At 55.4% G+C, this 56,456-nt stretch overlaps 19 protein-coding genes across 19 annotated transcripts; 8 read left to right on the top strand and 11 right to left on the bottom strand.

Moving 5' to 3' along the window:
- Positions 1-125: 125 nt before the first annotated feature.
- On the bottom strand, positions 126-961 carry BZA05DRAFT_413673 (uncharacterized protein). Its single transcript, XM_051485207.1, has 3 exons — positions 858-961; positions 680-799; positions 126-583 (listed from the first exon to the last, which is right to left on the bottom strand). Exons 1-3 carry the CDS (start codon positions 909-911, stop codon positions 287-289), a joined length of 471 nt encoding a protein of 156 aa, XP_051334569.1. The 5' UTR covers positions 912-961; the 3' UTR covers positions 126-286.
- A 14-nt stretch (positions 962-975) lies between these two features.
- BZA05DRAFT_360596 (ubiquitin-conjugating enzyme/RWD-like protein) lies at positions 976-2,534 on the bottom strand. The gene is made up of 2 exons (XM_051481497.1): positions 2,270-2,534; positions 976-2,209 (listed from the first exon to the last, which is right to left on the bottom strand). Exons 1-2 carry the CDS (start codon positions 2,328-2,330, stop codon positions 1,305-1,307), a joined length of 966 nt encoding a protein of 321 aa, XP_051334570.1. The 5' UTR covers positions 2,331-2,534; the 3' UTR covers positions 976-1,304.
- A 522-nt stretch (positions 2,535-3,056) lies between these two features.
- Positions 3,057-5,539, bottom strand: BZA05DRAFT_477915 (uncharacterized protein; the record flags this gene model as incomplete). Its single annotated transcript, XM_051488332.1, has 4 exons — positions 5,022-5,539; positions 3,951-4,958; positions 3,162-3,899; positions 3,057-3,112 (listed from the first exon to the last, which is right to left on the bottom strand). The coding sequence occupies exons 1-4, from the start codon at positions 5,440-5,442 to the stop codon at positions 3,057-3,059; spliced, it is 2,223 nt and encodes a 740-aa protein (XP_051334571.1). The 5' UTR covers positions 5,443-5,539.
- Positions 5,540-7,796: 2,257 nt separating this feature from the next.
- On the top strand, positions 7,797-9,090 carry BZA05DRAFT_465698 (uncharacterized protein; the record flags this gene model as incomplete). Its single annotated transcript, XM_051487771.1, has 4 exons — positions 7,797-7,973; positions 8,036-8,425; positions 8,701-8,963; positions 9,063-9,090. 4 exons carry the CDS (start codon positions 7,797-7,799, stop codon positions 9,088-9,090), a joined length of 858 nt encoding a protein of 285 aa, XP_051334572.1.
- A 556-nt stretch (positions 9,091-9,646) lies between these two features.
- BZA05DRAFT_380584 (uncharacterized protein) lies at positions 9,647-11,873 on the bottom strand (the record flags this gene model as incomplete). Its single annotated transcript, XM_051481918.1, has 2 exons — positions 9,988-11,873; positions 9,647-9,919 (listed from the first exon to the last, which is right to left on the bottom strand). Exons 1-2 carry the CDS (start codon positions 11,443-11,445, stop codon positions 9,647-9,649), a joined length of 1,731 nt encoding a protein of 576 aa, XP_051334573.1. The 5' UTR covers positions 11,446-11,873.
- A 1,637-nt stretch (positions 11,874-13,510) lies between these two features.
- On the bottom strand, positions 13,511-15,903 carry BZA05DRAFT_231557 (Septin-domain-containing protein). Its single transcript, XM_051479823.1, has 2 exons — positions 15,026-15,903; positions 13,511-14,833 (listed from the first exon to the last, which is right to left on the bottom strand). The coding sequence occupies exons 1-2, from the start codon at positions 15,622-15,624 to the stop codon at positions 13,786-13,788; spliced, it is 1,647 nt and encodes a 548-aa protein (XP_051334574.1). The 5' UTR covers positions 15,625-15,903; the 3' UTR covers positions 13,511-13,785.
- A 2,567-nt stretch (positions 15,904-18,470) lies between these two features.
- On the top strand, positions 18,471-19,790 carry BZA05DRAFT_231507 (uncharacterized protein). Its single transcript, XM_051479822.1, has 2 exons — positions 18,471-19,174; positions 19,240-19,790. Exons 1-2 carry the CDS (start codon positions 18,690-18,692, stop codon positions 19,532-19,534), a joined length of 780 nt encoding a protein of 259 aa, XP_051334575.1. The 5' UTR covers positions 18,471-18,689; the 3' UTR covers positions 19,535-19,790.
- A 3,770-nt stretch (positions 19,791-23,560) lies between these two features.
- Positions 23,561-26,710, top strand: BZA05DRAFT_231658 (fungal-specific transcription factor domain-containing protein). The gene is made up of 4 exons (XM_051479825.1): positions 23,561-24,555; positions 24,624-25,204; positions 25,288-25,962; positions 26,018-26,710. Exons 1-4 carry the CDS (start codon positions 23,792-23,794, stop codon positions 26,677-26,679), a joined length of 2,682 nt encoding a protein of 893 aa, XP_051334576.1. The 5' UTR covers positions 23,561-23,791; the 3' UTR covers positions 26,680-26,710.
- A 786-nt stretch (positions 26,711-27,496) lies between these two features.
- On the bottom strand, positions 27,497-28,467 carry BZA05DRAFT_422995 (uncharacterized protein; the record flags this gene model as incomplete). Its single annotated transcript, XM_051485850.1, has 3 exons — positions 27,497-27,855; positions 28,190-28,215; positions 28,382-28,467. 3 exons carry the CDS (start codon positions 28,465-28,467, stop codon positions 27,497-27,499), a joined length of 471 nt encoding a protein of 156 aa, XP_051334577.1.
- Positions 28,468-31,502: 3,035 nt separating this feature from the next.
- BZA05DRAFT_422997 (uncharacterized protein) lies at positions 31,503-32,883 on the bottom strand (the record flags this gene model as incomplete). The annotated part of the gene is made up of 5 exons (XM_051485851.1): positions 31,503-31,554; positions 31,654-31,677; positions 31,934-32,492; positions 32,594-32,662; positions 32,721-32,883. The coding sequence occupies 5 exons, from the start codon at positions 32,881-32,883 to the stop codon at positions 31,503-31,505; spliced, it is 867 nt and encodes a 288-aa protein (XP_051334578.1).
- A 4,934-nt stretch (positions 32,884-37,817) lies between these two features.
- On the top strand, positions 37,818-39,283 carry BZA05DRAFT_477920 (uncharacterized protein). Its single transcript, XM_051488333.1, has 3 exons — positions 37,818-38,229; positions 38,312-38,547; positions 38,629-39,283. Exons 1-3 carry the CDS (start codon positions 38,131-38,133, stop codon positions 39,224-39,226), a joined length of 933 nt encoding a protein of 310 aa, XP_051334579.1. The 5' UTR covers positions 37,818-38,130; the 3' UTR covers positions 39,227-39,283.
- A 1,509-nt stretch (positions 39,284-40,792) lies between these two features.
- Positions 40,793-43,408, bottom strand: BZA05DRAFT_231705 (acetyl-coenzyme A transporter 1-domain-containing protein). Its single transcript, XM_051479826.1, has 4 exons — positions 42,382-43,408; positions 41,929-42,246; positions 41,441-41,867; positions 40,793-41,380 (listed from the first exon to the last, which is right to left on the bottom strand). The coding sequence occupies exons 1-4, from the start codon at positions 43,151-43,153 to the stop codon at positions 41,056-41,058; spliced, it is 1,842 nt and encodes a 613-aa protein (XP_051334580.1). The 5' UTR covers positions 43,154-43,408; the 3' UTR covers positions 40,793-41,055.
- On the top strand, positions 43,375-43,988 carry BZA05DRAFT_231708 (uncharacterized protein). The gene has a single exon (XM_051479827.1). It carries the CDS (start codon positions 43,510-43,512, stop codon positions 43,855-43,857), a length of 348 nt encoding a protein of 115 aa, XP_051334581.1. The 5' UTR covers positions 43,375-43,509; the 3' UTR covers positions 43,858-43,988.
- BZA05DRAFT_360616 (Cation/H+ exchanger) lies at positions 43,800-45,798 on the top strand. Its single transcript, XM_051481498.1, has 2 exons — positions 43,800-45,051; positions 45,104-45,798. Exons 1-2 carry the CDS (start codon positions 44,119-44,121, stop codon positions 45,677-45,679), a joined length of 1,509 nt encoding a protein of 502 aa, XP_051334582.1. The 5' UTR covers positions 43,800-44,118; the 3' UTR covers positions 45,680-45,798.
- A 983-nt stretch (positions 45,799-46,781) lies between these two features.
- BZA05DRAFT_413703 (Indigoidine synthase A like protein-domain-containing protein) lies at positions 46,782-49,355 on the bottom strand. The gene is made up of 5 exons (XM_051485209.1): positions 48,581-49,355; positions 48,238-48,517; positions 47,606-48,168; positions 47,469-47,547; positions 46,782-47,412 (listed from the first exon to the last, which is right to left on the bottom strand). The coding sequence occupies exons 1-5, from the start codon at positions 49,329-49,331 to the stop codon at positions 46,908-46,910; spliced, it is 2,178 nt and encodes a 725-aa protein (XP_051334583.1). The 5' UTR covers positions 49,332-49,355; the 3' UTR covers positions 46,782-46,907.
- Positions 49,356-49,358: 3 nt separating this feature from the next.
- On the bottom strand, positions 49,359-51,106 carry BZA05DRAFT_413707 (Ribophorin I; the record flags this gene model as incomplete). The annotated part of the gene is made up of 6 exons (XM_051485210.1): positions 49,359-49,496; positions 49,587-49,859; positions 49,914-50,039; positions 50,101-50,769; positions 50,851-50,978; positions 51,014-51,106. Coding segments are annotated over 6 exons (1,329 nt in total), but the record flags the coding sequence as incomplete, so codon positions are not given.
- Positions 51,107-52,727: 1,621 nt separating this feature from the next.
- BZA05DRAFT_465729 (uncharacterized protein) lies at positions 52,728-53,603 on the top strand (the record flags this gene model as incomplete). The annotated part of the gene is made up of 2 exons (XM_051487772.1): positions 52,728-52,940; positions 53,133-53,603. 2 exons carry the CDS (start codon positions 52,728-52,730, stop codon positions 53,601-53,603), a joined length of 684 nt encoding a protein of 227 aa, XP_051334585.1.
- A 572-nt stretch (positions 53,604-54,175) lies between these two features.
- BZA05DRAFT_325680 (uncharacterized protein) lies at positions 54,176-54,502 on the bottom strand (the record flags this gene model as incomplete). Its single annotated transcript, XM_051480470.1, has 1 exon — positions 54,176-54,502. A coding segment is annotated over one exon (327 nt), but the record flags the coding sequence as incomplete, so codon positions are not given.
- A 308-nt stretch (positions 54,503-54,810) lies between these two features.
- BZA05DRAFT_423003 (uncharacterized protein) lies at positions 54,811-55,911 on the top strand (the record flags this gene model as incomplete). The annotated part of the gene is made up of 2 exons (XM_051485852.1): positions 54,811-55,006; positions 55,115-55,911. The coding sequence occupies 2 exons, from the start codon at positions 54,811-54,813 to the stop codon at positions 55,909-55,911; spliced, it is 993 nt and encodes a 330-aa protein (XP_051334587.1).
- Positions 55,912-56,456: the final 545 nt, after the last annotated feature.

Here is a 56,456-nt window from a genome sequence, read left to right on the forward strand (position 1 = left end):
GAGGAGCTGAGAATGGCCAACTACAAGGCTGGCTGGAAGTTTCCTGACCAGAAGTGGAGGGTCTAGGCCCTAGGGGGTGGGATTGCGTTGCGGGTGAGTTCCTTTTTTGTTTTAAAAGTACGAGATACCAAATAAATCTCTTTTTTTCTTAACGACTTCTTCTTGTAATGGTGATATTGTAGGTACATACATGTCGTAACAGCCAGCCATACCTTCCAACCTTCCTTCCCCACTGTGACATACGCGTGCTATTACTCTGTGGTCCCCAATCCCACCCATCCACTCCCTACACCCCCGCTCCCGCCCTCGCCGCAGCCACCTCACCCATTCTCGCAAACACCGCCGACGGATCCAAAAAGATCTGCATTCGCTGTGCCCTCATCACCCCGCCCTCCCCCTCCGCCTCCTCGGGCCAATCACACACGGCCAACCCACGGACCGTAAACACCTCCCTCTTCGGATCCCCCTTGACGACGTACGTGATATCGGCCGCCTGGTATACCCTGCCAGTGCCAGGGACGATATCGAAGTGCACTACCTCGTGCTCCATCGAGTCGAGTGCGGCAAAGGTTTGCGTGAACATCTGCTCGTGTTAATAACGTTTGGAAGGAGGGACTCAGGAATGACCTGGGGACGGATAGGGGAGGGATGATGGGGGGAGGGGACGGGGGAAACCCACGGCGAGGATGTTCTCGCGCCCACTCACGGGTGGCAGGTTGCCGAAGTGGATCGTCGCCGTGGGCGTGAAGAACTTGTCGACGTAATTCTCTGCGTCGAGGGCGGCGCTGGTCGAGTGGAACTGCTCCACGTTAGCTGGTTAGCTGGTGGAATAGAGGCCGTGGGTGGGGAAGGTGGACGTCAAGAAGCCATTGGTGGATTTCCTCGCGGGACGGTATGGCGGGCGGGGACATTGCTTGGGATTGTTCGTATTGTGGGATGGGGCGGATGGATCGTATCGTAGTTTATCTTATCTTGCTTCACAGTTACATACCTGTACAATGTACAGTGCTGCGAGTGATGGATGAATTACTAATCAGCAACCTGGTAAGTTGATTTCAAATGGAGACGATGCCCCGCAGGTAGTTAAGTGGGACCTGGATGAATACTAGCCCTCGATCCAGTCCCTATCGTGCGAGACCACTCACACTGCCCCGGGTACATGCAATAACAATCAAGCGGTGCAAACAATTCCCAATAACACAAACCAGATGTTCAAATTTAGAGTAGACCGACTCAAACGCCGAAGCATCGAAAACCAACCCAGAACAAAAAGACAGAAGCAATTAAACAGGAAGATGGTTCATCTAGTATACACTCGGCAAACCCAGGAACCTCTTAAGGAGGATTGCAGTCAACAGCACGACCAACGCAAAAATGATCCGGTCCAGCCAGAATGTCTCTTCACGTGCTTGCTGCTGCAGCGGGGGTGCAAAGCGCGGATCTAGATATGGCGGTAATGCTCCTTGCAGGTGTGCGGGTACTCCGTTCTGCTCTCTGCCGGGCGGAAGATGTCCGTTCATAGGTGGTGGGGCTTGTTGCGGTTGCGGTTGTGGTTGCGGCTGTGGCTGTGGCTGCGACGGCTGCTGCTGTGGCACCGCCGGCTGGGTTGGGGTAGGAGTTGCATCTGCCGCCGGCCCATCGCCGTTTGTGCCGCCCTGAGCCCCTTCACCCTCCTCCTTCTTGACCTTGAAACCGATCTTGAGCTCAGCTGGAGTTTCTTCCTCCACCTTCGCATCCAATCCCATTTCCTTGGCCGCCGCTTCGCTCTCCTTCAGGATCTCGACACTGCTCTTTCCGCACGTCTCACACTTCCACTCCCCGCTCGTCTCGGCAATCTTCCTCCGCTGGTCGTCACTGCACTCCAGCGCACCGACCTGTCCTTGAGGCTCACTCTCCATGAACCCACGTAGCGCGACCACCGCCGTCCGCACCCCCCACGCCGGCAGCCACGTATCCTCATGGTGGTCCGAGATGCTCAGACAGATCTCACGGTTGACCTCGAAGCGTCCGCTGGGCGAGAGGAACCTAAACGACGGGGGGCGCATGGGGTAGGCGGAGGGCAGGTTTATCCGGCCGTGGTAGATCCCGTTCGCGTAGGGGGACTCCGGCGGCCCGCGCATCGTGAAGTGCCATTCGAACAGGTTGTTCTCGAGCGGTGCCGCAAAGTAGTCCGGCGACGGCGAGTTCGCTAATTCGGCGGCTTCGCGCACTGTGCAGCGTTAAGTAAGTAACTGTGTCCCTGGCCGGGAGTGCGCGTGCGGGTGCATACGAATCCGCTTTATCGTCGGCGACTTTTTGTTGTAGGTTGGAGTTTCCGAGCTGCTCGCCATGCTATGTAATGAGCTAGGCTTGAGCTACCTCACGGTTGCTGACTAGATGGTGCCTTGTCGGCTAACGATGACGTTTAGGTCGGGTTCTGGTTGGTGCTTAGCTGCTCGACGTTGCAGCACGGGGGAGCAGGAAGGATGGATAATCGGTCTTGGGGAGTTGAACTGGAGGTCGTGATTGGGATCAGGTAAGGTGTCCTGTTTCGGATATGCATCTGCAGCTCTTCTATGATGCGAGGCCGCCGGGTAATAACGTCATGGCTGGCGGCTGAAAGAAACTCTACTAGGTATACCCTAAGCCCTACTAGAATTTGTCTACCTAGTACTACTTACAGGGACAACCATCTTCCGAGACGATATTTGGGTCTGGATAATCACTTCATGTTGAGGAGTGCAGACGTCAATGCGTAGTTAATCTGACGAATCGCCGAGTTTTCAGATTTCCCGCTGGGTCACAAAATTCGCGAGTGACAAACTGTGATTGCCAGAAACTGGGGGCACATCATGTGAATACTTCAAGTGCTTGCTTTAAGCACCCAATATTGGTGAACGAAACCCACCCAACCAATCATCGCGCCACTATTTGTTGGGTACGAATTCCGCACAAAATTCACAGGATCTTCATTTTAGGGTCTAAAACATTATGTGTTCATGAATCCGGAAATGTAAAACCGAATTGAAAAAAGCGTATCATCTAGGTAAGAGGAAGTAAATCTATGAATTCTAGCTTCAGATCGGAGTATCACCGAAGCTACGGAAAATCAGTAGATCGATGGAGCGGTCATCTTAGATATGTCAGAAAATATCTTCCCAGCAGCTCCCCCTCGTCATGACCGGGCATAAGCGCCACCTCGGGGGTTGCCTCCTCCTCCTCCTCCTTGTAATAACCAGGCATAAGCTCCATCTCGGGGGTTTTCTCCAACTCCGCCTCCCACCAACTTCCCACCCCTTTTATCTCCTTCTTCTCCTTGAATATGGGTTCACCATCCTCACCATCATCGTCGAAACTCTCAATCTCCCGCTTAGGTCCCATGAATCTGACTCTAAACAGCTGGCCAATGTGTTTTTCGCCGGGTATTTCCAGAGTTCCCTCTACCTCCGCCGACTGCGGTAGACACAACTCGGGACGGGGGCCTTCGGTGTGAGCGACCCATTCAATGACGGTATCGAATTCACCTGGGTGGCCCGAGAGGACTGATTCCGAGGGGGAGCTGGAGCTGGAGCGTTTCACCGGGGAAGGCAAACGGAACTCCGGGTTCTTGGGCTTGGGAAGAACGATCCTATCGGCATCGCCATTGGAAGATCCAGCGTATTCGTCATCATCAAATACATCCGGCTCGTCCGCGAGTTCAAATTCGTCAAATTCGTCGTCAAACTCGTCGACTTCTTCGTAGGATCCGTAGTCGTTGGTGTCTTCGTCGAAGATGACACGCTCCAGCTTTACCGGCTCTGCCCAGGGCTCTTTGGGGATGGGTCTTCTCTTGGCCGGAAAGCTGGCCGTAACGACGGTTTTGTCGTCCTCCTGGCTGAGCTCCACTTTCATCTTGGTGTTTTCTACGAGGACTTCCGGTGCTGCAAACATGGTTAGCTAGTTTCGTCTCAACAGAGAACTAGGGAGCTCACTCTTCTCCGTCGCCTTGATGCTGCGCATGACATCCACAAATGCCTCGGGTCTGAAATGGCAAGCTCTGCGCAGCTTGAATGACCCCTCCCACAACTTGGAAGCGTCCAGGATTATCTCGACACATTTGACCTCCCAGACCCTGCCACCAAGGCTCGCAAAAATCCGTTCCGTCTCCCGCAGGGCCTCGCAGCGGAGCTTCCTCCAATCTTGTTTGTCCCACACGTTCTCCCTAGGATTGAATGAATTCCCATATTTCTTACGGAGAAACATATCCTTCTGAATTTCGCTGTCGTCTCTGGTCCATTCTTCTCGGATGAGCTCCGGGATGAGGTGCAAAAGCCGTTCACTCATCAGTAGTCTAAGGACTGTTTCGAGTGACGGCGGGAACTCCTCAGTCGTGTACTGATAAGAGTGATGCTGCACCAGTTTCAGTCCGTCACTGCAAGCCGTGTACGGCGCGTTGATGTCGCTGTCCGACTCCTCCTGTGGTTTCAAGACGAAAACTGCGATCTGCGAGCAATCCCCAAAGGCCTTCCGAAGGATGTCCACTCCCTTGTCGTCGTCATCGACGTCGCAGACAATCCCCTTCAGTTCTCCCCATTTATCCGTTCCCTTCAGGAACGAATCAGGGCTTCCACAAGCCTCGGCCGCCTCCCGCAGCACGTCGGTAGCATTCTCCCCGCCCACCTCTCCCATCCCCCTTCCGAGACCACCCACACCACAGAACTGTACATCGTACCCGAACTCCTCGGCCGCCTGCAACGCCCAGGATCTGAAATCCTGTCTCGTCCACTCGAAGCGATGGTCGTGGTGCCTCATGAGATATGGGACCCCGTCGCGACGGTACCTCTCAGCCGCCGGCGCGTTGGGATCCAGGTTCGACAAGAAGTCGAAGAGCGCATTGAACTCTCTATTCGGCGTGGTGACGATGCAAACCTTCGGTTTCAGCTTTCCCAGCAGAGTTGGTGCAAACTGCGAGCGTGGGCCAGGGTCGAGATGTTCAAGTACTAGACACTCCTCGTTAGTTTCTATGTACCCTTTCGATTGCGGGGAAATTAGGTTGCGCCCACCTTCGGCAGAGACAATCACCTCATGGTAGCCGACGTCCTCGATCCGCAGCGCTTCGAAACTTCCTTGAAGCAGCCTAATGTCGAGACCACGCCATCTGTCCTCTTCGTCCCCAAACGGCTGTTCTAGAAACATCCAACTCTTGCTCTGCGCAACTTCGTCATCGATGTCGACACCTGTCATCTGCCCCAGAGGCAACTCGTCTTCACACGGGACCAAACGACGGATGAAGGTTGCTTCGCCGCAGCCAACGTCAAGAAGCCTGGGGATGTTTCCTGCGAACCGCGGAGTGGCAGCAATTGAGCGCAGAATGTCGTGGATGGCACGCTGTCTCTGGATCTGAAGAGGTGGTTCAAATACCAGATATGGAATATCGGGAGGAGGGGGCGAACCGTCTTCCGACGGTGGAAGGGGGATGTCCATGGTGTTTTGTCGCTGTTTTCTTTCTTGGCGTTGGGTGGATGTTATTGGATGGAGTTGAAATACGGTTGAAGCGGGATGTAGAAGTAGGATGTTGCCGACAACCCTAATTGGTGATCGACATGTGCACTAGCTAAACTTTATCACATCACTCTATAGATTAGAGTGCACATAGGGCTGAAGCCTCAGGGGACATCTAGTGCCGGAGTAAGTGAACATTCGGATCGGGGGAATTAAAATCCAAATGCGGTAATATACTAGCATTTATTTATTTTATTTTCTCACGCTCCATGGCCCCGCAGAGACCGAAAATCACAATATTTCGGCCAGTTCTTGCCCGTTTTCTTCGATAAAACACTCTTCTGGATCGCATGAGCACGCGCATTCTATTGGTTCTATTCTTCAACAGGTCTGTCACTAATACCATTGACCGCGCTTCCGCAGCCTACTCTAGAGCTCTAGCGCTTCAGCGCTCGACAACCCCGCCGGGAACGAATATCACAATTTCTCGGCCAGTTCTTGCCCATTTTCCAAAGCGCAGATGTACAAAGCTCATCAACAGGTTAGCGATAAGTCAGAATTGTAGTAGATTGTAGGTAATTAGTTTCCATTTATGTACAAAATATCCTTTATCACGGCAATTAGCCACCATGTTGTGGTGCCAAGACGTCCCAATCGGGCAACTGGGTGTTGCAAGACTGCCCAATCGGGCATTGTGGCTGTTCAGCTGCTGGACATTCCCAGGGCCTCTCCATACTAAATCTTTTTTCGTCTATTTATTTTTAATTTTGGTTGCCACTCAACCACAACGTTTTTTTTAAAAAAAGGGCGCTGTATAAATCATCTCCTGCCTCTTCTCTATCACTGTACAGAGCTTTTTTTTTTTAAAAAAAAACGGCTTTTTACCCTCGTGCACCCCTCCGGCGCTGAAATAGCGCCCATGTACCCCCCTATCCTCGATGTACCCCACGCAAAATTTTATAATTAAAGTACGGTAATTGTTTACCGCAACAAAACAGATTTACTCCTCCACCACCACCATAAACCAGATTTTAGTTCAATTAAAGTACGGCAATTCTTCACCACAACAAAATAGAGGCCCTTTCTTATGGCAAATGGGCCGAAATCTACAAAGCGGCTGTGACACCGTTCGACTGGGAGGGCTTCAACAAAATCATCAAGGAGGACTCGGGCTCAGACTCTCCGCGCCAGGCAGAAGAGACTAGAGAGAACCGACTTCAGCTTCAATCCTGCAAGCCACCATTGACCAAGATACCGCGGGGTAGACCGGCAAAAAAGCGAGTACAGAAGGGCGACATGCGGAGGAAGGGGTACACTCCTAGCAATGGTGGATCTAGTCTGCCGGACGTGTCTAATAAACCTCCGCCACGCTGTAGCATCTGCAGTGGTGTTGGTCACTATGCGCCCAAATGTAGGCAGCCACACAGGTAAGCAATTACTGAAAACCCGGAAAAAGAAAAAACGCTGCTACATACGTGGTTCTGGTGGGTAGAACTACAATCTGGCTTTTAGTGGTGGAGAAATAAATCTGTTTTGTTGTGGTGAAGAATTGCCGTACAGTGACAAAAAAATACATACTTTAATTGAACTAAAATCTGGTTTTTGGTGGTGGTGGAGGAATAAATCTGTTTTGTTGTGGTAAACAATTACCGTACTCTAATTATAAAATTTTGTGTGGGGTACATCGAGGATAGGGGGGTACATGGGCGCTATTTCAGCGCCGGAGGGGTCCACGAGGGTAAAAAGCCGTTTTTAAAATTAGGTTGTTAACTAACCGAACGTCAAAACGGGAGTGAAACACTCCGGTTTTAGATGTCCCCAACATACAAGGTGTTTTCGGGGCTTTTGAATATCTTGGCACCTCTGTTCTACACACAATTGGTGAATACCCGATTCGGCTCGGCAGCCCACGGTGACTGTCGGCCAAATAAACACAGCGGGTTCTATCACCTCCAAGTCGGAGAAACAAGGTCGGGTTCTATCCGGATCCAGAACAGCAACCGCAACCCCCCCCCCCCCCCCCCCCCCCCCGAAAAAAAACCCGGTGTTCCCTCCGCCATCTCACAACCTACCCTCAACTTCACAAACCAAGGTATGCCGGTCAAAAATCAACCAGAGTTAAAGCAAAAGAAGCCCAACCAGTAACGAAGGTGGTACCATGCCCGCGTAAGTACATAGCTCCCACAAGCTCCCATTCCGCAACCGAAATTAACCCGCAGCGGTAACTACAGTCCGTGCTACTCTTCCGACCTGGAGGAGGGGGAGGTGGTTGTGAATCCCTCACCTTCCGTCAAGTGCACCCTATATGTATCAAGGTGTTCCGTAATGAGGACCAGATGAGGAGCCACAAAGAGAGCGCCGACGACCATGCGTACTGTCGGCTGCACAATATCGACTTTCGTTCGTGGGAGGAGCATTGCAAGCACCGCGTTCTCAGTCGTGGGCATTTCACTTGTCACATCTGTTACAAGGACTTCAAGAGTCAGCGCGGATTGGCGATTCATGCGGATCGGGTATGTTGCTTGCTTGCTGATGCGCGGTGTGGACCCGAGTGGTGTTGTTGACCAAGCCGCAGGTACACAAGCCCATCGAATATGTGACCTACTTTGTGTGCCGACAGACCTTGAAGGGCAGCAAAAACGGGCTCACAATGCACTCGGAGAAGAACTGCAGGGGAGGAATGGCCCACGGAGACTCGATGCACCAGAACGACCATGCCATGAGACCCGGAGCAGTCCAACAGTGGGTGATGGATCTCAGAGCTATGGACGACGATGGTTTCCCCACCCAGGACAACATCCATGCCTCTCAGCGCTCAGTCCAGCCACCGACGATCACGCAGAGAGATATGGGCGGCGACGGCTTTCCCACGCACCACAGAAGCAACAGCTATTCCACTCAGGCCACTGGAAAGTTCCCCACGCAGAACTACAACCAGAATAACCACCATGGCTCTCGGCCCGGAGTCCATCAGGCGATGACCACTCTCGGAGATTTGCCCGGCGGAGGTTTCCCACCCAGAACAACAACCGCAGCAGAAGCAACAGACTTGCCTCTCAGCGCGCATTGAAGCCGCCGATGAGCACGCAAGGAGTTGTGGGCGGCGGTAGCATCCCCACGCATCACAGAAGCAACAGCTATTCCACTCGGGCCATCGTAGGCTTCTCCACGCCGAACCACCCCCCGAACCGCCCCCCGAACCACCGCGCCAGACGTGCCGCTTAGCGCGCATCCATGCAGTGGATTAAGACGCAGGGAGAAGTAGGCGGTGGCGGTGGCAGCGGCGGCGGCTTCCTCACGCACCACGCCCGCAACAGGGTCGACACCACCAGCACCGCCAGCAACAGAGCCGCCAACGATCTCGGCATCGCCCACCACGAGATGTACAAGTACTTCAACCAGGTTCACGGAAAGTACATTTGCCCGTGCGGCAGCAAGATGAATACGTACAACGGCTTGTGGCAGCACCTGGAGGGCCCCGCACATACCCGTCGCAAGGCTGTGTATGAACCCCCCATCCCGTCCATCCCATCCCCCCCTTCCCCGACGGCTAGAATTGAAGCTGATATGTTGTGTAACTACGTAGCTGCCCCGCCTGCAAGAGGGAATTCAACGCCCCCTCGGCGCTGATCCAGCATCAAGAGCGGCAGGTGCGGACGCCCAACCGCCCACACCACGGCCGGTGGATCTTCGAAGGACAATAACGAGGAGAACCAGTGGGCTTCCTGGTAAACGGGTCAAGGACGAGATCTTTTGGTACGTATATGGCCTCTCATCCCATCCCATCCCATTCCCGGATAGGTACCGAGCTAATATGTTGTTGCACTCCAGGCTTCTGCGCATTTGAGGTTAACATTTCTTACCATTTCTCTCATTTCATTCACTTCTGTCAGTAGGATGGCTGCACAGTTGTTTGGCGCATTGTCATGGGTTGGGCGTTTGTACTAGCTTCTTGAGATAGACTGAATCAATGATATCACGAGTGACCTCAAATGACCGATCACCTTTTCCTAGTAGTAGTCTGTTCATGTTCCCGTGGACCAGTTCCAGCGAATCACCGTGAGTTTGGTTCACCCATCCATAGCCATACCGTAGACCGTCCCCATACCCATCCATTAAACCCCATCCTATATAACCAAAAAAGTGTACAACAACCCCCCCCCGCCCGCGCCCCCTTCCCCCACCCCTAATCCTCCCTCAACATCCTCAGCAAAAACTCCCTAAAGCTCCCTTTGGCGACCTCGACGACCTTCGCACCGACAGACACGCCATACTTCTTCTTGAAGACCTTCTTGACCCTTCTTAGGTGTCTCGGGTCCCAATGGATCCTTGTGGCGCGCGAGATCAGCAGGTCCTCGCGGCTCTGCTCCACTACCGCTACCAGCGCTTGCTGCAAAAGCTTCGCGTCGCGCAAAGGCCGGTCTGTGACGCCTGAGAGAATGTGGAGGAGTGTTTCGCCCTGTGTGTGCATGTGTGAGCGGGGGCGCGGGGGCGGGGTGGGGGGTTGGGGGAAGGGGGGGTAGCTACCACAAGGTTCTTGGAGTGCTTCATGACAGCCTTCGCCAAGTCGCGCTGATAGACCTGTCTATACAGCTGGGCGACGGCGAGGAGCCATCGATCGGAGCGGTTAACAATAATCCCGACCATTTCGGTTTCACCACCCGCGGCGCCATTAGTGCGCTCCAGGATCGTGCCAAGTCTTTTAACGTCCTCATGGACGCCCGCTTCTACGAACGGCGCGGACTCGTCCATGCGGCCGCAGGAGAGCTGCGCCATCACCGCGACGCGGAACTTGTTGGCGGGCAGCTCCTCGGCGACTGCTTTCTCGAGCGACGAGTCGTATTTGGCGTCCTTGAAGCATGCCTTGATCGCTTCCGTCTCGGCGTTGGATTTGCCCATTAGCGCTTCGATCAGCAGCTCGTTGCGCGTCTCCTTTTTCTGGTACCAGCCGTTCGAAAACCACGCTTCGCTCTCGTAGGGCCCCAGGGCTACGGCGAAGATGATTTTGCCGAAGGGCGTGGACGTCGTGAAAACGGATTTTATGTGCTTGGCTAGGTTTACGCCCCGGTAGAGCGTCTTGTATTCTTTGCGCAGCGATTTGAGCTGCTGCGGCGTCAGAGTCGGCAGGATTTCTATTAGTGGCTGCGGCGAGGGTCGCGTGAATGTGTGTCGGAGCTCGTCGAGGATTGCTTTCGCGTCTGAGGCGGGGTTGTATGTGCGCTCGGGAGATGGGGAGCTGGCGCGGGAGGGGGCGACATAGGGGGAGGCTATCATTACGGGTCTGCTGTTTGAGGGCGTGTTGGGCTGGTTGTTGGATTGGCTGTGGCCTTCACCTTCGTAGCTGGGTCGGCCGTGGAAGCTCAGTGATGGCTTAGCGAATGCCGGTGGGCCAATGGAGAAGGAGCCGGATGCCTGGTGCTTTCCTATACCGATGGATCCCGAGGCGGAGATCAGCGAGTTAGGCTGGGCGGCGAAGACAGGCGACGGCATGGGCGAGATGGACTGGTATGTTCCGTGATAGGGCAGCAAGGCGGGTGAGGGTGGTGGCAGAGTTCCCGCTGCGTGTGCACTATGGCCGTTGCTACCGCCGCCCGGCGACAGAGAAAGCTTCGACAACGAAGGAATCCCGAGCTTTCCCAGCTTGCCGGAGAAGCCGCTTCCGTTTGGCTTGCCATTGCCCTCGGTGTAACTAGCATTCGCACCCATCCCGGTCGATGCCGATATAGATTGTGTCAACGACTGCGTTGTAGTGGAGTCGGAGAGCACATGGTGGTAATAGTCGGGATTCTCAAACTGTGGTGGTGCCTGTCCGGGAGGATAGACCTTCCCGGCCCCCTCACCCGGCAACGGCCCGGTCAGATTGTTCGGATCCAAGTTTGGCGGCATATCGCCGCCGTACGGAACGATCGCCGTCGGACCCCCCGTCTGATACTGGAAAACAGTTGGGACGGTAGACTGCAACGCCGGTCTTCCCTGGCCAGACATCGGGAAAGAGGCCGTTTGCGGCGGCGGCGGGGCGGCAATGGTCGTATACACCCCCGGCTGTGGCGGCGGGAGCGCAGCAATCGAAGTGACACTGTAGGTCCCAGGCTGGGGCGGCGGCGGAGAGGGTACATGTCCGTAGCTGTTCTCGGGCGGCGGATAGCTAAGGTTGTATGCCACCCCCTGCGGCGGTTTCCCGACGCCATAATCCGCGGGCACATCCGGCGGGTACGACGAGTAATTCGCCGCATGCGTTGCCTGCGCCTGATTGGACAACGCCCCACCAGCACCGCCGTACACCCCCAGTGCACCCACTGCACCCACTGCAGCCTGCTCACCACCGTAGCCATAACTCCGCTCGCGCGTCTTTTCACCGGCAGCAGCATCCTTCCTCGCGCGCCGCCGCGCGCCCTCGCGCTCGGTCTCGCTCCCGCCCCTGTCGTCATCGCGCCGCGGTCCCCTGCTCCGGCTGCGATCGCGCCTGCTGTCGTCCCGCGGCGCGGCCAGTCTGGTCTCCTCGGCCCCGTCGGCCCCCTCCGCGTCCCGCCTGGCGGCTCGCGCGGCGCGCTTCTGCGCTTTGTGCGCGGCGTAGTCGGGGGAGTCTTTATCCGGTCGCGGCATTGTGTGTGTATGGGGGGGCGTGTGTTTAATTTCTTGCGTTCGTTGGCTCGTTGGCTCGTGAAGGTGATGGTGATGGTGATGATGATGATGATGAAGGCGAGGGCGAAGGTGATTGTGAAGGCAGGGAGATCAATCAACGGGCGCGGGTTTTTTCCCGTCGCGCTCTACTTAAAGACTTAGAGTCTTAAGCCTCGACGGGCAGAGTCTGGTCGGTCGCATGCGGGCTGGCATTGGCATTGGCGCCGCATACTGCTGCTTCTGCTGCTGCAGGTGGTGTAACAGCGAGAGGTGGCTGGCTGGCTTCGTGGTGTTTGTTGATCCAAGCGATCGACCGACCGACCGGGATTCTTCAGCTGGCATTGGCCCACTGCGGGTTTTGTTTTGTGTGCATGTGGCATGTGGGGAATCCGCTCCGGCAAATCGATATCGATGGACGTCCGTATGTGCAAATGTACCGACACGGTTGTTCCTCTACGATTAGCGATCGAGCGCCCTGCCTGCGCTGGGCTGTGGCTGCCTACGGCGGAATCGGAAGCGGATGCTGATGGCGCGATTGCGGATCGATGATCTGTCGAGACTCGGCGGACTCGGCGGAGCTGTGGAGCTGCGGACTGGACCCTGTAATACCGTACCAGGTAGCTGTGGCCTTTGAAGCTTGGGAAACATCACAGACAACAAAGCCTCCTCCATATGCTACTCTACATGGAGACCGAAGACTGCGGATCACGAAACGATTCACTATGTTTCAACCTCTCATACCGGTAGGGGAACAGGCAGGAACACTGTTTTAATTCTACATACTGCTTCTGGACTAACCGAACAGGTAGATACTTCTTAATAATCTATTAGTAAAACCACTCTATCCTGGTTTAGACATCGGGCCTGGACAGGGACGACATCGTGCCTCATCCTCTCCCCAGGGGTCCGGCGAAGGGCCGATATCTGAGGACTCATCATACTTTGGGTTTCAGCTTTTAAACCTATATATGGCAGGAAATAAGAGGGTATGAAGTATACGGAAAGAAAAGAAAAAGGAGCGGTATCAGTTGGCCAGATCGAAATGAAGAAAGTTCGAAACGCGAGATAAAGATATGAAGAAAAATACCCGAACGAATGCGTCTCAAACCAACAGACCCCCCTCCCTCCCTCCGAAGTATACAGCAAACTCATCATCACGGGTCATCAATTCTACTATAGAGGAGCGATAACGGTAACGGGGGGAGAAGTGAGTCTTGAGATAAGTAGTGAAATAGTGTAACGGGAGAAGAAGAAAAACTACAAGAAAACCCCCTGAAGAAAGTTGAAAGTTGAAACATCCATCCACCACAACCACAACCACCAATCGCGAGATCACCGCTCTGGGGGACATAAGTGGGTAGACAAACTGGAATACAAACAAAAAAAAGAAAGAGAGAGTGAAAGCAATAGAAATGTAACCACACGTCGAGGTCAAGGGGAGGGTATTAGGAAATAGGGAAAGGGAAAGAGAAAACCCGGAAAGCTGTCACAGACGCAAACACAAGAAAAAGATAAAGGGAAAAAGAAGAAAAAACCGACAGATATAAAATCGCGGGCTCATCCAGATCCCGTCTTGCAAAGTAACCCCACAGAAGCCCAACTTGAGAGAAAGAAAAGAGAAAAAACCATCCCCACAGACTCCCAACCCAGAGCGCCTACCGCAATCATACAAACACATCCATTTTCGCTCCTGCCAGAGGTCGATCAGAACCGTCTCCGCGTTCTATTTCCCGAGCCCAGCCTCTCGCTCCTCCAGTTCTCGTACCAGTATTCCCTGCTCTTTTCTCTGAGCTCGGCCCGCCACTCGCTGAAGACACTGTCTTTGAGCCTAGTGAAGTCGCAGTGGGCCTCGTTGTGTGGATCCGCGAATCCCCACGGGAAGTGGCGGCCGAGGGGCTCGCCGGGCTGGTAGGAATCCGGGGATATGATCGACAACGGGATGAAACACAGACCAGCGGTGATGCCCATGGGGCGTTGGAACTCAGCCGAAGAGTCAGCCGTGGCGGACCTATCTTCGTCGTCATCCCCAGCCGCAGTGTGGCCACGTGCAACGCCCGAATCTTCATCGTCATCGTGTTCCGGGCCTTCTTCATCCTCTTCCACCAATGAGCCTCGCTGGCCTGCCTTGTGGTGCTCGTCCTCCTCAACCTCCAGCTCCAGTGACTCGAGAGGGTCCTCGTGTGCCGCGGCAAGTCCCCTTCGGACGATGTCCTTGAGGTACTCCATGTGCTTGGAGGTGCAGGTATCGGACTTGCTGATGACCGGAATCACCACCGACTTGCCATGGAGGGCTTTGAGGACCGAGATATCGAGGTCGGGATCCAGGCCACCGGCCTCGTTGGATCCGACTTTGCCAGGGAAGTGGTTGTTGGGGGTCAATCTGGCAGGATCGAGGAGCAGGAATACGCAGTGGATGTGGGTGTCTCTAATTCCCGGAGCACGGATAACCTTTGTTTCCTCGGAGAATGTCTCTTGGAACTTGTCCTCGATGAAAGCGACGGTCTCTCGCAGCTGCAGGTCGACCATATTCTTTTCCAATCCGGCCGAGTCCCACAAAGTAAGACCAATGCGTTCACCGTCGATCTCCGTCTCAATGTACGTTGACTTGAAGGGACTATCGGAAGTAGTGCCAGTGTGATCGGTCTGAGGGGGCGTGTCTCCTGTATGACCGCGTTTCTTGAGGGAGAGCGAGTGACCCAGAAATCGCAGGAACGACGTCTTTCCAGAGTTCCTGGCGCCGATAACCAGCACACTATCGGTAGTCCGTCAGCATTGCTCGGGATGTATGCAGATCGTCACGATGGGGGCAGATGGGTAGTGCAGAGCTCACTTCCGACGGGAGAGTGCATGTAAGTTGGGACCAGCAGCCAACCAATTTACAAATACAACGGGAAGTTGCCGCACGACACCGAAAATCAGGGAAGAGACAGTTTGAGTCACTTACTTGAACGGAGTAGGGTCTTTCCTCCTTCTCACCCGTCTGGGAGAGTTGACGGTGCTCACAGCGCTACTAGCATAACTGTATCTTCCGCGGTGTGCCATACTTCCGACATTCGCGTATGGGTCTTCCGAGATGGGTACCGAAGTACTCCTGACGTACTCGCCAGCCGGACCGATGACCGAATCCGAGCTCTTCCTGCCGGGGACGAATCCGCCCATGGCTGCATGGTACTGTGGCTGTTGCTTCCTGTAACCGTTGCTGACGGTCTCCTCGCTGGCATTGAACCTGCCGGAGAGGATGTCGACCGAGTCCCTCACGTCCTTGCCGAGAAGGTGATTGGGGTAGCTGCCGTTATTGGCGGAGCCATTGACAGGAAGGTCGGGAAGCTTGGGAGGGGAGGGGGCAACGACAGGCATCTTGCGTACAGGATCACCAGACTTACTGCGGCGGAGAAAACCGAGTGTGCGGCGGGAGGAGGCGGGAGTGGAGGAGGTTGTGGAGCGAGAGGGTATTGGGGGAACAGGAGGATGTTGGGGTTGCTGCTGCTCGGCGGACTTTGGAGTGGGCGGCCGCTTGGCGGATGACTGAGAGCGAGACGACATTTCTGGTTTAGGTGAGGATGCGAACTTCCCAAAGCGTCAGTGAGTGCGTGTGGGCGAGTGGGCGTGCGTGAGTTTGTTTGTGTGTGTGAAAGCGTCGTGGAGGGGCGATGGGTGATGGTTCGTGCTGGGGACAGGCTTGCAAGCTGCGCCTCTACCGGGTGCCCTGGGGACCGAAAGATTGGGCGAATGAGATAGATGAAGGTTGAATTGAAGTTGCAAATCACCACTTTTGGCGAGAAAGACGGAGTCAAAGAGAGTGAGAACGAGAGTGAGAGCGAGAGTGAGAACGAAAGTGAGAGTGAGAGCGAGTGAGTGAGAGTGGGTGAGGGTTTCCGTGCTTGTTCCGTCGTCCGAGTGCGAATATATCGTCCGTTGACCTGTCCGCCTAGCCGAGTAGGATGCGAAAAAAGATCGACTGACTATTAGCGATTGACCGCTGTGGATGTTCTCGATATATGTTGCTATGAAATTCTGCGCTCAGCGCTGAGGGCGGGGGCGGGAAGGGGGCAGTTGAAAGTGTAGCGACGATCTGTTGTCGTTGCGAGGCGGAACCGATGGATGTCCCTGGTGATGGCGCGGTCCTTCGAGCTCTACTCAAAACAGCCTCAGGTGACGAGTAATCTATTGCGAACAGCCCAAAATAAGCAGAAGCCTTTAACAACCCATCCCCCCCTTCTCCGCCCAGCCATCAGAAACACAACGACGAATGAAAAGAGGCACGAAGGAACGAAGGCAGGCAGGAACCCTTCGAATCCGCATCCTGCCTTCTTCTTCTTCCCTGCAGCAGCAGCAGCTGCTGCTGCTGCCCCTCCCCCTCCAGCTCCAGCTCCCCCAACCTCCCCACTCCTCCACCCCTCCCCATACAGCTGCAGCACTCAGGCTCACACACGCGTGCAGAAACCACACAAAGAACAATTCCCCACAAACGGATATTCGCCAAACGAACCTTTTCTTTCTTGCTTTCGTCGATTCAAAACGACACCTGGTCCCTTTGCAGAATCCTTCTCCTTGTCCTTCTTCTTCTTTCTCGTCCAGCAAGCTAGCGAGACTTCTTTGTGCACGGAGGGCTGTTGTGAGACAGCAGCCTGGCCGGTCGACTTGGAACGAACGAGCGAACGAACGTGAGGAGAATGCGGTGCTTCAGCGGTGGAAGGATGGTGATGATGGGTCGCCAGGTCCCACCGAAGAAATAAATGGCAAGTTGAAAATGCACTCGAGTACTCACCTAGCAAGCGGCTGTCGTGATTTGCGTGATGGCTCGGTTACGGACCTTCCAGAGGAGCTGCGAGCTATGTCGACCGACACTTACGATGAGAAAATACCAGGCTGAAGCTGGGCCGTGCTATGAGAAGGACGATGACGACGACGAAAACGACGACGGCGACGGCGGGAAAGCGGCTGCGACGGGGACGACGTGATGCACTCGTGTTTCTTCGGCAGAGTACGTGAACGCGACAGAAAGATGGAATTGAGCAGTGTAGACAACACGCGCGGTACGTTCAGGTAGGTGGTGATTTGCAAAAACCCAGTTGCAGTGCAGTTGCAGACGAGATGTGGTGGAGGGAGGTTTGTTTTCTTCCTTTTTCCTTTTCCCCGTCCATTGGTCTCTGGTGGAATAGGGGGTTTGTTTGACCAGCCAGTAAAGGTAGGAGTGGGATGCGCTCATCTCCCTCCCCTCACCCTCCAAACCTGAACCCTTCCCCATCCAGCGCCATCTGATAAATTGCCGCCTCGGGCAACGCCATCGCGTCCCCCCCAATGATCGAACGGGGCTAGGTTTTATTTGGCGTGCGTGCGGCTACAGGGTCTCGGACTGAACTTTGAAGTCTGAAGTGCAGGGATCGACAGCTCAGATAATTGGGCCGCGAAAACACGCGGACGTCAAGAGTCAAGACTCAAGCCTCAAGCCTCAAGCCAGAGCTCTGGCTGTTGTTGCGGACCCAGCGCATGCTTACCAACCAGGAGCAGTTACCTAAGTGCTTAGTGTTGCTTGGTTAGTCCTGCAGCTAATTGTCCGTGATTTCTCGCAGACAGTGGGACACCCTAATTACGCCTGCAGCGCAACCTAGGTACCGACTTACCTACGTCCTTACTTAAGTGGTGGTTACCTATGATGCGGTGGGCTTGACGGGTGGGGCTTCGCGGAGACCGTTCCCGTCGGCTCCCCCTCCAGAGTCCAGAGTCCAGGCGTCTGGCCACTTGCCCCGGCACGTCGCACGGCACATGAATGATGGTGCCTTTCTGCCGCCCCCCTCATCCCAGCCTCCATCTGCCTCTTCGCTATCTACCCGAGTACTCTATTCTATCTACTCTTCTCTACAGGACTCTACGGTTACTCTACGGCTACTCCACGGTTACTTCCTACTCTACGGCTACTCCACGGTTACTTCCTACTCTACTCTACGGTTACTCTATAGTAGCAGCGGAGAAAGCGAACGTTCTCATCAGCCACATGGGCCATCAGAGCTACATGGGCCATCAGAGCTCTACGGGAGCCCGTGACATCGCTGCGATCGTTCGCAAAACTGGGGTTGAAATCCAACTGCAAGCCAGCTATGCACCTGCGCTCCATCGCTCCATGTTCTCCTGTACCCTGCCCTTCGCTTCCCAAGAAAAGAAACACTGATCCATCACTCGGGTCTCAACTATATTCATCGCAGCCGCAACAGCCCCGATGTCCATCGCGAATAGACTTCACGTCGACCAGGCTCCCGATCGAGATTTGTCTGCAACCGTTCCCACCTCACCGCCGTCAACGAACCGGGTGGATTGGCTCTCTTTGCGAGCGGTGAAGATCATCAGCCAAGCTAGAATGTTAACTGCCTCTTGCTCTCACAGACTAGCAAGTGGGGCAAGTCGTTGCAGCCCGATGATATCAAAACGAGTGCATAGGCTAGTGCCCAAGCACTTATTGCCAGCCTCAGAATGAACCCCAGGAGTACGATCTCGACACGCGGGTCCATGGCCGCAGTCCCGTTTGGAAAGGCAGTGGCGGAGGGGGGTCAGGCGCTACCCAATCGAGCACAGGATAAATTATTGCGAGATATGATCTGTGATCTATTATCATGTACGATCAACCCGAACAGATCCGATGCGATCCAGTCACAACCTCTCGCGGCTGCCCTGCGGGCCCACCCGTCACAAGTGCTGGCCTAGCCTTTGCCTCTACGCATCTGATTCGCGCGGTATGCCCACCCGACAGACAAGCCATGGAAATACCTTTCGAGGCAAAAGACCCCCTCGAGTATCCGCCTTCCCCGTTTGGGTGGAGGCAGTCCCAGACGGTACAGACTCTATGTCATCGGCCACGACAAAGTGGTCGTATGTTTGAAAAGGGTATTCGTCCAGCCGGGCTGGTTGAACTTATAAGCTATGGGCCTTCGCCTCTGCTGCACCATCCCGCCTTCCAAGAGCCTGGTTCAGTATTGCCTCATTCCGGTTCCCTCCAAATACTCACTCCGCTGGTCATCTTCCATCATTACACTATCCTCCTGGTCCTCCCGGTCATCCCCCATCACTGCACTATCTTCCTGTTCCTCCTGCTCCTCCTGTAACTATCCCTGATCTCCGCACTTCCCGTCCCACATCATACCCACCATCTCTCTCACCGGTCAGTCACCCGGCACAATGTCCCGCAAAACGGCCACCTTCGTTTGCAACATCTGCGAGGTCCCCTTCCCCTCCTCCGGAGCCCTCGCCTCTCACAAAGAGGATCGCCATGTCCTGGGACGGTTCCTCTGCATATGGTGCGGAAAAGTCTTCCCGCTCAAGATGGAACTGCGGGAGCACGGCCGACACTGTACTTCGGAGCCCGTGGAAAGCGGCACCGAATACTACCGTGCCTCCCAGCCAGAAAGGAAACGTGTCGAGGAAGCTTTTGGCGTCAGACACCAGACGGCTGCGCCCATGAAGCACCGCACGCCCTTTGCATCCTTCAACAATAACAACTATACCACCCAGAACGACAGACAAGTTGGTGGCGGCATGTACACCACGTTCTCGGTGGCACCTGCCAACCACAGCACCGCCGGTTCCTCCCAGCAGACGTACGAAGGGAGCTTCTATCCGCAGAATCCGTATGCGCTCCCCGGACCCGAGGGCATGCAGCACTATGCTCCCACCCACCCGCAGAACTCGGCTAGCTCCTCCTCCTCCGCTTCCGCTTCCCGCTGGATAGAGGAGCAGCAGCAGCCACGTGAGCAGCCGGGGTCCCTCGAGTACCACCAGGCCCAGGCCGCTGCCCAGTACATGGCCGGCTTACCCGTGAGCGAGGAGGAGGAGCAGCAGAGGTACTGGGCCTACGGGTATCCCCCCGCTTCGGGGGCCTGAGAGCCTGATTTGTGGCTCGTGATTCCGTTTCATTTCCCCTCCCCCTTACTAAGTACCTATCCCTTCACGGCCATCATCAGATGTGCGTTCTGCATGTTTACTATGATCCCCTTGGTTCGGTTTGGTTCGGTTAGTCAGGTGTGTATGTATCGTCTATTGGGTTTTTACTCCGCTGGAGTTTGGTGTGCATCGTCTGCATCGTATCGTCTACATTATCATATAGGGTTTTACTCCGCTGGAGTTTGGTGTGCATCGTCTTTACATAGGGTTTTTGCTCCACTGGAGTTGGTTTGCGTTTTGATTTTTGGATTCTTTGGGGCTTGTTCGGATACTCTATGTACCTGCTATATGTGTCCGGACGTTGTGTGTACTCTATACCTATTTGTTATTAGCTCGGTGGGAATCAAATGTGATACCTGTCAGCCATCCAGTCAGATACCTCCTGGTGCATTGCAAATCAAATCGTACTCACTGACTTTTCTCTCGAGCTGTTGCCACCCACCGCCCAACTGCCAAACTGCCAAACCAAACCGCCAACCCTCTAAACGGTGGGGAGAGGGTAGAGTGTGAGAGTCTGATAAGAGAGAGTGAGAGGGTGAGACGGTAGAGGATGAGAGTGGCATGATAACATAACCAGCCTACCTACTACCTAGTCAGTAAGTTAGTAGGCGGTGTAAAGCAGTGAGCACGGTACGATACGATACGGTAGTCCATATAAACCATGTGCACGCATGCCGATGCGTAAGTAGGTACTCCGCGGATATGTGCATACAAGTGCATTACTGGTACGGTAGTCTGGTAGAGTATTCTGGTATTCCTCGATCGCGCCACCGCCACAAGAAGCAAGCAGGAAGAAGCAAGCCACCAGTCTGAATCGCAATCCGCCTAGGTATGTACGGTATTCCATTTGATTCCATCGGATGGGATCGCTCACTCACTCGGGGCGAGTGCGGATTTTTGGTTTCGTTTATTCAGTATTCAGTAATTACTTGCGATCTGTCTAGGTGGATCATGGTAAATTGGTAATGTCTACCCGTTTCCACGCCACTGTACAACTGTCCAACTGTCCAACTGTCCAACTGTCCAACTGTCCAACTGGCTAACCCAACTTTCGTCGGGCGGCTTGATGTGACTCGGGGTGGCTTTTCCTGCTCTCCGCCGTGGTCTGTCCTAACGATGTGAGCGCACCAAGGAAGCAACACTAGGTAGGAGAGAGAGAGAGATCTTTAGTTTATGTCGGATGCAGCCCATCGAAATAACACTAGGAACAGATTCCATCGCATCGATCACTCACTCGGCGCGAGTGCGGAGCTGTGAGTGCAGGCAGAGATAGTGGAGTAGAGTAACTATTTCCAGCCCGAGCCTGAGCCACCGCAAAGCCACAGCGGATAGATGCGTCAGCGGGGGGGCCCCCACGCTTCGCGAAGGATTTCGCGGGTCGGGGCCGAGCGGTTGGAACTTGGCGTTGGGCCGCGTTGGAACACAGTTGGCACACAGTTGGTCCGTGTTGGCAGTGGACGCACAGTTACACCGTCAGTTATACGATTACACAGTGACACAGTTGCACGGTTGAGTTACAGTTACGTTTGAGGGCGGAACACAGTTACACGGTTACGTCTGGGCAGTTACGTCTGGGCAGTTACGTCTGAGCCTTTGAGTGACTGAGCCTTGAGGGCTTGTAGGTAGTGGTACGTACTGTAGATACTGTAGAGTACGTGCGATGTGGAACGTAGACAAGGCTTGTACCGTAGTTTTGACGAGTCGAAGGTTACTCTACCAAAGCTGCAGTTGCAAACTCTCAACTCCCCCGATGACCCGTTCGGCAACCCAGATGTTCAACAGCACGCCACACTTTTTGTGTGTATTGTGGCTCAGTTGACAATATGTATTATGCAGTGTCTCAAATTGTTAACTTGGGGTGGTGTGCCGAACGCGAACGGTCACCCATCGCCCGGAAACTGGGGGTTTCAAACTGTAGATGGTAGCTCGGTTTTGTGTGGTGGATTCAAAATGCCGCTGGTAACTGAACAGGCCGGAAGTCAGTAGGCAGAATGTATTGTACGGCACTCTATGGGTACTGAGGCTGAGTACCCACTATGATACGGTTACTACGGTACCTGTTGCCTACCACCACGATGATATGAGGGGAGCGATATGTAGGATATGTAGGATAGATAGGGGGAGGAGATCATGAGCGATGGACGAGATTAGATAAGGAGGAGTGGCAGGCCGGATCAGGTGGCCCCCAGCAGTGGAGAGATGGCTCTTATGTAGAAGTTGAATAGAACCTCAACTTCTCCATCGTTCTTCATTTTCACCGTTCCCTTTGCTGGGCTACGTCACTAGGCGCCGTACGGCTACTACGGTACAGTTGCTAGCAGCTAGAGAGTGGAGCTAAAAGGTTTCGATGCACTGCGATGCGACGGGGCCGGGGACGGGGATGGGAATGTCCACGCAGGCCTGAACGCGGTGCGGTACGGTGCGGTACTCCGTGTTTATTCCGCCGACGCGGTCCCCCTCCCCCGCCTCCCGTCCGCGTATTCTGCTCGTGTGCGTGTGTAGGCTGTCGTAATATGTAGACTCGTACCGTAGACTCGTACCGCAGGGGAAACGTTGATCCTGGAGACTGGACTCTGGAGTTCCCTGGAGCTCCCTTCCCTGTCTGCCCGGCAGCCTGGCATCCTGCAAAGTTCGGTCGTCTTTGCCCCCATCCCGCCCATCCCATGCCGCCCAAGCACAAATCCCTGGCTGGCCGGCTCGCTCGCTCGCCTCCACACGATACTACGCTCTGCTATGATAGTCTCCACGCGCTGGATAGGGCTTGCAGGGGCACGACGACCCAGCCGGCAACACCGAGCTCCACAACTCGGAGGAGCTGAGAGAAAACGGTGTGAGATCCCGAAGCCGTGCATGGGGTGAGGGAGGGAGGAGGGAGGAGGGAGGAGGGAGGAGGGAGGAGGGAGGAGGAGGGAAGGGAGGAGACGGAGAGGAGAGGTCTTGATCACTCTACTCTCACTCTCACTCTGCTCTGCTGCTCTGTTCTCTGCTCCTACATACTCTTCCTACGTACTCTTCCTGCGTACACACACTCTCTACACACACATACACACATCCCCCCAGAAACCCCCCGCCTCCCCCATTGCGCCCAAACCCCCGACGAAATAAGAACAGGAAGAAGAAGAACAGGAATCATCTGGCCCCCAGAACTGCGTGCGAGAAATTTAACATATTCTGCGTTTGGGCGGAGGAACCAACGTCTGGAAGAAAGGAGTCAAGAGAAAAGAGGAAAGAGAAGGAAGAAAAAAGGCTTATCACGCCCTGCAACTGGGTAAGTACGCATGCACACCCAACCGACCGACCCCAAGGAAGGATGGACCCCCTCCCAACCCAAGCTTTTCCGCGTGTCCCTGTGCCGGGAAACGACCACTGTTGATGGGTGGATGGATGATCTGACTGGCCTGGCCTGGGGCCTGGCCGATGGCGCATCTTTGCGATTACTCAACTGGACTGAACTGAACTGACTGGCAATGCGACGTAGTGCGGAAGAAGGAGAACGAGAAGAAGGGGAAGAAGAAGAAAGTAAAAAAAGAAGCGGAACAGCAGGGAGAAGTGGAAGGGCAGTTACTCACCCAGCAACAACCAGTCCCGCGCCGCTCCTACGCTTCCCGGCCCCACGCCCAGTGCCCACGCCCGCTACGTAACGCAACCACCCACGTCCGCCGCCCACCTCTCGCGCATATCCTCGCGTAGCACCAACGCTCCACCACCACCCACCAACACACACGGCGGGCACCCGTCGTAGTCGTCGTCGTCGTCGTCGTCTTTGTCGCCCGAGGCCATGCATACCAACATATCGCCCGCGTCGCCCGCCTCGGTCTCGGCCTCATCGTCGTCGCGAAAGCGACCCTCCCCCCCCTCCTCCGAGTCCACCACCACCACCACATCCAAGATTCCCGCGCCCACGACGAACCAGGCCACGACGTTCACTACGCCAGAGGGCCGGAAGAATTCCCGCAGCGGCCCGAGCAATGGCTCCACCGTCATCAGCAGGAGCATCCAGGCGTGCAATCGGTGTCGTGCGCGAAAGACTCGATGCGATCAGCAGTTTCCGAGCTGCTCGGCGTGTTCGAAGGCCGGTGTTGAGTGTGTGGGTATCGATGCGGCAACTGGAAGGGAGATTCCGAGGAGTTATGTCGACTGGCTCGAGAAGAGGGTCAAACATCTCGAGATGGAACTGAAATTGGAGCATCATGCGCCGGCACCGCCGGCGGCGGAGGAGGGGGACGGCCGTGGCAGGATTGATCCGATGCTGCAGCCGGCGGCTGCTTGGGGTGAGGAACGGACGGCAGATGGGGGAGGTGGAGGAGGTGGAGGAGGTGGATGCGGAGGCGGAGGTGCTGGGCAGACGGTGGACACGGATGTTGGCAGGATGCAGGCACACAGGGACGATACACCCAGGGACGATAGGGACAGGAACGATAGTGGGGAGAGTAGAGCGCTGCATCTACGACCTGATATCGAGAATCTGGTGAATCAGGTCGGGCTGGTTGGCGTGCAGGGCACAAGTGCTCCGGGTTTCATGGGTGGAAGTTCCGGCATCTCGTAGGTGCTCTTCCTTTTGTGTCTGCGGGAGACACTCCCCGGGGCGTACAACTGACGCAGATTTCCAGTTTTGCACGACTTATGTTCTCGGCGGTCAAATTGACCAACAAGGACTCCGAACGAGGGGCGGGAAATCCTGCGCCGTTGTTTGCGCCTCAGAACTCAGCCCCGGACTCGATGAATACTCCGGATCCCGTCGTGTCGTCAACTGTCGTCCCGCGTAATCGACAGCGTGCAACGCCGTGTCCGTTCCCGACTCGGGAGGTTGCCGAACAGCTGGTCGAAATATACTTCCAACAGGCTAATCCGCAGTTTCCGATCCTGTTCCGGCCGACATTCGACGTCGTGTTCCGAAGGTTATGTGATCGTGTGGAGCTGGAAGGAGGCGCTACAGTGCCCGCCGGCAGCGGCAATCTCCAGACCGACAGGATCCAACACTGGGCGGACCTCTACTTCGCATTCATGTGCTTCGCAATTGCTTCAGCAATGTCTCAGAGCACCGAAAACCTGCCGGAACGGTACCACGCATCTGCGATGCAGTACGTAGACTACCTCTTCATGTCAGCCTCGTTCTCGAGCAATAGGTTGGATGGGCTGAAGGGTGTTTTGCTTCTGGCTCTGTATTCCCTGATGAGACCTTGCAGTCCCGGTACGGAAGAGAAATCTATGCGCGATGCGCGAGTGCTGCTGTGTGGGGTCGGTTGCTGATGTTCGTTTATTCTCTCTCTCTAGGCGTGTGGTATGTCCTTGGATCCGCGTTGCGGCTGGCGGTGGATATGGGGTTGCACCAGGAGAACACGCCGAAAGCGGAGAAGACGTGGGATCCGGTGGCGCTCGACGAACGGCGGCGGTTGTTCTGGTGCACTTATTCCCTCGATCGGCAGGTGTGCGTGTACCTCGGCCGGCCGTTCGGAATGTCGGACGACGCGATAAAGACACCGTTCCCGGTCGACGTGGACGACGAATACATCACGGTCAATGGGATCCTGCCTCAACCGTTAGGCAGAAAGTCATCCCGTACGATCTCGTTGCACATGTTCCGGATCCGGAGGCTGCAGAGTGAAATACAGCAAATCCTCTACCAGACCACCGAGATCCCGCGGAGGTTCCAGTCGCTCGAGGGTTGGCGTAGGGATATGGAGGCGAGACTGCAGCATTGGTACGATACCACGCCAAAATCGCAGGATGAGGCGGGCTGTGGGTTCAACCTTTCGTTTGTTGATCTGAATTATCAACAGACCAGGCTACTGTTGTATGGCCTGTGCCCTGCGGTTCCACTGCCTTCCTCGGAGGCATTCGAGATCATTGCGGACTCGGGGAGTAAGATCATCAAAGCGTACCGCCATCTCCATCGGGAAAAGAGCATAAACTACACCTGGCTAGCTTGCCACAACCTCTTCATGGCCGGTAAAATTCCTCCCATCCCTTCCCATCCCCTCCGCAAACTCACAGATCCACATAGGAACCTCATATCTCTGCGCGCTCTGGCAATCACCTGATGTCCGTGCCGCCACCACGATCGACCAGATCGACTTCCACACACTAGCCTGCATTGACGTGCTCTCGTCGATGATCGAGCGCTGTCCCGCAGCACAGACGTGTCGCGATGTGTTCGACTCCCTCGCCTCCTCGACTGTCCGCCTCTGCAGCGACGAGATAATGCGGCCGCGCTCGCAAACCTCGAACCACTCGCACTCGGGCCACAGAGCAAAGCGGTTCCGTGTCGACTCCCCCGCCCCCCAGCTGGAGTGGGACTACTCGGCCCCGCAGATCCCCGCCAGTCTCGCGAACCTGCTGCATCCTCCGCCCCCTCCGCCTCCGCAACAGCAACAGCAACAGCAACAGCAACAGCAACAGCAACAGCAACAGCAGCAGCAACAACAACAACAACAACAACAACAACAACAGCAACAGCACCAACAAGAGTACAGATACGAATACCCGCAGCAAGAGCTCGACCCCATCTTCCGGATGCCGCTGGGTACCGTCGGCGCGGGCATGGACGGCAGCAGACTTTTCGAGATGATACAGGAAGTGGGAAGCAGCGGGGGCGTGGCGTATGGATTCGGTCTGGAGAATATGGGCGGACATGTGTGGGAGGGCACAGGGAGCGGGTGGGTGTAGTGGGGGTAGGTAATGTGTGACAACGGGAGGGAGGATAGCGGGGGGTGGTTTGATTTGGGAGTTTATGGTAGCTTTTTTTGTTTTTTGCGGTGCGGTTTATTTTCTTCATGGGAAGCGGTTTCTGTGGTTGTAACTATCTGCGGCGGTGGTGGTGATTCGAATAATTGAACAAACAAACCAACGTGAATGGACCATTCGGATTTTTTTCGGGATGGGATGGGAGTGCTCAGTGGAAGGCGGGGTTTTTTTCTTCTACGCATATGAAACTGGAAGAAAGTGATGTGCAGGTAGGTAGATTGATACGGTGTGATCTGCTTTTTTTGCTACCAAGTATGCCGCTATAGTGCATTCCTCGTCGTCCAAGATATTAGTAAGGTACCTAGAGGAGTTGTTCAGAGTTCTAGCTTAGAAGATTCCCAAGCGCCGCTGCCGGTATGTGACTAGCCAGAACTCATCAGCCCCGCCTGTACGTACGCCTGTACTTACTTACCTACATAAGTTCCCCTCGCCATACTCAAGCACGGTCGATCACTCGCCATCACCTCGCCCTCATTGGGAATTATAATGTACTATATAGTAAGTAACACACGCGCATGCCATAGTGGGAAAGCCCGAAGGAAGGATGGAAGTTATGGCTGGCTGGCTGTTACTCCTAACTCCAATATCACCATTCCAAAACAAGTCGTCATTATGAAAAGCAATTTTATTTTATTTATCCGGTATCTCGTCCTTTTCTTCAAAAAATTCACCCACTCCCACCCCACTCTTACCCCAATCCCGCCCGCCCAATCCCGCCCCCTCCCGCCCCCCCTCCCCTTCACGTCGGAAACCTCCACCCAGCCCCATAATCCGCCAACCTCAGCTCCTCCATCGACATGCCCGCCCACGCGGGCGACATGCAGATGCTCTGGTAGGCCACGGTGGGAATGGCGGGATTACGCGAGGCCCAGTACACGCCCGCGAGGTGCGGGTGGGATAGGGGCGTCGTTGGGGCGCCCCGCATGCACGTGGATGGGGACTTGTTGGCTGGGCTGGTGGAGCTGGTGGAGCTGGATGAGATGGCGGGTGGGTGAGGAGGAAACTTGGGGAATGTGAAGGTGGCGGAGGTGGAGGTGGCGGAGGTGGAGGGGGTAGTGGAGGTGGTAGGCGGATCGTTATTGGTGGTGGGATGAGACACTGTTGATGGTGGAAATGTAATGTCGTGGAGGGGAGAGTGAGTTATTTTGATTTAAGAAGTGGTGGTGGTGGTCGTGATGGAGGAGAGGAGGAGTGACGATGGTGGTGGAGGAAGAAGAGTTGTGGTGGAAGCCGAAGAGTTGTGGTGGAGTAAGAAGAATAGGAGTTGTGGAGAAGGAAGAGAAAGAGAAAGGTAAGTCAAGAGAGCAACCTAAAAATGCAGAGCACATGGAGTTCCAAGTCAACACATCACCATCACTCGGCGAATACGCACACTAGGCTAGCCAACACTAGCCAACAGCCTTGGTGCCCAATCAACGACACCAACACCCACACAACCTCGATCCAGCGCTACCTAGCCTAACACGATTCGTTGGGTGTGTAGCCGGAATCAACAACTTCGCTCCCGGAAACAAGCAACGTTGTGTCATTATAGCTCACTCGCGGTCGAGCGAGAACTTCGCTCGTGGGATGGAAGGTAACTAACTCTTACTCCCCACGCCAGCTCTCGTACATACCTACATACCATCGGAGAATGTACTCTATCGGAGGCTTGCCATCCGTCCGTCTGGTAGTGTCACTGCAGCTGTATATACCTAGCATTGGTGGCATTTTTCTTCTCAACGCGTACCTACCTACCTACTAGTAGACGAGGCATCGAGGGTGACAGACAGATACGAGTACCTGTCTTAATAGCTGTTGAAAAGTGGTCTTGGAGTTGATAGGTGCACTGGTGGGAGGAAGGATACAGACGATGATGATGATGATGTAAGAGATATCGACTTAGGTAGATACTTCTTGGTATCAAAGGAGAGTCCCATGCTATCCTCATAGCGCCCCGAAGGCTGCCAGCCACAGCGTTTCCGCAGCAGTCAAACATGGCAGTCAAACAAACAAACGAGTGACATCCCGTGAAGCACACACCTGATACCTACCTAATCAACAGTATGGATTGGTTGTGAAGGGCTGAAACAGTTGCGGTGATGTTGCTTCTATATAAAGGACCCAGTGGGGTTCTAATAGGCCAGCCACTGCATTGTTTGACCAAGAAATTTCAAAAAGTAGTCGACTGGCGTTCAGGGCGGTCACAGAGACGGAGACGGCGGAAGGATGGCAGTGTATTTATGTAGGTGAGGAGTCATACAGAATCTACAGGGTGCTGATGGGTATAATACTGCCACAACCACCACGAAACTCCTCGAGTACAGGTGGGTATCTATAAGTTTGGAGTCAGCTCTAAATCCAGCTCTAAATCCAGCTGGACGGAACGAGTGAACTGCGATAGGAAAGAGATGGCCTGTCATTCGTCATCGACAGGCGCGCACATCATCATGTCCAGTCCAAACTCCAGCTGCCATCATGGAATTGTCCTGAAAATGTGAAATAGCAATGTTAGATAGCAGTTGCAAACACAGAAGCCGCGGCGACATACATAAGACAAAGACAAACCCACAGGGACACGGATCCACGCTTGGGGAGTATTATGGCACGGCTTTTTTTGGCGATATTCGCCACGAGTGACGAAAGTGGCCCGCAGGCTGCTGAGCTGCATGCATGGCCTTCGGGTTTGGTCCTACAGTCCTACATATGCCGCTACATTCCTCGTCGTCCAAGATATTGGTAAGGTACCTAGAGGGGTCGTTCAGGGTTCTAGCTTACATAGAAGACTCCCAACCGCCGCTACCAGTAACCAGGCAGAGCACATCAGCCCCGCCTGTACGTACGCCTGTACTTACTTACATACATAAGTTCCCCTCGCCAGCAGCCATACCCAAGCACAGACGATCACTCACACTCACACTCACCCTCAGCTGTCAAAATCACGAACTTTCGTGTACCGTGCCATGCGAGATCACTCTCTGTCTAGACGCTTCCGGTATCCGTTCCCACCTGAGGTGGCAAGAGGCCACTATTTGAGACATCCCCGCCTTGTTCTACATATGCCTTTCCACCGGGCGCGTGGGGTGGGATTGGGGATTACAACGCACTGCCTATATAGTAGTACGCGCGTATATATGTCACAGTGGGGAAGGAAGATTGGAAGTTATGGCTGTTACGGTTACAATTGGTATCACCATTACAAAACAAAACAAGTCGTCATTACGAAAAGCAATTTTATTTTATTTATTCGTTATCTCGTACTTTTGCAAATTCACCCACTCTCAACCCGCTCCTACCCCACTCTTACCCCAACCCCACCCCCCCACTCCCCCTCCCCTTCATTTCGGAAACCTCCACCCAGCCCCATAATCCGCCAACCTTAGCTCCTCCATCGACATGCCCGCCCACGCGGGCGACATGCAGATAGTCTGGTAGGCCACGGTCGGAATGGCAGGATTACGCGAGGCCCAGTACACGCCCGCGAGGTGCGGGTGGGATAGGGGCGTCGTTGGGGCGCCCTGCATGGACGTGGACGTGGACGTGGACGTGGACTTGTTGGCTGAGCTGGTGGAGGTGGTGGAGCTGGCGGAGCTGGCGGGTGGGTTCGGGGGCAACTTGGGGGATATGGAGGACCGGGAGGAGGAGGCGGTGGAGGTGGTGGAGGTGGTAGGTGGATCGTTATTGGTGGCGGGATGAGACATTGTTGATGGTGTAAATGTAGTGGAGTGGAGTGGAGAGTGAGGTATTGTGACTTGAGAAGTGGTGGTGGTGGTGGTGGTGGTGGTGGTGGTGGTGGTGGTGGTGGTGGTGGTGGTGGTGGAGGAGGAAGAGAAGTGGCGATGGTGGTGGAGGAAGAAGAGTTGTGATGGAAGCCGAAGAGGAAGAAGAGTTGTGGTGGTGGAAGAAGAAGAAGAGTTGTGGTGGTGGAAGAAGAATAGGAGTTGTGGTGGAGGAAGAGGAATGGTAGTGGTGGAAGAGGAAGAGGAGTGGGAGGAGAAGGGAAAGAGGGAAAATGAAACTTACCTATCTACAGAGCGCTTGGAATCCCAAATCAACACATCACCATCACTCGACGAATCGGCACAGGCTAGCCAGTACTAGCCAACAGCCTTGGTGCGCGCAAAATAAAACTGGAAGATCTCTCTCTCAGCCTTGGTGCCCAATCGACGACGCCAACACCCACACCCACAACATTAATCAGGCCCTATGTACATAGCTCGACACGACTCATTGTGTTGAAAATATGCGGTAGTAAAGTACATCAGAAAATGTATCCAGACGATGATGACCTATGTAAGAGATATCGACCTACGTAGATTGCTAGGAAAAGAGAGTACTAGACACATATCGCTGCGCAGGCTGCCAGCCACAGCGTTTTTGCAGCAGTGAAATAAGGCAGTGAAACAAACTAACGAGTGATATCCCGTGACGTGAAGCACACACGTGATAATCAACATTGAACAGGATGGATATTATGAAGGAGTTGAAAGAGTTGTGGTGACGAGAGGATGTTAATTCTACATAAAGGATTCAGTGGAGTTCTAATAGGTCAGCCACTGTATGGAATTGTCAAATAGCAATGTCAAATAGCAGTTGCAAACACGCAGAAGCCGCGGCGACACAAGACAAAGACAAAGCCGCAGAGACACGGATCCACGCTTGAGGATGATATCATTGTACGGCTTTTTTGGCGATCTTCGCCACTAGTGACGAAAGTAGCCGGCAACCGAGCTGCTGAGCTGCATGGCCTTCGGGTTTGGTCCTACCTAAGTATATATGCCGCTACATTCCTCGTCGCCCAAGATATTGGTAAGGTACCTAGAGGAGTCGTTCAGAGTTCTAGCTTAGAAGACTCCCAAGCGCCGTTACCAGTAACCAGGCAGAGCACATCAGCCCCGCCTGTACGCCTGTACTTACTTACATAAGTTCCCCTTGCCATACCTAAGCACGGACGATCACTCACCTTCACCCTCACCCTCAATGGGGATTATAATGCACTATATTATAGCACGCGCGTATGTCACAGTGAGGAAGGAAGGTTGGAAATTATGGCTGGCCGTATAGTTACGACTACAATATCACCATTACAAAACGAGAAGTCAAGAAAATTAAGAAAAAAAGAGATCTATTCGGTATCTAGGAACTTTTAAAGAGGGAAAACAAAGGAACCCACTCTTGCCCAAACCCCGCCCCCTACCTCCACTTCATTTCGGGAAACTTCCAGCCAGCCTTGTAGTCGGCCATTCTCAGCTCCTCCATCGACATGCCCGTCCACTCGGGCGACATGCAGATGTTCTGGTAGACGACGGGGGGAATGGCGGGATCGGGCGAGGCGTAGTACACGCCCTCGAGGCGGGGGTGAAAGGCGGGAGACACTGGAGTGCCCTTTCCAGACGTGTACCTGTTGGCGTCATTGATGTCACTGGCGTCGTCCTCGTCGTCATCGAAGAACGTCGGCGGAATACCCATCTGCCATTGGTGGTGCGTGTCCTGGCTGAAGATGGGACTTGCTTCGGGGGATGATGGAGCACAGATATTGAAGTCACCGGATATGGTAGGAGCATTGAGAGTGTTGGGCCAGTGGCGAGTGCTGGTCGTCGAGCTCGAGGCCGAAGCGCCGCTTCCGGTCACCCAAGAACGTTTCGGAAATAGAAACAGGTTGTCGTTGATATTGTTGGCGGTGGCTGCAACGGTCGTGTTGGCCGTGTTTCCCGTAGTGAAAGGCATACTAGAGCCCTCACCCAGGCTTAGTGCTTCTAGGGCTTCGGTGATAGTCTAAATCTTGCAGATAGCAACTTGGACAGGAAGCTTGGTGACAACCATTAAAAAGTTAGCGGCGAGTAAAATAGGCTTGAACCAGCCCGCAGCTGCAGCCGAGGATGGGCCGGCCGGATTCTGCTGATCGGCTCGACGGAGGTGGTGGAAGCTGCGGGCGTCATCAGCGTCAAGCACGTGTATATATAGGAAATAAATACTGTACGTACCCTTGAAGCCCTCAGCGGAAGTATCGTAGTGTTCGTCTGTCGGCGTCGGACGGCTTTCCGGCTTCGGGGCTCGGTTGTTGGGGAATAGGGTGGACTTGAAGGTGGCGGCGGTGGCGGGGACGGGGATGATACTTAAATCGTCATCGGTGTTGGGATAAGCCATTATTGCTGGTGTAAATGTAATGGGGTGGAGTGGTGAGTGAGTTATTGTGGTTTAAGAAGTGGTGGTGGTGGATGAGGAGTAGCAGTGGTGGTGGTGGACCAGGAGTAGCAGTGGTGGTGGTGGACCAGGAGTAGCAGTGGTGGTGGTGGAAGAAGAATGGGAGTGGCAGTGGAGGATGAGGAGTAGCAGTGGTGGTGGAGGAAGAGGAATGGGAGTGGTGGAGGAGGAAGAGAAGAAGAAGAGAAAGTCAAGAGAGCAACCCTAAAAATACAGAGCACACGAAGTTCCAAGTCAACACATCACCATCACTCGGCGAATTCACAGGCTAGCCAATACTATCCAATAGCCTTTGTGCTCAATCGACAACACCAACACCCACACAACCTCGCTCCAGCCCTACCTAGCCTAATACGACTCGTTTTTTATGTACATAGCCGGAATCAACAACTACGGTCCCGGACACAAGCAACGTCGTGCCATGAAAGTTCACTCGCGGTCGATCGATAACTTCACTCGTGGGCTGGAAAGTGAACAGCCAATAAGTCATGCCTCACCACCTTTACGAATTATAAGCACAAGGTGAGGCACCACTTACCATCATACGAGTACATATCATTGATAGGCGCCGGTATCGAGCTCGCGGTCAGCGGTCGGAGACAGACGGATGGGAGGATGTGCCATTAGAAATATAGTGAAGTACATAAGAAAATGTATCCAGACGATGATGACTTATGTAAGAGATATCGACCCAAGCATCCTGTTATGGAAAGAGAGTCCTATTCACACAGCGCCCCGCAGGCTGCCAGCCCCAGCGTTTTCGCAGCAGTAAACCAAGACGGCGAAAACAAATAGCCGAGTGATATCCTGTGAAGCACACACGTGATAATCAACGTTAGGAATTGATTGTGAAGGGTTGAAAGAGTCGCTTTGACACGGTGATATTGCGGTGATGTTTCTTCTACACAAACGGTTTGGCGGGGGTTCTCATCGCCCAGCCGCCAGCCACATGGTTTTCCCCAAAAATTCCAGAAAGCGGCAGTCGACTGCAGTCCGTGCCGGCAAAATCTTGGACTCTTGTATAGACGGACTGACTATTATTTACACACACACCACTCTCCGGTTTTATGGGCTAGACGAGACTAGACTAGACTACCGGCAGAACTGGATGAGATGGAGGGAGGGAGAGAGGGAGGGAGGGAGCGAAGCCTGGAGACGTTCCGGGCGATCACGGGACGGATCCGGCTAGGGAGGGATGGCGGTGTGGCGGTGCGGCGGTGTGGCGGTGTATTAGGAGAGGAGTCAAATAGAACTTATAGGAGGCTGATGGGTATGCTATTGGTACTATGACAAGGGTACAGTCGATGTGCGGTGCTCGAACGCCGAGGAACAGGAAGAGAACTACTTAGGTGTTCTGTCGACATGATTGGGAGGAAGGAGGTGTAGGACATCATGGCAGAGGCGGAGGGGTTTCAAGTTTGAGATAATTGTGCCGATGACTTCCCGGAAGTTGGAACCGGGGAGGAGAGACCAGCTGGAAAGAGTGGGTTCGCACGGATTGGTATGATATTTATGGTTGGTTGAAACTTGAAATTCAATAGCCAACTCGTACCGTATTTGGTGGTGGATCAGTGGCACGACGACTCGAGAGTGAAGCATTTGGCGAGAGGAATGTGTGTATTATTATGGATCACACCAGATAGCTGAACTTCCGTGTTTCGACTTTCAAGCAGTTGCGCAGACGCAATTCAACACAGGTGACCAGTGACCAGTGACCGCTCCAAGTGACCACCCCAAGTAACCAAACCTGAGTGCTGTCCCCCACGGCCCGTGTAGCTAAAATCAGATGTATCCACAATCCATCTACAAATAGCGCAGCCCTACCTATTCACCAGAACATCGGCTTCATGACCGGTCACCGCAACACCGTTGGGCATCTGGATTCTGACTGTGTCACTCGTCTGTTGAAACTCCCCGTCGTCTACAACCTTTCCCGTCCTCCGTCTTTGTATTACCATCCAGGGCTTTGTCAACCTGTCAACCTGTCAACTCGTCAAGAGAATAGGTACAAGACCCAATCCTATACATACTATACTTAGGTTTCAGCTCTAAATCCAGCTCTAAATCTACCTGGATGTCGGATGGATGTCCGATGGACGGGACTTGACGAGCGAATGGTATTCGTCGACAGGCGGGCACATCATGCCCAGCTGCCGTCATGGGAATGTCAAATAGCGATTGCAAACACAGAAGTCGTGGCGATATAAGATATTAATAATTGATATAGTAGAGCAGTCATCCACAGCTCTACTATGATAGCTTAGAAGACTCTTGAGTAAGTGCCACTACCTACCAGACAAAGCACTCAGCCCCGCCTGCATGTACCTACACAAGTTCCCCCGAGCCATGACCGATCACTCACCCTCACCCTCGCCCTCAGCCACAGCCACAGCCACTCGCCACGTGGACAGTGACTCCGCAACCAAACGCCGCTTACTCCACGCCCCCCATCAGCCATCGCCGACAGATAAAAACACTCACATTGATGCTGACAACGTCCGACTCCGTCACTGTACTGTACCGTACCGCAAGTTCTGATCTGACGTGACACCGGCGGCGGTTACGTGATTGAGAATTTGACATACTGTAGACATGCACATTTCGACCATACTTGGGCCATTCTCCTGGGGGGGGGAGGGAGGGATCGCAATGTTCAAAATTCAAATCCGAGATTGCGTTTTTTTTTACTTTGGAAAGCGGGGATGCGGAATCTGCAGGTAGAGTTTCCCACGCAGGAATAACAATCCAACGACGAGCCAGCCAGCCGGTCAATTGGCTTTCCCTAGGGTCCCAGCGAGTGTTCGATGGAAACTTCCATTCGGCACATACTTTGGGTAGAGTATGTATCAGCGGTGGTGAAACATGATTGGCGGCGGGGGGGCGGCGGCGGGGGGACATGACATGTGGGTATGTGGGCGGGGGGGGCGGCGGCGGGGGGACATGACATGTGGGTATGTGGGCGGGGGGGGGGCGGCGGCGGGGGGACATGACATGTGGGTATGTGGGCGGGGGGTGGGTAGGAGAAGAGAGTGCTGACCAGTGCATGCAAGCAAGGTCAGCAACGAATACTGTATTGTACATATTCCACTATGTAGGGCAGCCATGACCCGTCTATACCCGTACATACTCTACTTACAGATGTAGGAAGTGTGTAGGAAGTGTGTAGACTTCCAAAGATCAAGAAATCAAGAGTCAAGAATCAAGAATCAAGAATCAAGATCGGTATCCGGCAGGATGCTTTGGCCATTGAGCCCAGCCCACAGCCAGCCCATAGTCAATCAAGCCCGCCCATCCATCCATCCATCCATCTCTCTCCCAGTCTCAGCCCTCAGTCCTACGCAAGGACCACCAGAGTCCAGAGTCCAGACAGCCCATCCATCCCCCCTATGCATCCACATCTCTCTTTCAGCCCTACGGAAAGACGTGATTTCAGCCTCCAGAATCAAGATTCCAGATTTTAGATTTCCAGATTTTAGATTTTTTAGACAGCCCACGGTCACACTGTCACTGTCACACGGGTACACGGGCACACCCGCCTCTACTAGTGTTTTGTCCTCCTTCCGGGGAGCTTCCGGGGCGATCATTGGCACATACTCTACATAGCTGTCTGCGGAACAGAATTGGGGGGCGGGCCTCCCGCCCCATCCCATCACGAACCCCGTATGTAATAGGGAACTAGCTACTCTACAAAGACCACCAGCATCCTGAGGAGGAGAAGGGGAAGAGCAGATCGTCTGTGTTCATCATACCATATGCTAAGTAATCTTCTCCGCGATGACCGCACGCACAGTTTCGCTTGTAAGGCTGAAAGTTGCACCTGCGCTCTGTTTGCGGGGGATGGGGGGGAGGGGGGATCTAGAACCGGGAGCACGCGGAGGAGGCATATCGTTTTCAGCATGTAGGGAGTGGTGGTTGTGGTCATGATTGTGGTGGAGGTGGAGGTAAAGGTGGAGGAAGTGGTGGAGGTGGTGGAGGATAGAAGTGGGGGAAGGGGAGGATGACATTTCGTTCTCAGCCCATCCATCCATCCCACTGCCCAAATGCCCACGACCAAAGCGGTGCGGAACACAGTAGAGCAACTAGAGTTGAGAGAGAGAAGATGTCGATTTCAATTGTTCTCACCATTTCTGGCCGCGCTGCACGCACCACCCGCACCGCACACACATTCCCCCATGATGTTTCAGCTGCAAGACGCTTCGCCAAATTAGAGTCGAAGGTAGGTCCTCTATGATGTCTCTCGTTCACCAGAGGGCTGGGTGGTTTTTATGTATAGTAGTACGTAGAGGGCATGGCCTCGAGTGCGGTCCAACTAAAGTTTTTGGGGTAACTCTTACGCCGGAAGCTGTCTAGACTGGTTGCGAGTAGTTACCGACATCTGACGGGCAGGGAGGGCCACGCACGCAGAGACAAGACTTGTCGGGGAAGGGGGGGGGGGGGGGGGGGGGGGGGCGGAGAGGGGAGCGTGTGGAAGGATGGATGGGCTGAGGACAGAATAGCGAGAGAGCGACTGGCCAACGACAGGCGAGGGAGGCGCAACTTGTGGGACTTCCGCACTGACTGGCTGGCTGGCCGCTGGCGGGGCTGGTTGGGCTGGGCTGGCTGGCTGCAGGGTAGGCGCGGGGGGAGCTTGGAATTGTGCTCGATTGTGCTTGGAAAGTGTGCTTGGAACTGTGCTTGGAGGGGACGAGCCAATTTGGAATGGCAGCAGTCCCGGTTCGTGCGAAGTTGTCCATTTCGAGTTATATTCAGAGTGAATAACACAATAAGCCCGATGCCGAGAGCCCCAATGCAGTGTGGTCGGCGTGCTGCCCAGCGTCCCGGGGTTGGCTGCACTAAAGTAACTCGAGCAACCTTACTGTCGCTCGTCTTCGTCGTCGCGCGCTTTAAAGGGAGCCGGTCTGGCCAGCCGTGCGAATCTGATCTTCAACTCAAAATCAAAATCAAATCAATATCAAAAATCAGAAATCAAAAATCACGCTGCCCAAACACGGCAACTGTGGTAACTACGGCAACTACGGTACTATACACTCGATACGCAGACTCTCGTCTGCTCTGCCAGTTCAGCACACATCTCCACCGCCAGCTCCCCCGTCATTGGCGTTCGCTCCGACCACTCGCCATACTCTGGCCCTACACCGCCACCCGTCCGCCCCCAACACTCGCCCGCCGACACCCACAACAAAACACGGGATGGCCTCATACCAGCACCAGCAGCCGCCATTCTATGGCCAGCACGGCGGCGGCCCACAGTTCCCGCCCACGCCGAACCCGCAGGACGACTTCGCGATGGTTGGCACCCCAGCGCAGCCCCTGCTCCCGCCCCGCTTCACCACCACACCCCTTGCTAACCCCTCTCCGTCGCTCTATGTAGCCGTACTATGACGCCTCCTTCGCCGCCTCCTTCGGCCACCCCTTCGACCTCACGGGCGCCACCGGCACGCACGCCTCCGGAGGCATCCCGGCCATGGCGCGCGGGCCCTCGCCCACCCACGAGGGCAGCGCGAGCAGCACCGGCAGCGGCCACAACTCGCGGGGCGGCCGCGGGTCGAGCGAGGAGAAAGAACTGACGCCCGGGCAGAAGCGACGGAAGGAGCAGAACCGCGCCGCGTACTTCCCCCCTGCCTCCCCCTCTCCCCACCCCCCCCCCCCCCCCCCCCCCGCCGCACTAGACAGCTAACACACCCCCAGACAACGCGCGTTCCGCGAGCGCAAAGAGCGCCACGTCAAAGAGCTCGAGCAGCGGCTGGCGTCGCTGGAGCAAGCGAACACGCGGGCCGCCGTGGAGAACGACAAGCTCAAGGCGGCGCTGGAGAAGACACGGCTCGAGAACCGTTTGCTGCACGAGAACACGATTCGCGGCAGCGGCAGCAGCGGGAGCTTGGGCGGCGGCAGTGGCGGGCGGCACTCCCCGCCGCCTGAAGTCGGCCCCATGGCGTTCAAACCGCTGGACCCAGAATCGCTGCGCTCCAACCCGCCAGCGAAGTTTACCTCGCCGATATTTGGGCAGCACCCGAACCGCGGGCCGATCCATCGCATCACCACCTCACCGAGCACGGGCGAGAAGCTGCTCGGCGCGGGCGCCGCCTGGGACCTTATCATGTGCCACCCGCTTTATGAACAAGGCCTCGTCGATATTGGTGATATCAGCGAGAGGCTAAAGACCCTCGCTCGATGTGATGGGCAGGGCCCCGTCTTCGAGGAGAGTATCATCCTCGATGTTATACAGGCTAGTCGTGGCAGTGGGAGGGACGAGCTGCTCGTCGATAGTGGGGCACGCGATTATTAGGCGGGCCGGCGGGCGGGATTGTGCGGACTTGGAACTTGGAACTTGGAACTTGGAACTTGGAACTTGGGACTTGGGACCGGGTGTTGGATAGGTTGGGATGGGATGGAGATTGGCGCCACTTCGTTTTTTTTCTTCTTTTTTTCTTCTTTTTTTCTTCTTTTTTTGTTTCTGCTTTTCTTGACCTTTCTGTCGTGTTTTCTGATTCTTTCGTTATGGATACCTTGCTTCATATGCTTACTTTTTCATCTGATCTGATCTGATTCACTTTTCTCTCTCGAGTCTGAGGAAAACAGTCAACAGTCAAAACGTCAACACTTCAACAGTCGTCAAATCGACAAATCGTTCTGACACTTCTGGCACTTCTGGCACTTCTGGCACTTCTGGCACTTCTGGCACTTCTGGCACTTCTGGCACTTCTGGCACTTCTGGCACTTCTGGCACTTCTAGCACTTCTGGCACTTCTGGCACTTCTGGCACTTCTGGCACTTCTGGCACTTCTGGCACTTCTGGCACTTCTGGCACTTCTGGCACTTCTGGCACTTCTGGCACTTCTAGCACTTCTGGCACTTCTGGCACTTCTGGCACTTCTGGCACTTCTGGCACTTCTGGCACTTCTGGCACTTCTACTCTACATACGGTACTCCTCACTCACTGTGTATCTACCTCCACCAAGAGTAGCTGTGGATATATCCCCCTCCCCTGCAATGGGTGGTGAGCCGGGGTAACCACATATTCATCTTTTCTTCTTGCACTGCCTCACTCGTTTAACTTTAGAGTCTTAGAGTCGGTACATAACGACAACTCTAAGTATGGTTGGGGACGCCTATAACCGGAGTGAATTGCGACATTCATTTTGGCTGACAAATCACGAGTGATTATAGTGTGTCTACGCCAAAAATGGGGGGTTAATAAGTGCGCCGCAGGTAATTTTTCGAATACAGAGCAAGTAATTTTCGTAATTATGAAGATTTTTGGGCCGTATGGCCCCATTTTTGACCTATTTGGATGTGTTCTGAAGAGGTCCAAGTCGAATAGCACTCATGCGCGAGCTCAGTTTGGATGAGCAAGGATCAATCCGCGCCAAGGCTCGAATAAGGCTCACTATATGTCACTCCTATCACCGCTGTGGGAAATTAAAAGAGTGCCAGAGCCTTAGTGCATGCTATTATTTGCGACGTTCCAAAATCCTGCCCATACAAATCAATTCTTTTCAACCCGCTTAAATTAATTCATCACGCTTTATATTTTTATTTCGCTTCTATGGCGACCTACTTTAATCCTTCCTCTATCATGCTATAGAGCTCTTTTAATTTTACTGGGTGTTGAGGTTGAGTTAAACCGGGGGTGGAGTTGGGCATTTTTTCACTCCTATTTTAGGTGTCCCCAACCATATAACCTCCCTACATAATCTACCGCATCTTCGAAATTGCTTCGTGCGAGTACATAGTGCATTGATGGGGGGGGAGGGAGGGGCGACGATGATGATGACGGGCGGCATCGTGCACGGGGAATCACTCGTCTGCGCTCTCGGTCTGCTCTGCGGTCTCGGTCTCGATAGGTGTAGTAAGGGTGAATGTTCTGGTCTTTTATAGCAGAGGAGGTACATAGCAGTAGTAAACAGACATGCATATCGGTCTAGACAACTCCCACCATATAAACAACTCAAGGAAAATGGTAATCAGAAGATGAACCTGAAGCGAAAAACAAAACAAACAGAAGCATGTTCTATCAATACAATACGCGTCCGCCTCTCATCCACGGTACATACATGGTATCTATCTCCAAGATCCAGATACAAGCACCACCATCCCCGGGCCCCCTGTACTATATCATATTCTATCATACTCCCTCCAGCTCTTCAACGGCAGAGCGCTCAGCCTCGTCGCGGCGGGCTTGATATATCCCCAGAAGGTAACAACACCGATGAGTATACACAACACGTTCGTGACATAGTACCCGTCCTGCTGGATGACACATTTGCCGCCCTGGTCTATGCAGCGGTGCTTATCGAGTTCGAGGGCGCAGCTGAACTCCGCAAACGGGCTGGGGAAGGTGGAGGTCGGCTTCTCTGGCGGGAAACACGTCGCCGTCGTGAAGTAGTCGACTAGCTTCAGCACGAAGATCCGCGGGAAGGTCCCGCCGAGGTTGGAGACGCTGTGGTGGGTGGGGGGTTAGTAAGCGATGATGGGGAGGGCGGGGGGAAGGGGGACGTACGTGGCTAGGAGCGTCATGTACGTTCCGCCGATCTCGGGGTCGGCAATCTTTGCGTGGAACGCAGAGATGGCGACGAACATGACGGTGCCGGCGAAGGTGGAGAAAATGTGCTCTGCGATGACGACGAGGAGGTACCAGCTCTCGACCACGCCGTCTTTGGGGAAGATGTACACCGTGATCTGGGCGAGTACGGCGGCGATGAGGCGGCCGACGAAGCCCCACATCCACAGCTTCATCGGCGGGAAGTACGCACACCATTTACCAGCGTAGTAGCCGAGGGCGATCTCGAACGGGAAGTCGATCAGCACCGTCAGTGCCATGTCTTCCTGCGTGAAACCCTTGTCGAGCAGCTTGAGGTTGGTCACGGCGTCGTTCGCCTGGAAGCCGATCTTGGAGATCAGATGGATGATCACGAACGTCTGGATGTCTGTTGTCATGTGTCAGCATTGTGCCATGTATTTTCATAATAGCCTGGGAGGGTCGGGTACGCTTGAGCTTGAGGACGCTCCACATGGTCTTGTAGACGCTAGCGATGCCATCACGGTTGCTGGTTTTCTCTTCCTTCTTGAGGACCGCGAGACCAATCGTAACAAGCAGGTAGGCCCATCCCCAGAACTGGAGGTAGCCTCCAAGCGTGAAGAGGCCGTTCTTGAGGGGTGTCGAGCGGAAGTAGTGGTTCGAAAAGTCGGCCGAATTGAAGGCGAGGAACACGGTGTTCGACAAGAATTGGCCGGCGGTAAGTCCGACGGTCTGAGCGGTCGACGCATACGAGAGGTTCTCGGGGGATATCAGAGTTAACGCCCAGCCTGTCAAAGCACGTTAGTCATACGATCTCGAGCCAGATGGCGCCATGAAACCCGGGGTGCATATATGGGCTGCAGGCGATAGATGGCGCGGGTAATAGCCTCACGCTCGGAGGGAGAGGAAGGAAACATGCATACCGTCCACCGCAACGTCCTGCGTCGCGCAGAGCATCACCAAGCAAAAGAACACCCATGTGAAGAAGTAGAGCCTCGTGTTCGCCTCTTCCATCATCTTCTCCGCCTGCCCGCCCAACCAGAGCAACATGATGGCGCTGACCGCCTGCACCGGAACGATCCAACTCTTGCGCCGGCCCATCCGCGGGCTCCAGATTGCGTCGACGATCGGCGACCATAACAACTTCATCGAGTACGGATACGACGCCAGTGTGAACACGCCAATCTCGCCGTACGAGAGCTTCGACTTGAGTAGGAACGGCACTGAGCCCATCGCCAGCCCCATCGGCACGCCCTGCAGGAAGTAGAGCAGCACCAGCAGGAAGAAGTTGCGCCTATCCTTTGGCGACAGGTCCATCAGCGACGCGGCCGCGGGCTTCGACACATCGTGATCGTGATCGAGCGAGAAGGATTCCCGAGCGATGAGGTGTTCCGTCTGCGCGGCCGAGGATTCCCCACCTTCCACCCCTACCTTCCCGCGCCGGAACTCGACCGACGACGAGGAATTCATGCCCTTGCGCTTGCCGGATGATGAGCCACCCCCTCGTCTGCTACGATTCATTCTCTCTCCCGATCGGACCGAAGCGGTGGTGGTGCTGCTGCTGGAGTCGGTGTCGTCAGTGTCTTCTACGTCTGGGTCGTACAGGGGCTGAAGTTCAAAGTCCTGAGTGCTGGTCCTGTTCGTCCGGAAGTAATTGTGGTCGGTGCTGGTAACGTGGAGAGGAGAGAAAGACATGCACAGCACTGAGTCTAGAGTAGATGTGGATCTCCTTTGCTTCTAAGCTGCTCCCAAGCAACTAGGTAGGTGGAGATATCTAGGCCCTTCGAGAGGTAGTTGGGCGAGCGCGTCAAGACAGGGATTCGTTTAATGCTCCACCGTGTTCAGATGATGTGGTAGCAGGGACTAGTTTGGAGTAAGTAGTCAGAGTTTAGCAGAGGATTTCGACGAGGGTCCGGATCGGAAACGACGGGTGAGACAGATAAGATAAGATTTGATCGGAGATTTGAATGAGAACGACGCCGGGACCACGGTACTAGGTATACGCACGATTGGCGATTGGGCAAGGACGATCTTGGTCGGGTCCCAGAAGCATGTCTATACTCTGCAGAGGCGTGGCAATCGCAGCTATGTTTACGCCTTACTCCCTTCCGGTGGTTCACATGCATACAGTGGCTATCATCGGCCCTGCCACTCCATTGACTCTGCTAGGCGGTACATACAGCTGTTACAGACCGTCTTGGGTTCCCAGCTATCCGTCTGGTGGGTCGCTCCTTATACTCGCGATCATTGCAGCGCAAACTCGGTACAGTGTGCGGTCTCGTGCGATAGGTTGTGGGCACCTCCCTTTTCCGGAAGCGGAAGCAAAGGAAGCTCACGGTGGAGGCGGGCGTGCGTCTGATACGAACCATGTACAGCTCAGCAGCACTATTGGTGAGTGATCTTTGATGAATGATATCAATGGGAACGTGTATCTATGCTCTAGGTAGTACCAGCTTATACTTTCCAACCATGTTGGTGGATCTCAAGATGGTCAACGAACGGGCTTCCATCCTCTTGCGCACCCGCCTCACGGAATATCACTTCGATTTGACCGCCGGAGCACGCCAAGGACCCTGCCAATCCCGCGTCTCCAGGATGTGCACATCCACGACCGCACATCCACCCGCAATGTCTCCATCGGCAGCATCATCACCGCAGAAATGGCCGTCACCGACACCGCCACATCCGACGCGCTCCCCTTCCACGAGCCGCCCATAACGCAAATCCTCGTGCACGTCTCCTTCCTCCTGCTCCTCAACATCGTCAACCACCTTCTCGATGCGCTTACCTATTGCGGGCTGGTCGGGCAAGTGCTCCTCGGCGTATTCTGGGGCACACCACTCGGCGGCCTCCTCCCACGCACAACCGAGAGCACCGTCGTAACACTCGGCTACCTGGGGCTGATCCTGATCGTGTACGAGGGCGGGCTGAACACCGCTCTGCGGCCGTTGATGCAGAATCTCGTGCTCTCGAGCATCGTCGCGGCCACTGGCATCGCGCTTCCGATCGCACTGTCGTTTCTACTGGGACCCCTGGCGGGCGCGACGAGCTTGCAGTGCTTTGCGGCCGGCGCTGCCCTCTCCGCAACGAGTCTGGGTACCACGTTTACCATCCTGGCCAGCGCGGGCATGGCGGATACGCGTTTGGGCACTGTGCTCACCAGCGCGGCTATGATGGATGATGTTATCGGGCTGGTGATGATTCAGGTTGTGGCGTCGCTTGGTGGGAGTGGGGGTAATGTCAGCGGGGAGGCGGTGGCAAGGCCGGTGGGTGCTAGTGTTGGGCTGTTGATTGCGGTTGTGATTGGGGGGTGGGGCCTGAAACGGACGCTGGGGACAGTCGAAGTGAAGGGGTGGGGGGAAACGCTGAAGGCGAAGGTGGTAATGCAGACGGCGATGCTACTCGCCGTGGTGACGGCGGCGAGTTACGCTGGTGCTTCGGTGCTTTTTGCGGCCTTTTTGGCGGGTGCTGCGGTGGGCTGGTGGGATGATGTCCGCACGAGAGGGAAAACGGGTGATAGAGTCTCTGGGGTACATGTCTTCGAGACCTATTACTCCCCCATCAACAGGCGGCTTTTGGCACCGTTCTTCTTCGTAAGTACCACCCACGCAGCAGTTTCTGAGGATGCCTTCTGATCAGCGACAGGCATCAATTGGCTTTTCGATCCCAATCCGCCAGATGTTCGCCGCCACAACCGTCTGGAAGGGGCTGGTCTACTCCCTCCTGATGGTGCTCGGAAAACTAGCTACAGGCGTCTGGCTCCTCCCCGTATCGCCGGTGCTGACAACGGTATCGCAACGGCTCCGCGAATTGCGGAAGCTGGGCGTCACACCCGCACCTCCAATTCCCCATACTCCCCAAAGCACTCCCACTACTACTACCACCGAACCCAAATCGTCGGAGGCCGCTTCCCCCGCAATCGCCGCCGCAGAAGACGCTAAACCCCCGAAATCCCTCTACCCAGCCTCGATTCTTGGGCTAGCCATGGTGGCGCGCGGAGAAGTTGCATTCCTTATCGCATCCGTGGCCCAGTCCTCGGGGATATTTGATTCCTCCGAGGGATTGTATCTCATTGTCGTCTGGGCCGCCATGGTGTGCACCATTGCCGGCCCGCTGGGCGTGGGCAGTCTTGTGCGCCGGGTGAAGGCGCTGGAGAAGACGCGCGCTGATACACGAGGCAATGGAGGTGTCAGTGTGTTGGGTGTTTGGGGGGTTAGTTGATGCATGTACACAAGAGAGAGAGAACATCAATTTATTGTCGCATGCGGCCTTACGAGACTATGGCGACCAACCGATGTATGTAAACGGAGATCATATGCGAGGAATATATAGAGTCCGAGTGTTTATCCGTGATCCCGGGTCGAGAGCCAAACGCCCAATTTCGATCCCGACCATCCGGTAAAATATCCCGACGTTAAGCCATAGTTAACCTCACCCTCGTTTTACATACCTACCACGGCCCCCCTCCCTCTCGTAGATCGTTCGCCGGAACCCATTCCGTCCGTCTCACAGTCCTACATATGTACTTACTTTCTTACTTGCACGCACGCATAGAAGGTCGTATTCGCTTCTTCAGCCGGGATGTTTTGCCTATGTAATCTACCGGAAAATACGAAGATATGCTTGAACGGCTCGTTAAACTGAAACGCGGCACCGTGACCCCGTGGTCCGACAGAACCGTTGCGCCGTCCATGCGCCTCTCACACAGCGCCGGAGTCCGGCGGATCAGCAGGATCTGTGCCACGGAAGGGCGGGCGGGCGGCACCTGAGGGGGATCAAAGGGATGAAAGGGAGGGAAGAATGATGGAAGGGATGGAAGGAGGGAGGGAAATATATAGCCTACACATGCCCACCTCCTCGAAAGCAAGCAAGCAAGACGGAAATAAAATAAAATAAGAAACTATGTTGGCTGACAGCGAAATCGCGCTCCTCCTCGTGATCGGAAACTTCTTGTCGGCGTGCTGGAGCTACTTCTGCATCGTGTCCTCACTGAACCAGTACCGGTTCATGCGGCGTGAAGAGGTGGTCTGGGTATGTATCTCCTCTCCCCCCTCTCCCCCCAAAACCCTCCCCTCTGTGTTGTCTTGTTTGCTCACGATGGATACATAGTATGCGCTGTGGTACAGCTGCACCACCTACGCCTTCCTCGTGTCGGTCACGAATCTGGGCGTGGCGGCGTACGTAGCGGTGCGCCTCGGGTGGCGGGGAAAGGTCTTTGGGCGGGGGAGGGTGGCGCTACGGATTCTCGGGGCGGCGGTGGCAGCGGTACTGGGGGCTATGCTGTGTTTCGTGCCGTTACGGATGACCATGATGCAGGCTGAGCGGGCGGGGGTGGGGCATTTGGGATGAGATGAGATGGGATGGGATGGGATTTGTTTTTGCTCGGGCGTTTGGGTGTACTTAACCAAGGAGTATTTATATTATACGGTTCAATTCATTGACTGGCGGTTTACAAAGGACGTATCCGCGCACTAACCGCCTCCTTCACGCCGAGCGTCAACACGGCGGCCTTCTGCGCCTCACCCACCGCCTCCTCCAGCGGCAGACCACGGACCATAGCGGCCACCAGAACGCCGAGGAACGTATCCCCCGCGCCATTAACGCTTTGCACGCCGTCCACTCCCAGCTTCTCAGCGGCAAAATACCTCACCTCGACACCACCCACCTCCTCTCCCTCCCGTGCCTCCACAACAACACTCTCCCTAGACCTCCGCGGCTTCTCGCCCACCTCCAGCAGGCGCACAACAATGACGCCCTGCTCGCCCAGCTTAACGAACAGCCGTGGGATGTACGGCAGCAGCGACACCGCCTTCTGGACGATTCCGCTCTCGGAGAGGTCGACGCCGGTGCGCGCCGCCAGTTGGTCCACGCGGTCGCGGAACCCGCTGTCGATCGTGAGTGCATCGATCGTGGGCCACCACGGCAGCGACGTAGCGTAGAGAATAGCTCCGCCGCTGTCGCCGCAGAGTACATGCTGTCTAGCTCGTGGATGTTGGGCGCCGCAAGGTACAGCGCACATGAAGGGTGCGAGGGAAGCGTGGCGTGGAAGATGTGTGCTGATTTTGCGGTGGAGGTGGGTTCGAAGATGGCTGGTGGGCACTCACTCGTTAGCTGTATGCACACGGTATCACTCGGGTTAGGAGGGACCTTTGATCCCGGATTTGAGACAGTATTCGAGCACTCCCTTTGTCGTCTGCTGTGATAGATTCCCGTCGAGAACCACCCACTCCGCATTCGCAGCTTTAATCACCTCGGTGACATCTGCTGTCCCCAGGTGCTCGATGACCCTCATGTCCGCACTAGCAACGAACAGCCCGCCGTTGGCATCGTTGACGGCAACATACCTCGCTGTAGCGCGGGCCGGGTCGGTGAAGATTCCCTCGGTATCCATCCCGCGCTCCTGTACGCGCTCGCGCACCCATGAGCCGGCAAGGTCTGCGCCGACGGAGGATACTAAGCGGGTCCGCACGCCGGAGAGGTGCAGGGCGTAGGCAACGTTATTGCCGACGCCGCCGAGGGACTCGGTGATGGTAGACGGGTTGGAGGTGTGCAGACTTGGAGTCGGCGAGGAAGTGTCGCAGTTTACGTCTACGGCTACACCGCCGACTACGACCACCTCTGGGGGCGGCGATGGAACTACGGGGTTTGCCTCCTCCTTCGGGCGTATCTGCGAGGGTGGGATGTGCGGCATATGTGTCTGCCTACGCTCGCTAAATACAAAACAATCAGGACCCATCGGTTACAGTGGACGAAACTAAAAGCCAGCAGAATTCCCAGACCCAGTGCCCTCAAGCCTTGCCAGTTCTACGGCGACCTTTGCTCCCATCGCAGCGTTGTTCAGTATCAGCCCACGATTGGCCTCGATGCTGCGACCACCGGTGCGCTTGAGTATGTCGTTGAGGATGAACGGCGTGACGTCTTTCCCGCTGGACTTCCCTTCCGCCACTTTCACCGACTCGGCAATGATGGACTGTATCTCCTCGTTCGGGATCTCGTATGCCGCCGGAATGGGATTGGTGAAGAGGTGGCCCGAGGTGAGGCCAAGGGAATGGCTTGCGTCTGGGGGGCACAGCACTCATGAGCACCCCTCACCATGGACAGTCACTCATTCATCGAACTCACAGATAATCCTGGCGGCCTCGTTCGCATCTTCCACCACGCTCGGCGCCTTGATACCACACCCTCTACTCCAAAACGCCGGAAACTCGACCACCTCCCCGGCATCCCTCCCATCCCTGAACGTGCCGACATAGACCCCCTCGGTCTCCAGATACTCCAGTGTCCGTGGCAGATCCAGGAACGCTTTGGAGCCCGCACATACAACAGCGACAGGCGTGCGTCCCAACTCCGTCAGATCCGCAGAAACATCCATGGTATTCTGAACACCCCTGTGGACGCCGCCCAGGCCACCAGTCGCGAATACCTTAATCCCGGCGAGGTGCGCAAGGACACTCGTGCCCGCGATCGTCGTGCCACCGATCTTCGTCGCGCCCGCGCCAGCAAGGAGATATCCCAGGTCTCGTCTACTCACCTTAGCGGTACCGCTCTTCCCCGCTGCGTCAGCGAGCTGCTCGAGCTCCTTCGCCTCGAGCCCGATCCGCGCCTTGCCGTTGAGGATGCAGATGGTGGCGGGGACTGCGCCGTTCGCGCGGATGACGGCCTCGATCTCGCGCGCGAGCGAGAGGTTCGCCGGGTGCGGGAAGCCGTGCGTGTAGATTGCGGATTCGAGCGCGACGACGGGATGTCCGGCCGACAGCGCCGATTGCACTTCCGGCGTGATCGACAGGTATTGCGATAATCGCGAGGAGGCGCGGAGGGTAGAGTAGTAACGCGGAGGGGCGCGGAGGCCGCGGCGGAAGAGGAGGGAGCGCATTGGGGTGGTTGGTGGTGGGTGGGGTGGTGTGGAGTGGATCAAGAGTCGTGGGACCCTGGAGGGCCCGTTTGTCGGCAGTCTCCGATGTCACGAGTGCGGAGACTAACGAGCTTCGACACCAGCTTCTAGAAGCTCAGATGATAGGCTTTGAAGATTACACCGGGACTTTTCCATAAAGCTACAGAGCAAAAAACCCAAACACGAAAAGGCAAAAGAAAAAGGAAAACCCGACCCTGCGAACCCCTAAAAACTAACAGCGGCCCTCTATTTTCGATCCTCACATCGATCTTGCTGACTATCCACGAAAACACGAATACCGTCGACAGCGCAGTGAAGATGACGAATGGCTTCCGGAAGCCAGCGGTCTTGGGCAGATGGTAGGTCACGATCAGCTCCTTGTGGTGCTGCTCGTCAACTACGTTGGAAAAGCGCAACTTGAAGGCGGTGCGGCCAATAGTGTCCATGAACGTCTTGTGGAGGAAGTGCTCCTCTCCAATGATGGGGATGGGGGATGAGTATTTGACGTCGCTGGAACGGTGTTAGATATGGGTTGGGGTTGATAGGTGTGGGTTGGTGACTTACGTGGCACCTTCGGGCAAGATCACCCTAATCTCGACATCGCCGTAGACGACGGGCTCCTTAGGCCCCTCCAACAGCGGAACCCTGAGCACGAAATCCTCGCCATTGGGCTTCGCCCGGACGAACTCCCTCAGATCGTGGTTTCCACCCAAGGGTGAAGGTGTAGTTCCAACCACCAAACACCGGATACCTCGGCTTGATCTCCAGATGCGACTCGCGCATGTTGCTGCGGAAGCGGGAAGTCGAAACATTTCCAATCTCATCGGTGAAGTAAGGGCCGATCGAGCCCACCTTCAAGTTGTAAGTGAGGGCCTTGATCGCAGACGTCGGGGGACCGTAGTAGCTGGCCGCCGCCCACTTGACACGCGAGAACTGGTTCTTAAGCTTCGCCGCGGCATTGGTCATGACGTATTTCTCCTCGAAAGCGATGTTGCCGCCCCAATGGGAGACCTCGATATCGCGCGTGAGCTTCTCCATCACGATGACGGGATGCGTGTACTCGTATCTGATCTTAACGGTCTTTCCGGCGCCGCTCGACGGCTTCACGTCCTCGTAGGGACCGTACGTGAACGCTGAGCCGACCTTGGTGGGATCGGAGGTGCCGTCGGATTTCGCGGTGAGCTTGGTGAACTCGGGCGCTTCATTGTTGGGCAGCTTCAGCTTCGTCTTTTGCTTGTCGGTGACGTACGCGCTCGCCACGTATTGCGTGCCGGTCCACTGGAGGAACTGCTTCTCGACCTGCTCGATCTCGGCGGGAATGGGCTCGACGACGGTAGTCTTGCCGATAGCCACTTGGAGGGTGATCTGGTTTCCGGGCGCGAGAGGTTCGGTCAAGAGAATGCGGTAGTATTGTGTCGGACTGTGCAGGTCTCCACATCAGTTCCAACTCCACACCCACAAACCCCCAAAAAGAAAGGGCAAACTCCAGTCCGTAGCGCACCTTTGAGGATCGAACTCCACCTCATCGACCTTAAACTCTCCGAAGGGGGCCTTCTTGTCCCCGGCCTCGAAGAAGCTGACTTTCGTCACCTCGTCGGCCGCAAACGGCATATAATACTCGGTCTGCCCCTCTTCGAGACATTCTCGACGATAACGGAAATGACTTCCTTCGAGTACGGTTTCGTCAGATCTATCGAGCGCAGTAGATTGATATTTCTGAAGACGGGCGCGGGCGCGAACGAGGGCAGGCAGGGATGAGCTTCGCATTGACGGTGGTGAGGACCGAGGAGAGGAGGAGCAGGGCTCCCGTGAAGGAACGCATTTTCGCAGGCCGGGTGGGGGATGTGCTGTGGCCGAGCGGAAGAATTGAGGTAGGATCTTTGGTTTGGAGAAGGCGGGTCACGCAGCAAACAGCTCGAAGTTCACGAAACTACCCTGGGAACTGCTTTGGGTTACGTGTTGTCTTGACGAACCCTGGCGGGGCCGCGAATGACTTGCATGCTGGCGCTAGCGAGTCTCCGAGCCGCGAGAGAGCATGGTATGTCCACTCGGCGAGCCAGCCTGGGTGTTAAGCTTGAGCTTGAGCTTGAGCTTGACCCACGAGTTGAGGTTGGTATTGGGTGGATAAACTCCGCAAGAAAAGTCCTCTAGAAATAGCTTGATATAAATGGATAGCTATTACCTCCAGGCCACATCGATCCAGGGTCTTCCACTGGCATGCTAGGGCCAACAGTCAGCTTGTAGCTGCGGTTGGTGTCGGAATAGAGGGATTGAAAAGGGTCCAGTGGGCACCTATGTACTCGGTGAAAGGACCGAATGGATTGCATGAGCAGCCAGGTCGTATACACAGAGCAAGGACTCCCGTGGACCACCAAGCAGAGGGACGGGAGTTGACGGGGAAGTCTAGGTATTGGAATCCTATGGATCTCCCCGGTGCAAGATGTGAAGTATCCAAACGCAATTAGAACTCGACCCACCCAACGGCGAGTACTAGGAAAACATCCGTGTGGTGACCACACGGTGTGTGGTCATTAGGCCAGCGCCACTTAATGTAAAGTCATAAGTATGGCAGGTTCTGCAATACGCGGTATCATCGCTAGAGTGAGCTGGAGCAGGTACAGTAGGTTCAATCTGTAGATCTAGCGGCATCGTAACTTCTGCGGCATCATTCGAAATACGATCTTGAAACAGAGGCTGAGTATCTGCTTCCACGCCTTGTAGTGTTCTGACTCTTCGTCGTTGCCGTGGGCAGTCGTTGAACTTCCATCTAAAGAACAGTATTAGGGCCCGTTTGGATGGCCTCAGTTTTTCAGTTCCAGTTTTAGAGCGAAATTCAGTTCCCCGCCGGGACATCGAATACTGCCCAGTTTCAGTTTTCCGGAGAAACTGTGAGGTGAACAGAGTGTTGGGCAGTTCTCAGATTACTCAGCCATAAGTCTAAATAATAGGCTTCAACACAACTTTAATAGTGGACACATTGTGGCCCCGCTTTTTGTCTTCCCGTAAACCGTAAAGGGAGTTGAAGTTAAAATGCGATACTGAGTGGCGGTAAAGAAATGAATAAATTCCATTCTATAGAGTCCACGGAGATCTACAAATCTAGCAGTGTAAACGGCAGCGCAGTCTCTCCGCAGTATCGTCGCTAAAGCTCCTCCACGGCTCTGCTCCAAAATATTAGGGCTGGGCAGTCGCTTCGCTCCAAAATCCGACGGTCGGAAACTTAGGGTTGAGCCACGGAAATCGCCACACCACTGCCCTTTATAGGAATAGATACGGGTTAACCCTATCGACCCCGGGTAATACATCCACTGCCCTCCCTCCCATCTACTTCAACCCCCCCACGCCTTCCCCCCCTCACCACGACCAACACGACAATCCATGGCGACCAACCCGGCCATGGCCCCTCCTCCGACGACGACCAAGCCCGCGAAGGACGACGATGCCGGCACGCCGGCGACTACAAGCGGCGGCTCCCGTTCTCTCGTCGCCTGCGGCACCACATGCGGAACACCGCGAAACCTGACCGGCGAGCTCGTCCCCTTCGTTATGAGAAAGCGTCCTTCTCCGCTTTGCCCAACGTTGGGCGCACAGGTTTGATCGGGGTTCGGCGCACGCTCCCATTCCATGAGTTTAGTGACCGCAACTTTAGGGGCATGATGGAGAGACGTGCACGGTGCGGGGGGCGGCGGGCGGAGCGCCGCGGCCTCGTCATCCGCATCGGCAAAACGCTCGACGCTATCCCCCTCGACAGCTTGGCCGGCGATACTTCACACCGTCGAACAGGTCTGGATGACTTTTAAGGACGTGGATCAGGCGTGCTACATCGTCTACTACGAACAGGGGAGGAGGAGATGGCTGAAGAAATTCTTCAAGATCATGCCAGACGAGGATATGACTGGAATGGTTAACACGCCCCGTCAGGCTCGTCGCATCGAGAGACAGGCGCGCATTCAAGTTCAGGCCCGCGCCGCTCGGCGTCAGGCTCTTCAAGCGGAGCTCCAGGCCCGCGCTGTGCGCCGTCACGCTCGTCAGGTTGCGATCCAGGGCGTCGCTCAGCGTCAGGCTCAAGTTCAGGCTCGTCAGCTTAAGACCCAGGCCCAGGTTAAAGTTCAACCCTGGCCCAGGTTAAAGTTCAGACCCAGGTTCCAGTTCCAGTTCAGGCTCGGGTTCATGTTCTGCTCCAAGCCCCGCGCCGCTCGGCGTGAGGCTAAAGTTCAGGCCCGCGCCGCTCGGGTCAGACCCGGCAGGACTTGAAGGCGTATATATACTGCGTAATACAATATACCTAGTCGGCAAGGACACAACGACGGATAACCTCTACTGGACTGGACTGGCATGTCGGCTTCTTCGTAGCTTTTTTCTAGAAAAAAAAGGACGAAAAAAGGGTTCACTTTCACTTTCACTATTTCTAGTTCGTCTATTTCTGGTTCGTCTGTTTTGCTCTATTTGCTCCGTGATTAGACCGGTTCCCGGTAATATGTAACACACCCAGTTGCACGCACCAGCACGCCCTCTAGGCTCCAGGCTCCGAGAAACCGGAGACCGAAGTCGGTGGCGGATCGGTACATAGGACAATCGCTTATATACACGCAAAAGGTTAACCCAATCCACCACATCATCCGTAATCCGAGTGCTTCCATGGTCCACGCGCTGCAGGTAGGTAGCTCAAGTTCATCGAGCAAAGCTCGAACAGGTATTATCAATTACGTTTATACCGTCTACATCGTCATCATGACCATCACCATCATCTTCCCATCACCTTCCAATCACCTTCCCCTTCCCCTACCCTTCTCCCTCCCCGCATCCACATCCATCGTCCCACCAGCACTCTTCCACACGCCCTCCTCGACCCTAACGGGGACCTTCCCGCCCCTGAGCGCGGTATCGATGATCCACAGGCCGACCACCCACTCCTCCCTGCTGAGCCGTCCCTTCGCGCCTCGATCCACAAGCTGCCACACCTCGGCGAGCACACGGTTCTCGAGGCGACTTCGCTGCCACAGTTCACGGACGACATAGTTCTCGATATACTTGTACCCCGGGGAGTTAGATGCGAACAAGCCCTCGTAGCGGCGTCTAGCAGCCGCGGGGATGGTGCGTGCCCACGTGTGGTTGAGCACTTCGTTGTGGCGGTGGCGGCGCGGCGGAGGCTTCGGTGGTGGGGGGGTGGGACTACGCGGTGGGCGCAGGGTCCGCGGGAGGGGGGGAGGGAGCGGCGCCGTTGCGGTGAAGGTTTGTGCGGCGGGCGGGGGCGGGTGGTTTACGTGGCCCTGGGGGGATGGAGCGCGAGGGCGCAAGGGAGGCGGCGATTGTGGCGGCAGGGCGGGAAGGGATGGGTGGTGGGATGGTGGGGAGGGAGCGACGACGACGGGGGAGGGGGGCCGGTGGTTTGCGGGTGCTGGTCGGGAGGAAGGGTTTTTTCTGGGGTGGTGGGGGTGGTCGGAGGACGACGGTTGTTGCGATGGAGGCGCCAGAGGCGGAGGTTTCGGAGGTTGCCCGCGCAAACGAAGGCGGGTCAATGATCTTCCGTCGCGGCGGAGGAGTTTGGCCGTCCGACTTGCGTGGAGACGAAATGTGGGCCCTTGCTGCCGCCGTGGGCGCGCTGGAGCCTGAAGACGCTGAGGCCGTTGATGATGTGCGCGCGGGTAGGGTGGGTCGTAAGTTACTGGTGGAGGGAAGTTTCCGTGGTGGTGGGCGCGCTTTCCGCGGTAGTGGAGGCATCGGAGCCCCTCCTCCTCCGGTATTCTGCGGCCTCGAAGCGTGAGCTATCGTTGCCGCCGTCAAGGCGCTGGGCCGTCCCGAGTTGTGCGACACCACCGATTCGGTGTGTCTTACTGGGGAAGCGTCTCCTGTCGCCTTCTTCCTCGTCGGGGGAGGCAGCGGTGATCTTCCGCCCGTCGTTTGTGGAGACGGGAGTGCCGATGTGGGCCTCGATGATGCATGGGCTACCGTTGCTGCCGCCAGTGCGTCGTTCCGCGCTCCTACACCCGAGATTCCCGAGTCCAGTGATTCCGTCCGCGCGATCGGCGGCTTCTTTGGCGGCGGAGGCTTGGACTTGATCCGTTCCAAGTCATGCGAAGCGGCCGATTCCGTCCGTGCGATGGGAGACATGTCCACTTTCTTCTTCTTCGGTGGTAGAGGCGCCGGACTCGACACACCCGCCCCCACCGTGGCTGTCACGGGGGTTGTGCGCGCGGGGTGGGATGGTCGCACGTTGGTGGTTGTCGTGGGGGGTTTACGCCGCGGTCCACGAGCCTTCCGTGGTAGTGGAGGCATCGGAGCTCCCCTTGCACCCCCACCGGTAGTCTGCGGGCTCGAAGCATGGGTCCTCGTTGCCGCCGACTCCCTGGACTCCGTCCTTGCGATTGTAGGTCGGTCCAGATCTACCCTCTTCCACGGCGCCGGTCCTCCCGCTCCACCGGTAGTCCGCGGACTCGAAGCATGCGCGCGGGACGCCGCCGTTATCGCGCTGGAACTCTCCGAGTTCCTCGAAGCCACCGAGACCGAGGACGGTTTGGGCGCAACCGGGGGTTTCGGGCTCATGCTCGGGCTCGGGCTCTGACCAGCACTGGTTGCGACGATTGCGGCAGCCAGGGACGGGCTCTTTGCGGTAGTCTGCTGTTCGAACATCGATTTGAGAGAGGAGATGTCGTCGAGCGATGAAGAGTCGACTTTTTCCGGACTGCCGGGGCGCTTCCGCGCATGACTCGTCGTTGTCGAGGGTGATAGGGGGGTTTCGTCCGCTTCTCCGAATAGCTTCAGGCGCTGCCGCACCGCGAGCGCTTCTCCTTCCCCTGCCATGGCCGATGAAGAGGAGCCAGAACGAGAGTGTCGCGATGACCTGGTGTTGGAGCGCGATGTCCGCTGTTGTTGGCGTTGGTGTTGTTGTTGCTGTTGTTGTGGTGGTGGTGGTTGTCTCCTATCCCCCCGTTCGCGTATAGCTGGTGCTGGTGGTGGTGCAGGTGCTGGTTGCTTTTTGGCAAAGCTCAGCACTGCCGCGCGGAGAGCTGCAGAGTCCGGGGCCGGCGATGCCGTTGCATTTGCGGCTGGCTTTGGGGCCGCCCGCTTGTACATGTCATTAAAATAGGTATCTAGTGCCGAAGCCGA

The sequence above is a fragment of the Tricharina praecox genome, assembly GCF_024521635.1.
Source record: "Tricharina praecox strain CBS 144465 chromosome Unknown BZA05scaffold_59, whole genome shotgun sequence".
NCBI lineage: Eukaryota > Fungi > Ascomycota > Pezizomycetes > Pezizales > Pyronemataceae > Tricharina > Tricharina praecox.

Bases quoted from the DNA above. Each gene is read 5' to 3' on its own strand.
- BZA05DRAFT_413673 (XM_051485207.1), bottom strand. From the start codon at position 911: ATGTCCCCGCCCGCCATACCGTCCCGCGAGGAAATCCACCAATGGCTT. The intron at 800-857 runs GTCCACCTTCCC...AACGTGGAGCAG, and splicing joins TCCACCAATGGCTTCTTGAC to TTCCACTCGACCAGCGCCGC. The intron at 584-679 runs GTGGGTTTCCCC...TAACACGAGCAG, and splicing joins GGCGCGAGAACATCCTCGCC to ATGTTCACGCAAACCTTTGC.
- BZA05DRAFT_360596 (XM_051481497.1), bottom strand. From the start codon at position 2,330: ATGGCGAGCAGCTCGGAAACTCCAACCTACAACAAAAAGTCGCCGACG. The intron at 2,210-2,269 runs GTATGCACCCGC...AACGCTGCACAG, and splicing joins GCCGACGATAAAGCGGATTC to TGCGCGAAGCCGCCGAATTA.
- BZA05DRAFT_231557 (XM_051479823.1), bottom strand. From the start codon at position 15,624: ATGTCGTCTCGCTCTCAGTCATCCGCCAAGCGGCCGCCCACTCCAAAG. The intron at 14,834-15,025 runs GTAAGTGACTCA...GACTACCGATAG, and splicing joins AAAGACCCTACTCCGTTCAA to TGTGCTGGTTATCGGCGCCA.
- BZA05DRAFT_231507 (XM_051479822.1), top strand. From the start codon at position 18,690: ATGTACGATCAACCCGAACAGATCCGATGCGATCCAGTCACAACCTCT. The intron at 19,175-19,239 runs GTAACTATCCCT...CTCACCGGTCAG, and splicing joins CTGTTCCTCCTGCTCCTCCT to TCACCCGGCACAATGTCCCG.
- BZA05DRAFT_231658 (XM_051479825.1), top strand. From the start codon at position 23,792: ATGCATACCAACATATCGCCCGCGTCGCCCGCCTCGGTCTCGGCCTCA. The intron at 24,556-24,623 runs GTAGGTGCTCTT...GCAGATTTCCAG, and splicing joins GGTGGAAGTTCCGGCATCTC to TTTTGCACGACTTATGTTCT. The intron at 25,963-26,017 runs GTAAAATTCCTC...AGATCCACATAG, and splicing joins CCACAACCTCTTCATGGCCG to GAACCTCATATCTCTGCGCG.
- BZA05DRAFT_477920 (XM_051488333.1), top strand. From the start codon at position 38,131: ATGGCCTCATACCAGCACCAGCAGCCGCCATTCTATGGCCAGCACGGC. The intron at 38,230-38,311 runs GTTGGCACCCCA...CGCTCTATGTAG, and splicing joins CGCAGGACGACTTCGCGATG to CCGTACTATGACGCCTCCTT. The intron at 38,548-38,628 runs GTACTTCCCCCC...ACACACCCCCAG, and splicing joins AAGGAGCAGAACCGCGCCGC to ACAACGCGCGTTCCGCGAGC.
- BZA05DRAFT_231705 (XM_051479826.1), bottom strand. From the start codon at position 43,153: ATGTCTTTCTCTCCTCTCCACGTTACCAGCACCGACCACAATTACTTC. The intron at 42,247-42,381 runs GTATGCATGTTT...GTGCTTTGACAG, and splicing joins GCAGGACGTTGCGGTGGACG to GCTGGGCGTTAACTCTGATA. The intron at 41,868-41,928 runs GTACCCGACCCT...ACATGACAACAG, and splicing joins GAGCGTCCTCAAGCTCAAGC to ACATCCAGACGTTCGTGATC.
- BZA05DRAFT_231708 (XM_051479827.1), top strand. From the start codon at position 43,510: ATGTCTATACTCTGCAGAGGCGTGGCAATCGCAGCTATGTTTACGCCT.
- BZA05DRAFT_360616 (XM_051481498.1), top strand. From the start codon at position 44,119: ATGGCCGTCACCGACACCGCCACATCCGACGCGCTCCCCTTCCACGAG. The intron at 45,052-45,103 runs GTAAGTACCACC...GATCAGCGACAG, and splicing joins TTTTGGCACCGTTCTTCTTC to GCATCAATTGGCTTTTCGAT.
- BZA05DRAFT_413703 (XM_051485209.1), bottom strand. From the start codon at position 49,331: ATGCGCTCCCTCCTCTTCCGCCGCGGCCTCCGCGCCCCTCCGCGTTAC. The intron at 48,518-48,580 runs GTGAGTTCGATG...TGTGCCCCCCAG, and splicing joins CGAGGCCGCCAGGATTATCT to ACGCAAGCCATTCCCTTGGC. The intron at 48,169-48,237 runs GTCTGGGAATTC...TTTTGTATTTAG, and splicing joins GCAAGGCTTGAGGGCACTGG to CGAGCGTAGGCAGACACATA.